General features: G+C 44.4%; 2 protein-coding genes and 1 non-coding gene across 5 annotated transcripts; 2 read left to right on the top strand and 1 right to left on the bottom strand.

Moving 5' to 3' along the window:
- Positions 1 to 4389: 4389 nt before the first annotated feature.
- Positions 4390 to 20100, bottom strand: LOC131563759 (P2R1A-PPP2R2A-interacting phosphatase regulator 1). 2 transcript variants are annotated; one of them, XM_058813877.1, is made up of 10 exons: positions 19798 to 20100; positions 16486 to 16564; positions 12499 to 12555; positions 10398 to 10441; positions 10264 to 10318; positions 9744 to 9836; positions 9200 to 9288; positions 8520 to 8584; positions 7432 to 7528; positions 4390 to 6309 (listed from the first exon to the last, which is right to left on the bottom strand). In XM_058813877.1, exons 1-10 carry the CDS (start codon positions 19944 to 19946, stop codon positions 6150 to 6152), a joined length of 888 nt encoding a protein of 295 aa, XP_058669860.1. In that variant the 5' UTR covers positions 19947 to 20100; the 3' UTR covers positions 4390 to 6149. The 2 variants fall into 2 exon arrangements, with proteins under 2 accessions (XP_058669860.1, XP_058669861.1); XM_058813878.1 differs by having other exon boundaries at positions 8520 to 8581.
- A 3416-nt stretch (positions 20101 to 23516) lies between these two features.
- LOC131563744 (PABIR family member 2-like) lies at positions 23517 to 34912 on the top strand. Of its 2 annotated transcripts, none has more exons than XM_058813857.1 (10): positions 23517 to 23744; positions 24033 to 24111; positions 25393 to 25449; positions 25827 to 25870; positions 25951 to 26005; positions 26233 to 26334; positions 27602 to 27690; positions 28210 to 28271; positions 30516 to 30612; positions 31609 to 34912. In XM_058813857.1, exons 1-10 carry the CDS (start codon positions 23629 to 23631, stop codon positions 31757 to 31759), a joined length of 852 nt encoding a protein of 283 aa, XP_058669840.1. In that variant the 5' UTR covers positions 23517 to 23628; the 3' UTR covers positions 31760 to 34912. The 2 variants fall into 2 exon arrangements, with proteins under 2 accessions (XP_058669840.1, XP_058669839.1); XM_058813856.1 differs by having other exon boundaries at positions 28207 to 28271; positions 31609 to 34910.
- LOC131564137 (small nucleolar RNA U109) lies at positions 31395 to 31537 on the top strand. Its single transcript, XR_009275364.1, has one exon. It is a non-coding gene; the product is annotated as a small nucleolar RNA U109 (small nucleolar RNA).
- Positions 34913 to 60948: the final 26036 nt, after the last annotated feature.

The raw sequence follows: 60948 nt of genomic DNA, 5'->3' as shown, positions 1-60948 counted from the left end.
TGCCTTCAACACAAATAAAAACAGGGAAATCCTGCAATCAGCTAATTAAGAACTGTCAAAGCCAATCACGTGTTATTTTATCTTATGCTAGTATGTACAAGTATCTGATGACCAACAAGCCTAAACTGGAAAGAGGCTGCCAAATACGTTTGGCAATAAATCATTGTATTTTAGTCCTTATTTGTCAATGTACACTTAATATACCTGGCTTTCCTTGTAAGAGCTTTCCTTATAAATGTCAAGTTCCAATGCCCCTTTCCTTTGTCAGGAATGTGAATCTCACATTTCAAACACACTCAGGGCAGCATCAAATTTAAGGATCAGATCTTAAAAACCTCTTGTACAGGAGGCCTTAAAAAAACCCCAAGCCTTCAATCATCTGTGCCAGGTGGGTTTTGAGTTGTTGAGCTGGAGCAGCTCAGCTGCTTTGCCCTCTGACCTTGCATGAGCCTGTCTGGGCAGAGAGAAAGGAACAGTGATGTCCTACAGAGCATGCAGGGCTGAGCAGGGCTGCCCCTGCCCCTCCTGCCACCTGTGTGCCCAGAGAGGGGACAAGTGCCATGGAAAACAGGTTCCCTCCTGTGTCCCTGGGAAATGGGGCGCACTCTGCTCGCTGCAGGGTAGGGAAGGCACCATCTCTCACAGGGCTGGAGGAGAAACAGCCAAAGGTAACAGTGCTGGAGTCTCTTTCCTGCAGGCATAATGAGGAAATTCAATTAAGACTGAAAGCACTGAAGGAAAGTGACGTTCACTGATGCCAGCAGCCGTCACTCACTCGTTGCTGCCCCGCAGGAGCTGGTGAGGATCGGGAACCCCAAGAGGCAGCAGGAGTCACTTCCAGATAAGGACCTCAGTGGAAGGAGCCTGGAGAACAAGTTCATCCTCCCCAGAGGAGAGCAGGAATGAACACAGGCAGGTGACACCCGCAGCACCTCAGTAAAGCCGAGTAAGGGGTTTATTCACCCACTTTTGGTGTATCTTTGTCTTCTTTAGAAGCTCTCCACTGAACGCTAACGAGCCCTTTGCTTTGGATAATGAGCTGCAGCTAATGCACATCAGCTCTAGGAAATCTGCAAAGCTGTGTGACCACGCTGACTATATAATATGGAATTACATGCAGGCAAAGCGACCACATTGGTCTTCAAAACAACAGAGACTGCAAAGAGGTAATTTAAGCAAGAGCACAACCGCGATTACAGCTATGGGTGTCTCCTCAGCGTGAGGAAAAAGGCTCCTAAGGTATAGCTGAGTAACAGGCGCCATGTAATGGAATAAATCCATGTTTCCAGTTAAAAAAAAAATTAACCATAAAATTTTCAATAGCAAAATATAATTTACAGTAACAAAATGAGAGTGTTCTCTAGAAAACGGCACACTCAGTGGCTTGAGGAATGAACATGAAGGCATTAGAGGAACATTTGCTTCAGCAAACAAAAAGCCACCATCAAGAGACAGAACTGCAGCAGGGAGAAAACCTGTGTTCCATCAGCATCACCAAACCCATTAGCGCCTTTCCCTCAGGAATGTGCCAGGAATCTCCACAATCCAAACCGACTGCTGAAGTGAATGCACTTTAAACGAAAGGATGTTGATGTATTTTTAGCAGGAAGCTTCTTGCAGCTCTTTCAGTGCGAGCTGTATTTAAACTGGCTTGAGAGACAACACGGTACCTGATTTCTGTGCCACAAACCCTGACGTGTGCTGTGCACATCATGGGTTTGATTTTTCTCCACACAAGAACAGAAAGTAACCAGGAGAGCCACATTTCCAAAGATTAGTCCCTGCAGCAAAACCTGCTTCCTCTTGAGCAGCTCTTCCTACCTGGGTTGACATCCAGCAAAATTCTAAACATTTTAAATACAATTATTTGTCATGGAAGGAAGTCTTAAAATAGCAAGCATTTTCTAAGGCTCTTAAGAAGCAAACCAAACTAACAGAAGAGTTTTAAATTTGATAAATGCCAGATTTGTCTGAGGAATCTTTGTGGCACTGGGGATGCCTCACCAGTTCCTTGAGAGACACAGGGGAGCCAGCGCTAAGGGGTGTGGAGGCTGTCTTGGGTTTTGGTTTGAATGCTCCTCCCCCCTTCTGAAATTTCTGCTCCCGAGCCAGCTCCTGGAAGTCAAACAAGGTTATTCTCCCTCAGCTTATTTTTTTCACCTTCTCTCTTGTGTCTCTACCACAAAGCCCCGGTGGTGGAAGCAGTCTCAGCGTGCGTGGGGTCTGCCTCGAGTGCTCCATGCCAGAGGAACAGAATCTCCTGAGCAAGGCCTGGGCTGGATGGCAGCTGCTCTCAAGTTTATAAACAAGGATGCTCCCACCAGATATGCCAGGGAAGGCTCCACTGGTACTGGTAAAACAATCACTCCCAAGGAAATGAACCCGAGGTGACAATTTTTACACCCAGTTATTGAAAAGGATTCTTGCCAAGCACTCCTCTCTGTGTCAGTAAGGTTTTAATTACTGTGCTGTAGCTGTAAACATTCAGCTTCATGTACAAATATTTTAACTTGTTGCTTCCAGGAGAAGAGGGATCAACTTAAACTCCATCTGCCTGTTGGTGATGAGAAAGGTTGCTTAAAAGAGGATAGGAAGAGCTCACACAGTTTAATTATGACTCCTGAAGCTCTCTATTTTAAGTAAATGAGTTACGACTCCAGCATATGCAAGAATACAACAGCATAGAGTGAACATTTCTGAAATGATGACTGCTAAGGCAGGCACAAGCTGTTCTCAAGCTCAGGGAGTGCTGGAGGTCCCTCCAGTCACTTCACCAGCAAATCATTGCACAATAGCAGGGCTGGACTCACAAACAGCACTGATACTGGAACCACAGCACACATCTATAAATGGAAATATCTCAGTCTCACCAGGCTTTGGAGACTTGTTTTGTTTCCATGGGTTGGTGATCATTTACATGCAAGTTTTCTGAAAAAAAAAGGTGAGAAGTAAGAATTTAGGATTGAGTTCTTACCCTGATCTCAGGAGGACCTTGGGCAGCTGCTCAGCTGAGCATTGAGGTCACCTGCCTCGCTGGCAGCACACAGATCCTGCAAGTCAATCTGAGGCAGAGGCTCATTTTTCCTGGCATTTGTATCTCTTCCAGAGGGAAGTATCTATCCCTCTGCTAAACGCAGCAACCACTGAAGGGTTCATTCCAAAAATACAGCCCCTGAGCGCTGGCACGGATAGCGGTGTTCCCTCAGCAGCTGTGTCACTCTGGAGAAGGTGAAGGAAGGAAAACACCCATCCTTTGTCAAGGAGGACACAGCAGCCCCAGAGCTGATTTAACTGCCAACAAATCCTGCAGGATAATTTTCAACCAGACCAAGCAAGTGCCAAACCCAAGTGTGATTTCTGGAAGGTGCCATCGTGGCAGAATCGCAGAGAGAAGCAGAGGCAATATTAAAAGTATGAGTTATGGACAAGTACAGGGTTGAATATGTGCATAGTATAACATCCCTGTATATTTCCCAGATACATATTCTGGAGTACAATTGATTCCAGAATTTTTCATTTCTGTGGAAAAAACCTCTGTATGTGTCTCTGGACTCCAGGGAGTGGAACTGCAGCTTCTTGGTGACATGGAGATAAAACACTGAGATGCTTTCCCACAATTTCAATGCAGTTTCTGGTTTTCAAAAGCAGGGAAAGGAGCAGATACAGATAAATAACTATTTCCCTCTCCTCAAACAGCATTAATTGACCCAGAGAGGCTGTGGATCCCCCATCCCTGGAACTGGTCAAGGCTGGGTTGGACAGGGCTTGGAGCAACCTGGTCTGGTTGTCCCTGCCCCTGGCAGGGGGTGGATGAGATGGTTTTTAAGATCTCCTCCAACCTTCCCACAATTCTATGATTAAATGCCCTATTAAAGCAAAAGATAAAAGCTCCCCACTTCTTCCCAAGAGTTAAGACCTTCAGTATTTCCCACCAGCAGGCAGAAGCTTCTTTATTTCACTACAACTTCCTCTAGGTATAAACTAGGGACACATGTAACTTGTGTTCAAAAGTGTTTAGGTTTATTCTTCTTTATTCCTAGAGTTGTCACAGACCTGCAAGACAGCATTGCACGAGGAAAACAAGGTAAGTCTGCTGCAGATATTCATACCTGCTTGCATGTTAACTAGACTGGGTGGAAGTAAATTACAACAGATATTCTGATTTTAAAAGAAAGCATTTAATCCCAGAAGAAAACAAGAATATGGTTATCTAAAAAAGTGCAGAAACAGCAAAACACATTTATTTTTCCATTTATTGGCACTTATTTGAAAAATAGCATAAATATTCAACAGAAAAGAGACAAGTTGACCCACACTCAGCTATTAAACCCCCCTATACTGATGTGTCTTCGAACAAAGACTGGAAGAGACACCAGGAGGTTCCTTCTTAAGAAATAAGCAAGATAAAAAAAAAAAAAAGAGTCTTGCTGTCACCACATTAGAGTGGTGGCACAGCAACTCTTTGGCACAAACCTGAAACTGCAAAGCCAAACTTTGCCTCAGCAGAGAGAGCAAACAGAGCCCAGCACTCCCGAGTGCCTCTGCCAGGGACAAAGAGCAGCTGGGCAGGGGCTGCAACCTGCAGGGTGATTATTACAATAATTTAAGAGGAATGATACCAGAAGTAAACCATGTTGTATGTTAACTAGAACAGAGTCAGACTATTAAATACATTCTATTTTCTCTCTACAATAAGGACACACAGAAATGGGTCACTGGCCCTCAGGTCACCAGGTCTTTGCACTCCGAGTCATCCCTTTCTCATTCTGTCAGTCAAAGCTTCATCCATGTGAATCTTTCACAGCAGAGTTCAGGGCAGGTTTTTCTCCTACTTGAGGAAGTTTCCATACTTTTCTCACTTTATGACACACTACAAAGATTTAGCGTTTAAAAATAAAACATTTTGCTTCATTCTTAACCTCTCTGCAGAGGTTGGAAACCACACAGCACAGATGCACAGACATGTACAAAAAGGGACCCAGCTGGGGGAGTTCAGCTGCACAACCCCAGTGAGGGTGTCACTGCCAAATCCCAGACAGCTGTCCATGGGGGGGTCTGCACATTCTTCCTCCTGGTTGGGGAATTTCAGAGTTGAGATCAGGATGTCTCAACACATCAACTTTTCGAGCATCTCAGATTACCAGATTCCAGGCTTCCAATCAGTATCTGAAGTTTTCAACAGCAGAAATGACTTGATGTCATTGTTTGAGGAAGCAACATTAGAAAATTAAATACAGATTAAATATGTTTGATGGCCTCAGGCTGTAAAAAGGTATTCAAGATTCCTCACCATATCTGTCATATATGAGGACAAATACTGACTTAAAGTAATGCATTTCTTAAGTACTAAATACTACAATCTCAAGATTTAATGCATTGTTCCAAATATTGTCACTATTTTTCCCTATTAAAAGACCTTTAACAGAGCATCTACCACTCCTATACACAATCTAAATGGGGAAGAAAAAGAAAGAAATGCCAGATACAAAACCCCAGAAGAATGTTCCACACCTAATTTAGATTTAGTCACAACAGCAGTCATGATCATGAATGAAATCCAACATATAAATCTGACAATTTACCAACTTGTTATTTTCTGACATCCACTGGAACACAAAATTTATTAAGAGCCAATCATAAGAGAACACAATAATATTAATAATAATCAATTTCCCCCCTTCAATATTCTCCCTTTCATATGAAGAAGGAAAAAAAAATATAAAGATCTAACACTCTGGGAATAGAAACAATTACTAAGCTGCTTCATTGCTTTTAGGCTGAGGACAAATGTGAGTTATCTGCTCCTCCACAGGCAGGGAGGACAGGGGCTGCTGGCAAGCCAAGTCTTCCACAAGCAGGACACAAGTCCAGTGTTTGTGACTCTTGCCAAGGAGATCACACCACTGCAAACCTGCCTGCTGACTGACCTGGGCACCCAACGTGTCTGCAGCCCAAATGCTTCTGTACTGTAGTAAATGTCATACAAATCACTAGAAAGGTGAATTCCTCCTCAAGGAACTATTCTGGAAGTTTTCTAGAAGTAATGACATTGCTGGAAGTTCCTATGAGGAACAGAATGGGTCACGCACAACAGAAAGTTGGGGCGATATCTGCCTGTTTCCTGGTGTCCAGCAGCAGATTCCTGCTCCTCAGTTCATTGGTAACTTGGCCATGAGATCCACGGGCAAAAACGGGGATCTGGAGTCAGAGAGTGACACTGGAGAGTCTGTGCTGGTGCCAGCTTCAGCTGGGGAGTCACAGGAGGAGCCTGCACTGCTCCTGTTGTCATCCAGGGCGTGCGAGGACAGACTGAAAACAGAGACACCAGGGCTGAGAAACGAGGCAGTGGCTCAGGAAAGTGCCCAAAACCAGCCCAAATCACCCCAAAGCCATCCTAAACACACATGTGCAGCTCTGAAGGAGCAGCAAGCCCTGTGATACCCCTGCAGCCACACACAGCCACTTCCAGACTCACACAGGACACTCTGCCCATGTTTTCCTTTGCTGACCCAAAATGGGGTCAGATCAGAAGTTCCAGACCAAAATCCACTCCAGCTTTACTCCATCCTCAAAGCCCTGGGCCAGCACAATAGCCTGAGGTCTTTGTGCCAAGAGAGCCAATGATAAATCGTCCCTCTTCTATGGTACTATGTATTTCACAGGACACAAATTCATAACTACAGCTGATCTGTCATCAGTGATAGCAGCAGAGTGATTTTTTTAAAATTACCATCTCCTACACCAAGAGGCAGCAATTGAACCCACACTGCTATCCCCACTGTAAACAGGATGTGCAAAAAAGATACGGTTTTAAACTACCTTTAAAACACCTATTTTGTTATTGCTACTCAAAGCTTCTACATGACTTGTACATCAGCTGAGAGGCAAAAAGACAGAAATACAGTGAACAACCCTTGACAGTTGTGTGGGCACACCCTATGTATGATTAACCTTTTGACTAAAACACTAGATCAAAATCCCTTGCTATTACCAAGCATTACAATTTTTAACAAAGTACTTTTTATCTCCTCCCAGCTCCTCTGACCCTCTGGGAAGGGTCAGACAGACTCATGTTCCTCTGTGACTAAGATCAAGGGAAAAGAAGAAAAACCCAGTTCATCCAAAAAGCATCAGCATTCACATTTGATTACAATTTGAATCAGACTCCAAAAGCTGTCATCCATGAGGTGTCTTTTCCTAAACACGCTCAACACCCCATGTTATCAGCCAGGCCTAGAAACTGCAGAATTGAAGGGAACATTGCTGCCTGCTCACTGTGATAGCTTCAGTGCTGTAACATTATGAGGCATCTCTATTAAAAAAAGACAAAAACAAACACAAAAAACTTCAAGCATTCTCCCTGCTGGAAGAAAAGAGATTTGTAATGCTTCTGCTGAAGGGACAATAAAGAGATAAAGAGCACAGATTTACCATGGCCCAAGGTCCGCCTGATGTGCAGCCTCAGGGGTTAGCATGGTGGTGGATCCTTGGAATAATCTTTTTGGGTGATCTTCCATCTCTGTCACACCTTTGGGAAGAGATACCACGTGGTAAAAATTACAACTCACCTAAACTAAAATCTGCTTTCAATGTGCTTCTACAGAGCAAACAGAACAGGGGTTCAAACTAACAATATTTCATATGTTGAACATAGAATTTAGATGCTGAAATTTTGAAGACTATTTTCTGGAGCCATTTTGTCCAAGCTTCAGTACAGTTTAGTGAATAATTAACTAAGGTTTAGATATCAGATATTTATTCTTCAGTAGTGAAGAATAATCCTTTTGTTTCAGTTTGCCCAGCTATCACTTCACTGACCAGCTTCACCAGAGTAGAAAAGCTGAAAATAAGGAAAAGGAACAAGCTCCAGAATGATCACAAAACTTTTCTATTGGCTTTGATTTCCAAACACTGTGGAAGAGGAGGGGATAGATATGTGCTGAAAAAGGCTATGACAGAACTCTGATGAAAGTATTTTAAAAGTTGTCTCAGAGCCAGAGATGTTCTGTAACAGAGGTGAAGCTTGAAGATATAAAAACAGGTGCAATAAAATTTCCAGAAGTTAAACTTCAAGAAAAATGCAGAAAGACAGAGAAACATTTCCTAATAAAGCTGTAAGGTGCCTGCCAGGCCTGTGCATCAGCTCTGGGCTTTCAAGAGTTATTTTTAATGTACAGTAGCTGTGTGCTTCAGTTAACCAGGACTTTCAAAGTTTTCTGTTTAAGTTAATTATACCAATCAGTAGTTGTATTTATTGTTTTGTTAAGCAGGTTACATCAGATTTTTTATCACATCTACATGACCACAGCAATGGGGAGGAATTAGAACAAAACAATTATTAGCTTTATGAAATAGAAAAATCTAATTTAATGATTTATCTGTTTCATTATGTGCAATATTCTATTTCTAGTTATTTTTTGAAGTATCAGCCAACTGGACAGAATTATGAAGAAAGCTATGGGAATTATTACATAACTAACAAGTTGGCCTGTTGTATTTGCCAAACCCAAATACTGCACCTTTTCTTTTCATTGATCCAAGAACACTTGGTCGAATGCAGTTAATGGGGCTCTGGCTTCTCCTGCTAAAAGAAGACAAATGCTGCACTGAGATCACCATTGAAACAGAAAGGTTGAAAAAAAGAATCAAAAAATATTTAGAAAACAAACTACTGGGTGGAAACCACTAAGAAAATAGGCATTAAAACAGCTTATCAAAAAAAGATCTTTTTTTTCCCCCTCTGAAGATAGGCCAGGAAGGACAGAACTGAGCAGGAAATGTTTAATTACATTATTTCACAACTGGAGCAGTCAAAAAGATCTCATCCAGGCACTGACTACATCTCAGTTTACAGGCTGAACTGTGAGGGCCTAGTAAAATTTAATTGTATGCCCACACGACTCAAACGAGTAACAAACCCTAAATCTGTTTGTGTTTCCTTTCCCTCAGAATTCAATTACTAAAGATGTGAATGAGAGCAATATAGAGACTGCATTGGCAAGACAGATGCCACAATGCTATGACATGAGGATTTTGACAAATGTTTTACAACACTGTAAAATCTAAACTCTGCATGAGTATATGAAACTGTGTTTGTGCTCAGAAATCAATTATGGATACAACAAATTCTGGTATTTCAAATGCCTGCTATGAACAAGCTTTATTAATTTTCTATCATTGCTATGATCTGGTGACCTACCTTGAAAATCTTCTTGTTGGACTTGGGCTGGGACTTGGAGGCAACCCAGTGCTGCTCACCAGACTTTGCAAAGATGGTGAGAAACATTGCTGAGAGGAAAAGAGTTTGTGTTATTATAAATACTGTATCACTCCCATGTGGTAACAATTGATGCTTAACTGCAGAGAAATAAATAACCCAGTATCAATTCAGCAGCCAGTCATTGGCTATACTGAAACATCCCTTTTTGCTACTGAGAAAAAAAAATTAAAATTGGACAGATTCCATTTTCATGCAGATGTATTTCACTGTACTCTGGTTAAACAAACTTATTTGGCTTTTATTAACCACAGCACAACAGCTGAACACTCCACAGAAATTCCCATCCACAACATGAGCAGCTGATATTTTCTGGTTTGGGGTTTTAGGGGGTTTTATTTACTCTCTAGTTTCTTGTTTGCAACTGAGGTAGAAAGGAGCAGGTGGCTTAATCTTTTGTTACTAATTTGGTTGAATTTATTTAGCTCTACTTAAGATAAAACCATTATTACCACATTTTGCTCACCTTCCCTATTCCTCGTGTAGGTGAAGGAGCTGGAGAAACTGGAACAAAGTCTACTTGCTTTGGTGATAGTGATTTTTCAAAATCATTGTCACTCTGTAAACAGTACACATAATTAATCTCACAGGCAGGTACCTTAACAAAAAAAAGGACTGATTGGTGTGAAATCCCAAAGTTATCCTCCATCATATCAACAATTATTAGGCAGCCATTTATGAGCTTATGCTTAACAAAAACAAAAAAGCCTTAAACATTACATGGAGACTATCAGAACATGGAAGAAAATTTGAACAGGCAGACATCTATGCAATTTCCTTTTGACACAGCAGCCCAAGGAACCCTCATGTACCTTGAACAGTTGATAATTCTATGCCTTGTTAGTGTGATAAATTGCTGATCAAAAGCAGTACTATGATAACAACTTAACTGGAGGTCAAACTATCAAAGGAAATGTTGACATGAGAGAGTCTCTAGTGTCCTGATACTGATGATAGAAACACAAATTAAAGCATGAATGCATTACCAGGCTCAAGCTCTCCTCCCATGAGTGGCTCATCTGCATTGCTACTTGCACTTCTCTATAAAGAAGAAAAGAAATGTATTGTGCTGGGCCCACAGATGGCTGCAGTGACTGTTCTGCTTTGTTTTAGTGCTCACCTTTCACGAACGGTTTCCCTGTTCAGCAGATTCATTCCTTCCTCCTAAAAGATCAGCACATGAAGAAGTAAGGTCAAAAAAACCCCTCTTTGTCTAGCAAATCAGAAAAGCTGTGGTTTCACTTCCCTTTGGCATGTGGAAAATTTAATTCAACTCGGTTAAGCAACAATAACCTCAAGTTCTCATCCATGGAGAGAAGTGAGGAGAGGATGAGAAAGAGATCTAGTGGAGACCCCATATGTAAGAAGTGCTTATGTGAGCTGGTTGTTTCCCAAGCTGCTTTATTTTCATTACTAACCAAGAAGTAGCTACCAAACTGAATAATGATAGTATGAACCAGAAATTCTGCACATGTCAGAGTGTCTTTATGCAGTCCTGAGTAATTTCATTTTACAAAGGGGATGCTAGTACAGATAAACCTCAAAAACGTGGCTGGATTCTTACCTGACCCTATGGATTAGTGACTAACTAGACACTTGTCAGCATCTCATTTGCAATACACTGCACTGCACACAATGAAATCAGGGGTCAGTGAGGGTATTTTTCTTAAAAAAATTCCATAAAATATTATTAAAATGGATCAAATATATAAAATTAAACGAAACATTATCAGCAAGTACAAACATTACTCAATCTCCTTTTAGGCAGACACCATTCCTTAAAATTAACTGAATGGTACCCAGTTTGTTCAGTGAATGAGTAGGTTCCCTAATTCAAAGTAAAAGTTCAAGTAAACATCTTCACAATCCTCATCATAAGTAGGAAGAGTCTAACTTCTCCACCTGTGTGATAATTTGCTCAGATTTGAAAGAGATCAGAAGTGAATCACACAGGTTCTCAGTGAGTATACAGGACATGGAATTAATTCCAACTAGTGAATCTAAAGCTCAAACACAAATTAGGAAATTACACTGTTTGCTTCAATAAATGAAAGACACAAACATGAATGCAGAAACATTTTCCAGAAGATTGAATTATCAAATTTTACTTCAGGTAATAGAGCAGAGCCACAAGAGTTCATTCCTTTGCTCTTAGCATATTTCTCATTATATCTCCCTCCTCACTGCAGGGGGGTTGGACCAGATGACCTTTAAAGGTCTCTTTCAACCCAAACTAATTTATGATTCTATGATATTTACATATTAATCCTAAGCGTTTTTATATTGATAAAAGAGCTGTACAACAGACCTGAGTGCTTCAGAGTCTACTCAAGCCAGTAAATTATTTACATAATGAAAGCAAGCAGTTATTTTCTTCAGGATTACTGTGCAACTACCTTAAATAACCGAGGTAGGAATAGGAATCAGAATTGCCTTCCACCACTCAGGCACCGTCCCCTAAAAATGCTGCCTGAAGCAGTAAATTGTTTTCTTAACTTTTGACCCTGTAAAAATCAAGCCTGTCCATTGAAAACTAGCCAGCTAAAAAAAAATTTAAAAAAATTAAGCACTATCAAGCCAATTTTATAACCATTTTACTGTGAAAAGTGGAGATATAAAATGAAGGAGACACAAGATTTGGAGCTTGTTGATTTTAAAGTGGAGTCCTCAGCCTGTGGTGTGCTGGCTGGGGCAGAGCTATTTGAGCCTGCTCAGATATTCCCCACACCACTCCCCTGCCCGAGTGTTTGCTCTGCTGCCCTTCCCCCTCCACTCCTGCTGTGACAGCACAAGTACAGGGATCTGGTTAAGAAAATTATACAGATGAAAAATAGCCCAGCCGTAAGAGTACAGACTATTTTTCAGCCAGAGTGCTTCCTTATCCTGCTCATTTTCTGGCTGCACAAGAGTCCTGTGCCAACACAAGTTAAGGAACACTTTGTTATTGGCCCCGAATATTTATGCTGGCACTGCTGCCAGAAACTTGGTGAAACTTTACCCTAAGGGTTTACATTAAAGGTTTCCTTTCTAAAATGCCCATTTTAAGAATCCTCTTTCTGCTTAAATCTTCTCCTTGCTGTAAGATGCATTTTGCTTCATGAAACGTGGAACTGGGCAGGCAGTTTGCAAATAAAATCTCCAGCCAGCTGAAGGACATAAAACATTGACTGCAAAAACCCCAGTCACCTATAAAAAATTCATTTAGAAGAATCTGTGCTTACTTGTTTGATTTGATGAAGACGGCTGCTAGGAATCCGGATAGGAGATGATGGCACAAACTGCAAAACAAAGTCACACACAACTGAAAGTACAGCAGAAGGGAGGGCAAGGTGCCACAGAAATGTCAGTAAACTAGTGTTTCCCCAAACTAAAATTTAAAAACTAACTTTAAAAAACCCCATATCACTTACAACATTCTCAGGATATATATAACCTACATTACTTGCAAGAATGTTACATTCTTGCATGTTAATATGTATTTCCACATTATACTGCTTTGTAAGCTCACAGATGCTAATTGGTATCAGCCTGGCTTCCACTCCATTTCCAGGCAACTAGAACTGACAGCTTTCCCCACAGAATGGAGCTGCTTTTCATTAGCACACTCTCACCCCTAGTATGTATGTTGCCATATGTATTTTCCTTTATGTGACTCAGAATATTTATTTTCATTTAAGTGGTCCAGAAAGCTCCCCAATAGATCCTTTAAAATACAAAGCCAAAACAACAAATTGTACATAAAGGTTCCTGGATTGTTGTCTGCTTATAAATGAGTACTTTGACAGGTGAAAAAAATCAGCCATTAGAAGGCTAACAAAGAGTTAAACACTTTCTTTATGGTTTCTCAAGAGCTTCACCAATTTGGGTGAAATCAGAGAAGACGTCACTAAAAATGGCCTTCTGTTAATGTTGACAGTTTTGCATCAAGATCCCACTGGAATGCTGTGATCTAAAACTGCACACCCCAAACCGAGTAATTTAAAGTGATTATTTTCTCAAAATATCATTTTCTTTCATAAATTTCCCACCCCTCACATTGTCTGCCCTCAGTTTATTTATGTCATAGCCATTCAGGGAACAAAAATTCTAAACTGAAGCCTTGAATAGAGGTTTAGCTTCTCTGTAAGATGACAATCCTTCCAAAAAATAAGGTTTCTTTTCAGAATGGATGTGTTCAGCAAGTAAGGCTTGCATTATTATAGGTGTTTTTATACTTCATTCATTATAAGGTTTCATCTGCTTCACAAAACATTACTGGAGCTCTTCATCATGCTGAAGCTGGAGACAAACACTCAGTTAACTCTTACTGCACCATTTTCCAAGCAGTGCCATGGAGAATACAAGGATTTTGCTGCCTGACAGGGTGAGTTAGCACAGACTATTAATGCTTCATACACCCAGAACCCTCCTTCTAAAAAAACAAACATGAGGACATCACACCCTGCTTCTCACAAAAGAATTCAGCCTATCAGGCTCACACAGAGGATGACTAAATTTCTGCCAGAATTTAGTCATCATAACACATAATACTAAAGTCTAACAACTATAATATCTAGGTTTGCTACTTTTAAGGTCCAGTTTAGGTCAGCTTTACTATTATATGGGTTCCCAAAAATCCTGTGCACCTAATAAAAATTCCTCCAAGCTGCACCAGCCAATGCAGACCTTGAGCTGACCTTGATTATCACACACAGAAAAGGATTTGGACAATAGTGCATTCCTGCCTATTCACTCTGTCATTCCACAGTAGAAATGCATTTGTTCCACTCATTATATTCTAATTTTATAACTGTGATCCACATACTTTAAGGTTTGACATTAACAGAATATGTAAAAAAACAGTGGCTTGCAGTATAAAACAAACAATATAAAAAGACAATGAAGTGTTCCTCTGCAGGGTCTGATGCACTAACACAGCTCTGAGGATCCCACATCTCGTTTCCAACAAGTCATCATCCTTGCTTGGTCAGTGTGTAAAACTCACTTCTGCTCTGTTTGCATCCTTTGATTTAATTCTTGTGGAAAGAAACCTCAGTCACTTTCAAAAGCTACCTGCTAAACTGAACCCATATATTACAATTATGCTACTCAAATCCCCATTGCCTTAAGAGAGCAAAAAGCTTATTAAAAACATTACAAACTTATATACTATGACCTTTTCCCCCAATACAATGTGCCAGGTGCTGTGCTCCAGAGCAGGTAAAGTTCCAGAGGTGCCAGGCTGGCAGCAGGCACTGCCCAGGTGAGCAGGGACTGCCCCAGTGCCCATGCCCTGCCCTGCAGTGCCCTCTGCCTCCTGCAGCACAGCCACTTGAACCCAGCAGGGAAAATACCCAGATTAAAAAAAAAAAAAAAAAAAAAAAAAAAAAAAAAAAAAAAAAAAAAAAAAAAAAATTAACATCAGCTTCTGCTGAAATAGCACCTAAACATCTAACCACAGACTCTGCTTAAGCAACAAAACAAAAAACCCAGCCTGCAAAACAAATAAAAAAAAACATCAAAACATTTACTCATTGGTATCTCCTGGAAGAAAATAAACTGCAGATACTGCAGAGCCTGGTTAACCCCTCCTTGGCAATTACATGTAGTGTCAGAAAACTCCAGATCAAGCCCCAGCCCAAATGGCAGCACTGTCCTTGCAGCCATCATTACAAACCAGCTGAAGTCTGAGACTTGGAGAAGCCACTCAAAACCAGATTGTGGAATTCAGCTGAGCAACTGGGACAGCACTGAAGCTGGAGCTGATGGTGTATGACCCCCAGTTACCACAGATTTTAGCAACTCCTGTTGTTCCCCTGACAGGGAACACCACACAAATTAGACAAACACTAATCAACTTTTTTTCTATGAAGTTTAACAGAATATAAAATTTAAGCTGTATTTGTAATACTTGTAATAAAGAAGTTTCAGCTGCTTACTGAATCTTTTAACCCTCTTACAGTTTACACTGCAGTAAAACTTGGATTAGTTCTCTTAAATACAAAGAAGAGGGGTTTGAAATACACTTCATCACCTTCTTATGTAAAATTTAACTTACAAAAGTAGATGTGATCTTACTCCTTAGAATATCTCTAACATCATAAAACTAAATGTACTACTTTGCTATAGGAAGAATACCAAGGAAGGTTGCTTAGGGTCCTTGATGCTGAAAGTTTAATTCTATCACAAAATCATTTATCTGTGGATGATTCTGGTTTAGAGAATCATCCACAGAAGGATGAGAATCTCTAAGATCCTTTCCAATTCCATCCTCCCTGACATACCCAACAGAACCATAACACAGATCAAAACTCAAAGGAGCATTTCAAAGCACATAAGGCACTGATCTAGCAGTCAGTGGGGAACTTGATTTTCATGTAAGTAAAATTTCATGTATTTTGCCATCACCTGGTTAGCTGGGAGGGAAGAAAAAGAACACTTTTTAATAACATTAGTGTGAGGGGAAGGTTTAGGAACATCATCCCATGAAGATGGAAACACTGCTTAACTCCAGGAGACTGCACCATTTATGAGGGCAGGCAGAAGAGCAGCCCATCAGTGAATTAGCTCCTGCTTCCTAGCAAGTTCTGGGCAAGGCATCCTGAATTAGCACCTTTTTAGCCCAACAACTGAGGATCTTCAGGAATAAACACAATAAACTGAGCTTTTGCCTTTGTTTGTTTCTCCTCTTGCCTGACCACAAGCCCAAACTGATTTATAGTAAGTTGCTGTCCTAAAAATATGAAGAAAGAGACTTGATAAAGAAATCTTGACCATAACACTTTCTTTCAGTTTTTTCATGCCAACAGGAGAAAGGCTTTTCCACCAATCTTTTCTTATACATAACTGTTCTGGTTCTGTTACAGATGCAACCTTGCTGAAATATTTGTCTGTACTTTTTTTGTTAAGCATCAGAAATCATTTAAGACACTGATTACTATTAACAGTACAGTTATATAATTAGTTTTCTTAGCAAGCTACCTTTCTTACTCTACCTTGGAACATCTGCTTTACAAGCAAAGTTATGATCACAATGAAATACAAGCATTCTCCAAGCCCAATGATCTATAGGTAACATTTCATTCCAGCTACAGCATATGAATGTCACAGTCTAGAGCCTTGTTTCTGAAAGCATTGTGGTATTGGTTTCACAGGCTGCAGTCTAATTTTGTTCATTGCTGTTTGCACAGCTCTGCCTGGCAGCTGTGGGTGCTGCAGGGGTTCCTCACCAGGCTGTGCCGATTCATGACCGTGGTGCTGTTCCTGCGGGTGCGCAGGACGCTGCCCTGGAACACCTGCGAGTTGTCACTGCAAAAAGAAAATCCCAAAATCAGTGTCAAAGCCATTTCCTCCCTAGCAAAGAGCCCCTCTTCACACCAGCCCACCTCCCAGGGCTGTGACAGCTCTCCTGTGGAGACAAAGCACCCCAGAGACAGGCAGGTGAGAACTCTTTCAGCTTGTTGGCAGAGAGTGCAAATCAACTCGTTCATCCTCCAATTCCCAGCTACTTCAATTAATGATTTCAATTAATCATTTTGTGTCTTCAGAATAATTGAAGAATTGTTTAGACTGTGAGGATTTATTGTGTTTGGAATGGCTGCTGCTTGTATATTGCTTCAAATGTCATTCAACAGAACAAATGTATCAATGGCTTGTAAGCAGTAACTGAAACAAGCTTCGATCCCACAGATAAAACAGAATTAAAAAATACAGCATCTTGATAAATCTTATCACTACAAACATTTAATATCTTCTGAACATTTTTCCAGCAGAAGTTAAATTAAACTTATAGTAAACCCAGTTTTTAAGGCCTCACAGCAGTGAAACCATTGAAATGGTATAGGATTATTTATTTGACACAAAATGAACTTCTTTCTCAAGGCAATTTCAGTTCTATTGATTCCTAAAGCAAGTTTTACTGGTCATGTCATCATCAATGTTATCAACAGCCAATGATCAGCACTTAATGAATGCAACTGCAGAAATAAACTTTTTTTCTAGCAACCATAAAAAAATGTTGAGCCGCAACCCTACAATCCCCAAAAATCAATGAGGAACTGCAAAGGTGAACAAATCCAAATGTAAGACTGTAATAAGATTCAAATTACAAGAATTCACATTCTATCTTTCTGTTTCAGCTGCTCACTTGGGATGAACAAAAGTCCCCCAAAATACAATTTCTTTAAAACTAACCTGACCAACAGCACTACTGTAAGGACTGATAATCCTACTGCACTTCCATGACACACCATTGTCAGAATCCTCTAGTTTAAAACACACCAGTTGACACATAAGTTTCAGACAGCTTTTATGTAGCTGTAAATAAAAAACAAATAAATCTTATGCTGTGAAATAAAAGCCAACAGCAACTGGCATAAGCACTGCACTTTCTGCCAAGAAAAATGCATAGGCTCTACTTCTCCAAAATGTCAAGTACATAGGATCAGACATCACTTCCAATGTTCCAAGAGGTTTCACTCAGCTCACACCCACGGGAGATCAAACAGCTGCCATGTGACAGAGGTGGAAGAGGAGAAGCTGAAGGGATCCATGACATGATGTTTAGAGATGAGTTTTGGCTGAGGCCACCAGCCACAATTCCTTTCACTGGAAGTGCACTGGCTGGCATGCAAACACAGGACAAACAGCTCATCCTGAAATCCAGGGGCTGAGTCAAGGAAACAGGTTGGAACAATCCTGTCCCACATTACCACAGCCTGAGTCCAATACTCAGTGCTAACTAGCAGAGAGGGAGAGAAAAAAGACCTACAAATAATCCTATCTTTAATCTCCCTTGCAAAAACACCACGACTGGTCAGATCTCAGACTTACTTTTCACAGAAAACTACAGTTCCCATTAAAAATCAATTTTATTTGGCACAAAAACAAGAGTTAAAAGTTCTGTGAAATGTAACTTTTGTGATCTAAAATATTCCACTTATAACTGTTCTCCGGATCTATGGCAACTCATTTTCCAAATTCCCTACTAAAAAAATGAGGAAGTCAAAACAAGAGGCAGAGGAGAAAAAGCAAGCTGTGTGAGAGCAAGAGCTTTTGTTTCAGTTTACCCAACAAAGCCATTCTGGGAAAAACTGAAGTTTCTTGCCAAGAGCTGCAATCTTGCAAAAACAGTATTCTGGTGGAAAATTCCAAACTAACAGGCAAACCACTGCAACCACCTCAGATTAGTTCAATGGCATTTCAGTTTTATTTGTATGAACACCTAACCCACAGTGTATGCACTGTGCCAAGGCAAGAGCTCAGGCTTACCCATCTATCTGCCCAAACCCTGAACTAAATAATTTGTTTGGGATTTTTTTAAGAGTCAAGGGTCTTTCAATTTCCAATTTACAAAAGGCTGAGATTATAAAAATGTCTTGTCTCAGTTACACAATTAGTTTACCTGCTCAGAAACCTCCCAGGGGAGAGTGGCCATACATAACCCTTCCATACTGCATCAAAATATAAAATGGGAGTTTCATTGTGATTATGTAAAAGAATCAAATTTACATTAACTTAACATTAATTCACGATAGAATAAAAAGCAGTATTTCATCTGAACTGTCAGGCACTGTTAACCATTTTGGTAAAAGAGGTATGTGAGATTTGTTCATCTCTTGATATCCAGTTCCTTACAGAAACAGAAAAGGGGAAAAAATCAATCCACCAGGAAGCACTTATCATTTAATATACTACAGTTTATGAAACTTATTGTCAATATGCTCTCCCCAAATGCAGACACGCCACCAACAGCAGCAGCACATGGACCACCTTACAGCTGGATGGAAGCCACACCATGTGGCAGATGGGGCATCTCCCAGCTTCTCAACAGCCCAGAGGGGATAAGCAACAGCCCTTTGGGTTATAAACTTACCCAAACAAAACTGTACTACAAGAAACCCTACCTGTCTGAAAGCTTTCACCTGCCCTTGCCTGCCCTGCCACTTTGTGTCCTGTCGGCTGAAGAGAGCCAGAGCTGGCAAACACCCAACCCTCCTGCAAACAGACCTGCCACAGGCTGGTGGCAACATCCACCACGACTGTCCTCACAGCACACGGTATTTGTCCCGGTAATGCATACTACAGAAATTAGTACCAGCCAGGAAAATGCCTGGCCACCTGACACACTGCTTCACACTAAATGCAAAACTTACGTCAAGGTCCCGTGAAATAATCTTCCTGACCAAATTTGCCCGATTGTTCCGAAAGCATTTACTGTTGTAATCATACACACAGCAGTGATTTATTTTGCTCAGACCCGATCATCGCGATTGTTATTCGATGCATAAGAACAGCCACAACTCTGACGTTGAGAACGGTGTTCTGTAACACCAGCAGCCCTTGGTAAAAACAAAGCGTTCCAGTAAACCCAAATCCCGTCTTCCCGGGCTCCCTCGCACCCCTCCATACGTTGGTGTGTTCCCTAAATCCCTCGCAGCCCGGGACAGCGCTCAGGATCCAGCTTTTCCCCGCGGCGCCGCGGAGCATCCCCGGAGCCCCCGCACGGCCGGGCCGGGCCGGGATCCCCCCGGGCCCCTCACCTGAGCCCGTGGATGAGCGGGGCGCTGTTCGACCGCCTCAGGCCGCCGCCGTCGCCCGGGGCCGCGGCGCTCCCCGGCGGCAGCTCCAGGTCCAGCTCCATCTTCTCCTGAGCCATCGCGGCGGCTCCGGCTCCTCCCGCTCCGCCCATCCGCGGCCTCAAGCCGCCGCTGTCCCGGCCCTGCCGAGCCCGCGGACGGGGGGGCTGCCGCAGCAGCGAGGCCGCATCCCGGGGCTCCGGGGCCGGCCCGTGCCCGCTGTTCCCGCTGATTCCCGCAGCCCCCGCAGCCCCCGCGGCCCCGCGGGCCCCGGGCCGCTCTCCCCGCCCGGCCCCAGCGCAGGCGGGCCCGGCCGCAGGGCGCAGGCGCAGCGCTCGGGCCGCGGCCGCTCGGGCACGGCTCCGTGAGGGGACAGACAGGAGGGGAGCTCGTCCCGCAGAGCTCTCCGGCCAGGGCACACCGCGCTGATCGGACCGGAGCGTGTTCGTCCCGCACAGCTCTGCGGCCAGGGGACACCGCTCTGATCGGACCGTAGCGTGCTCGTCCTGCGGAGCTCTCCGGCTAGGGCACATCTCGCTGGTCGCTACACAGCGAAAATATCATACCGAGCTGTTCTCGCTCACAGAAATACCAGCGGGTGGTTCTGTGCAGGCCTAGATAGCTCCACGAATAAAGAATTAAACCAAACGTTTTCAGAATACTTTAATAGCTATGTGTGGCCCTAGTTTATTCCTAGAAAAATCATGGTGAAATAGGTTGGAAGGGCAGTGCCACACTGGCTGGTGGACAGTGCTCAGGCTCCTAACTTGGGAAGTGGAAATCTGGTTTGCCTTAACAGGGCATTAACCGTAGAATCATGGAATGGTTTGGATCGGAAGGGACCTTAAAAACCAATTTGATCCATCCCCTGCCATGGGCAGGGACACCTTCCACCATCCCAGGTTGCTCCAAGCCCTGTCCAAACCAGCCTTGGACACTTCCAGGGACAACTTCCTCCTAATATCCTATCTAAACCCACTCGCTTTTGATTTGAAGCCATTCCCCCTTGTCCTGTCAACCCAAGCCCTTGTAAATAATCTCTTTCCATCTTTCTTGTAAATTTCCTTCAAGTACCAGAAGGCCACAATTAGGTCACCCCAAAGCTTCTCCAGTTTGAACAATCCCAATTGTCCCAGCCTTTCCTCATACAAGAAGTGCTCCATCCCTTCATCTGTTTATAGTGAGAGTTTCAGGCAGTCTTTAGGAGCAGAAATAACCAGAGAAAGAGGGTAGATTATGGAAAGCTAAAACATTTTTCATGGGCTCCTAATTTATCTAAGGCTGATGGCATTTTGTGACTATGGCTGTGTTTATTTCACCCACAGGGGTATTTTCCTGACACTATTAAATACCCCCCACATCATCACCCACTTCATGCCCACCAGTCCCTCTGCATCACTGTACTCATATCTCATTCTTTCAGTCTCTGTTGCCCCACTCTGAATATCCATCCTTCACCCTCCCAAGGCTCTTTTTTAATATGTTCTCTCCTTTCTTAACCCTCTTGCCATGGTGTTATCTAACTCAAAAACTTCAGATTTCCTCATTTCAATAGTTCTTGTCCACAGCACAACTTTCCCTCATTACCCTCCTCAGCCCTTTGAGGGTCAGCCTGACACTTTTCTTTCTACATATATTCCCATTAAAGTTCTCTTGGCTACAGTAAATCCTGGTCAGAGAGCAGGATGATCTGCCTGGCACTGGAAAATTTGAGAACATGGAGCAGATGTTTTTGAGCTCTCAGCCACATTTTGGATATTGTTGGCTTTTTCCTTAACAGTATCCTGCTACATGGCATTTGAAGCTGTTTGCTGCCCTTAGTGGCAAGGACATAATATAATAACTCCACAATAAAAATAAATAGCAAAATCCACATAGTTTAGTGCTGTAGTCAGATCCTGCAGGTGGCTTTTGTATTAAGAGAACCAGCATACTTGTGAGTAGATTTCAATTCAGAGCTAGAAGTTTTGCTAGGAACTTTCACCTGAATTGCCTTTTAGGCAATTCTAGCCATGGAAAATGAAGGTATGGAAGCTGTTCCAAGCTGTGAAATGCTTGTGCTGAAGCACCAGACAAGGATTTTGGTGCAGGTTCTGTAAAAGTGTCGTATTGCTTTTAGAGAATGGTGGCAGCAAAAGGGGATTAACAGTATATTAATTTCACAGCTGCAGATCCTAAGTTTCCAATGAATCAGACTGGTCATAATTATTAGAAATTAGGCAAAATTATTTGCATATTTATATTCTCAGTCTTTACAGGAGATGGCAATTCTGTACCACCTCACAGAAGGGTGTCATTATGGGCTGTGGTAGGCCATAGTGTAAGGGGCACAGGACTGTGAAAGGTATTTCTCCTCTGCAGTAATAGAAGATAAGGATTTTTTTCTCTGGGTTTTTCAATATAAATGCATATTTAAAAAATCCTGTAAATATTTTAAATATAATCTCGTGGGTCTTTTAACTCAACTCCATGCATCTTTGTGTGTGTCAGCACAAAGTTCTTCATTAATAGTATCATTTCAATGAAAGAATGTAAGCATCACCAACGGCTGATGAGACACAGAGTCCCTGAACACAGAAAAATGGAATATGCTAAAGTCAGTCTTGATTAATAAAAAATGCAAAGAAGTACCATAATAAATATTAAGGTACAGAAACAAGAGTTCTAATCAGTTATCTAGAAGCATCTACCCTCAATTGTTTAAGAGAATAATTCATCCAGGTGTATTCCCAACTAAAGTAGTTGAAATGTTGAAAAACCCTAACTTTTCTATCTTAACAGTTTCGACACCTAGCACTCTGGCAAAAGAACTGTTTCATCCCAGGAGAAAATGAAGACCTTTTAAAATTTGGTGCTGGGAAAGACCCTGAAGCCCCCTACATGTAAGAGACAAATATGTACAACAATTATTGCAGAAAAATACTGTAAAGAAAGCACAAACTTTGATGCTTTGATCACTTAGAGTGGGTTTGCCCAGGTCAGTCCAAACCCGAACACTGTCAAGATCTCGGATCACGCCTCACAACGAGTTTTACAGCAGATTTCTGAATGCTGAGCCCACTCTCATTGCAATCAAATCTCTGGTACGTGCTTCAGCAGCTAGGGAGGGCTGGGGAGAACACTGGGAAAGCCCGCGGGACTCAGGTCGGAGAGGAGCTAATCTCGAAGCAGGTTATAAAACCTTTTGCCCCCAGAGACGGGAAAACGCGCCGGGTTTGTGGCCGGGGCGGGACTCGAACCCGGATCCTCCTGCAGGTCACGGCCCGGCCACGCCCCCGCGGCGCGCGCGTCCTAGCGACCGTTGCGGCGTTTCAAACACACACGCGCTCCTCCTACAGCCAATCAGCGCGCGCGCCGGCCCCGGGGGCTGTCGGGAGCTCTCCCTTCGCCGAAGCAGTGCCGGGGTGCGGAGCCACCGCGCATGCGCCTTTCCAGGCGGGCGGCGCTGCCTGCGCCCCGATCCCCGCGCATGCGCAGTGCGCGGCGGCGGCGGGCGGGGAGCGCGGTCGGCGCCGAGGGAAGCACCGGGAGCAGCGGGAGCGCTCCCACCGCCACCGCGGGCAGCGGCACCGGCTGCAGCCGCTGGAGGAATCGGCCGCCCCCGGGCCGCCCCCGGGATGCGGCGCTGCTGCGGCCGCCCCCCCCGCCGGGCTCGGCGCGCCCCCGGGCTGAGCCCGCGGCGCCGCCCGCGGGGCCTGTAGGGCCGGGGCAGCGGCGGCCCGAGGAGCCGCGGCGGCCGCCGGCAGTGAATGGGCGCCGCCGCGGGGCGGAGGAGCCGGAGCCGCCGCCGCCGCGATGGCTCAGGAGAAGATGGAGCTGGACCTGGAGCTGCCGCCGGGGAGCGCCGCGGCCCCGGGCGACGGCGGCGGCCTGAGGCGGTCGAACAGCGCCCCGCTCATCCACGGGCTCAGGTGAGGGGCCCGGGGGGCTCAGCCAGCCCCGGGGTCGCCGCTGCCCGCCGGGGCCTGGGCCAGGCCCGGCGCTCTCTCAGCGGCCTGCGGATCGTGTCCCTTGTCCCGCGGGGCCGGGACCGCCGGTGCCCCCTTGTCCCCTTCTTCCACTGCTCGCCGCGCTCCCGTTCAAATCAAATGGTGTTTGCAGCGCTGTGCAGGCTGCAGCGCGTGTCACAGCGCTGTGGAGCTTTAAGTAAAGCGCACCCAAAAAAGCTGCTCACAAAACTTTGTTTTCTCCCCCTGCAGTGACAACTCCCAGGTGTTTCAGCCTTACGTGTTGCGGACTCGCAGGAACAGCACAACAGTTATGAGCCGCCATGGAATGGTGAGGAATCTGAAGCATGTCATGTTTACACACATCAGGGCATAATTGGAGTAGAGAAATGAAGTTAAACTTGATTTGTATTTGCACTAAGTATCCTAGCACGCTTCCAAGCTGCAGAATGAGCAGTTTTTCATCTCTAACTACAATGTATAGTGAAATAATACTGGTATGTTGACTGTCCACAAGAAGACAAGAGTAGTTGGCATTTTATGTGACTCCCCATATTAAGTCCAGTTTTAAAGTTAATTTAGGCCTGTGTTAGAAGAGTAAAATGCTGTCAGAATTAAGTGTCCTGAAAGGATGTTTTACTGTGTTCTGAAAATGGACAGTGTCACGGTTCTTTGTTGACCTGTTTGACATAGTGCTCTTTTTTTGCAAAGGCAGAACACTAGACCTCAGAAAATCACTGAAAGAAGACTGATTTATTTGTTGCTCTCTAGTAGTGTACACTACTGCAGTTGTTAAACTTTTCAGAAATGTTCCATTTCTTTTTTCTACCCTATCCTTGTTAGGTGAGGCATTTGTGTGCTCCTTCTGCTGAAATTTTTCTGTCTTGTCTGAGGATAGTGAAGATTAAACATTGCTTTTCTCAAGGCCTTAAATTCCTGACATAAGTTTCCTCTACGACTTCTGTTCAGGAAAGGTGACAGGGATTTTTAATTCAAAGTCTTCTGTTGTGAGACTTGTTAAGAATCCAGAATTTTGGAGCATGTCAGTAGATGTGACACTGGACACATGGCCATCCTGAGTGGGAACTGTTGGCCCATTTTTATGTGGTGTTAGAGTTCCAGAGAAATTAAATGCATAAAATTGCACACAATTGAAAACTTGCAGAAGTTAAGCTTTAGGGAGTGTTGTTCAAGACTGGGTTGAAGCGCTGAGATTTCTCCTTTCCAATAGGCAGCAGGTTGAGTTGGGTGTCCTACAGGAGTTTGTCATATCCCGGGCAGTGGGGAGTTGTGTAACAATCACAGTTTCATCTGTAGTATCTCCCTTGTCTAAATGACATCTGTAGCTATGTGTGCACTGGAGATGCTGAGCAGTCTCTGCCTGCAAGTCAGATCCATGCCCCTTGCTGGGTGATACCAGGAATTTGTGAGTGCTAAAACAAGTCTTTTCTCTTGAAGGTCAGTGTTTGCTTTTTTGCAACATTGTTTGAGTCACCCACATGCAGTTGTGCAGCTCATTTTGAGCTCCCTAAGAATGAAGTTGATGGTAAATAGTGTGCATGCAAGCAGTGGTGTGTGATTTAATCATTGTGGCTGTCACTTTTTTCCCCAGTTTTTGTCATCATCTCCCATTCGTATTCCTAGCAGCCGACTTCATCAGATCAGGAGGGTGAGTGGAGTTTTTATCTGTGTGTTCAGTAACAGAATGAAGAGTACTGTATGATATTGAAGTACTTGCACAGTGAGGGTTTCTTTCCTATTGAGTATTTCAAGTACTAAAGAAAACTGAATATTTCTTAAAACTTAATTTCATCAAGGAAGAAGCCCTGCAAGGCTTATTGTTGTGTTTAAGCTACCTTGCATTTTAGGAGTATTTCATTTAAGAGAAGCAGTGAGCTGGACTGGTGGCTGTCCTGTCTCTCTGTGTAGTGGTTCTGCTGTTCATTTTTCAATCCTGATGGCAAATAATGGAATCACAAGTGTTATTTCAATTACCTGTGATGAGTCAAATGTTATGGGAAAACTTAGGACATTTATCTCTTGCAGGAGGAAGGAGTGGATTTAATGAACAGAGAAGCAGCACATGAAAGGTGAGTGTTACTGAAAGAAGGTGATAAAATAGCCAGAGTTATCCTCTTTGTAGCTACTGATGGGGTTTTTTGTATTCTAGGGAAGTGCAGACAGCAATGCAGATAAGCCAGTCATGGGAGGAAAGCTTGAGCCTGGTAATCTTTTTATAGATGTTTCCTATTTAATTCCATTTTTACACTCAAATGATGAATTTAAGGGAAAGAGAGGAATTAACTGTGAAAATAATTTAAGAAGAATTTAAGCCCGTCTGCTTTTAGCTACTTTGTGCATTTGACCCAATGACTTTCCATTAGAAGGTTGTGCCTTGGATTTCAGGGTAATGTCCTGTGCCAGTGTTAAGTCTGAAACTTTGTATTCACAGAGCGACAATGACTTGGACAAGTCTGAGAAATCTTTTTCCCCAAAGAGAATAGACTTTGTTCCAGTTTCACCTGCACCTTCACCTACAAGAGGAATAGGAAAGGTAGGATAAGTGAAATACCAGGCTGAGACAGTATTTCTGAATTCTGGACCAAGCTAAACTGTCAAGATCTGTAACTTCACAAATTGTTCCATAGTTTAAAAAACCCCTCAACAGCACAACTGAGCAAGCACCAAAAAAGCCAAATCCATATTTTGTTGGTTTCTTAGAATCAAATGGTTGCCCTCTGGGAGCCTGCAGAGTTTAAGCAGTGAAACACTGGATGATTTCAGTTACTGTTTGTGCAATGTTGGGTGGGTTGGGTTCTGCTTCTAGGGAACCTGGAGATCCTGTCCATGAAGTAGTCATGGACAACATCTCCAGGTGGAGAAGTGAGGGGATTTTGGGGAAGAAGCACCAAAATTGGATTGCAAATTTGTTTGGTGAGAGATGAAAATGTGTCCATCAGTGATGGAAAGGAAGGCACAAATCTCTGAAGGAGGACTTGGGTGTGTTGAACTTATACTGAAAACTGGTGGCAGATGCCAGGGAAAGAGCTGCATGTTAGATAAACTGCTTCTCCAGTGAGGATTGGAAAACTGAAATGTGGCACAGAGAAGCTGGCACTGGATGTGAAGATGGGCTGCTTGACCTTGCTGGCACCCTCTTGTGTGATTCTGCTTTTGTACAGAACAGGAGCAATCTCTGCTCCCACCAGATTGGTGCATGTAACAGCCCCACGTGAGTGCTGGGTAAATGTGTTCCTGGGAAAACACTGATGCTGCCAGCTGGTCCTGCACCTTTGGAATTCTGACTGTAAAGCACTAGCAGATAACTTGACACAAAGATTTTTGTGTTTAGCTAGAAGCATTCATAGGCTAAACTCAAATTAGTTGCAGAATCACAGAGCCAAATATCCTGTTTTACTCTGGAATATTGTTTCCAGGTCAGATGTATTTTGAGTAAACTCAACTTGTTTGTTTAAAAAGCCCCTTGAAAGAGTCCTGAGTACTGTACTGCTGTTTCTAAATGTAACAAAGAACAGAAACAATTCTCTTATTTAGAGAATAGTGTATATTTCAATTTTACTTCTCTTGTGGGTTTCAAGTTTAGTTAATCTGAGCAGAATTGCATGGGCCACTATGTTTTTTAAGTTAAATTCTAATACTTGTAAGATTATATTTGATAATCTGTATAATCTGTTGCTAGCTTTTCTTTAAGAATAAAAAGGGAATAGAAGAGGGCATATTTGTTTTGGAGGGTGGAGTGTAACATCTGAGTATTTTAAAGGAAATTCTAAACTATCTTTATTTGAATTTTCTTCCTGCAGCAATGTTTTTCACCATCATTGCAGATGTTTGTGAGCAGTAATGGATTACCTCCAAGCCCCATTCCCAGTCCAACAAGGCGATTCTGCAAGTAAGAAATGAGTGTCTGTTGTGCTAACATTGGAATTTAAGCCAAAGATTAATTCAAGTTGATGTTAAGGCATTAAAAGAGACTTCAGTTTTACAAGTGCTGAAGCTTTGCCACGTAAAAATGCTCTAAAAGATCATCCTTTATGTCTGTGCTCTTATAGAGCAAGTGTCAACTTTAAACTGGACTTGGTAACTTGGGGAGAAGTCCTCAGGTATTTCAAATTAACTTTGTCAGCAGATTGGTTTTACATAACTACACTGCAAAATTTGGAAAAGGATTGAAATGAGGATGTGATTCACGAAGGGAAGGAGAAAACCTTAGAAAATCTTCTATAACTTTGTGTGGCAGATAATCTGCTCTAATAGGCAGCCCTTTTTTGTTATTTATGTATTTAGATTCCACAAGAATCCCAGTTGTGCAGGAATAACTTTGAAGAATGCTCCATATGCTGTGATTGTGTTGATTTGATGCAAACTGGAACCTTTACAGGCCTGACTCTCAGTGTTCTCTCTTCAGCAGGAGGAGTCAAAGTCCAATCAACTGTATCAGGCCCAGTGTTCTTGGCCCCATTAAAAGAAAAGGTATGTGTATTCACCTTACCTTAATATGGATGTAGTTTTCTAGCTGGATACATTTTTTTGTAATTCTGTAGATATAATGCACTTGTATCCACAATGAACTGGAATTTGCCAGGCATAACTCAAAAATACAATGTAAAGTAGCTAATTTAAAACACAGGAATGAAAAACTGAAAAAACAGCTACTGCTTGACAGAGGCAAACTTTGTTATACATCAGATTAAATGTCAGAGCTTACAAATGTTCAAAACATTCCTCCAAGTACCACTGAACAGTGCACACCCTTCAGATCATCTTAGGAATGTTGCTTATCATGCAGTATCTGCTAAACTTAGTACTGAATGTTTGTTTTCACTCTGAAAGTTCAGAAGGTGAGTGTTTAGAGAAATGGAATAGATCAGTGCCCTCTCCTCCTGAAGGAGGAAAATACATTCTTTCCTGGAACTGTTCCTTGTTAGATATTTACAAGTAACATCCTCAAACAAATCTCCATGGTAGAACTGTAAAAATGAGATATTCCTAAAGTGTGCCTTTAGCTGTGCTTATCATTTCTGCTTTTTTTTTTTTTTTTTAACTTAGGCATTCTTAACTGCACCAAAAACATCCTTTTATTGTACAAGACTTACATTTAGGCTTTGAGAAAAGTTACTGGTTTTGTTAGCTTTTTTTAGTATTGCTTGTCCTGTCAGATAAAGAGCATTGTCTAACTGATACTGATTTGACAGAGGAGAGAGAAAAGTTTTCTCATAGATGTCAGTTCTATCTTGAGTTTTATTTTCTGTGAATTTTAGAGGCACTAAAATTGATCAAAAGTTTATTAAACTAAATGATCAATAAGGAATAAATATCCACACTTACACAAATTGTAAGAGCAGTGCAGGTAGAGGGACACGCCTTTCCTCACCAAATCCATGTGCTCCCATGGAACATCTTTTACAAAGTGGAGGTATGAGTTTTCCTTTTCTTACTTGAAATATCAAGGAATTTTCAAAATGCTGCCTAATTTTGAAACATCTAATCCATGCAAATGAACTTGCTTTCTTTTCCTAAATATGTGGTCCTGTTTTTTTCTGAATTTCAGTCATAGGTTTACAGTAGGAGAAGGAAAGCCATGAACTGAAGAACTTTTCACTGCCATAGGGGATTTATATTGGTGGATTCTGCAATGTATTGTAGCAGTGCAGATTTGTCTCTGTGAAATTTAAGGGGCAAAAGTGTTGGTGTTTTGTTCATTTTTCTGCAAGACCAAATATTTTATAAATGTTTTTTGCCCATTCTGCTTGCTAGAAGTAATTATTCCTTGCCTTAACATAGGAATGTATCGCTGTGGGCTGAAGGAAGTGGGACTTTTGAAAGTTACCAGTTTTCTATAAAGTGTAGCAGTGTGATTCTGTTGCAGAATGTATAGACTGTTTTGGTATAATGTTCAGCTTCTGTCAGGTTTTTGAGCTGACTCTGCAACTACTGCCAAGTGTAGGTAAAAGCCAGAAAAATTGTTCCCATTTCATGCTTTCTTCCCCAAAGTAAGAATGAAAATATACTGTAGATGAGAGGGTGTGGCTTTTTAAAATTTATTTTCAAGTTCATGATATTTTCAAATGTGTGTTGTAGAGCAGCTATTAGTGAGCCAGCTCATTCTCACTGCAGATTATACTAAAGAGATTACATTAATTCTCCCCATCATTTTTAATCTCTTAATGTCTGTAGATGATTACAGGTACAAAGATAGTCTGATCCATGATGAGTAAGTGGAAATGCTCCTACATGACAGATTTATTCTATTCAGTTTCCCTGTAAAAGTGTACCCATGCATCAGAATTCATTGTACAGGGGAGGGTGAAACTGAACCCAGCTGTCATTCTTATTTTCATAATCACTAACAATTTTAAACTTCATATTTTGACTTATATCAGTTACCTCATCTCAGCTGTTTACTTAAAATATGTCATGGTAATTAGTTTGCTTTAGATTGTTTTGTCTGATTGCAGTACAAGCAGCAAGTTTTGTGTTTTTGAGATCATTGCAGGCCCTCAGATACTGCTGAAATTTTAGCTAAGGATGAACTGGATGGTCTAACAAAAGCTATCATCAAACTGATGTCTTAGTCTTGGTTGGCTGAATTGGAGAACTGGTGTTACAAATGCAACCTTGGGGTGTTGTAGGTCAAACCTGTCTTTTACAGCAGGCAAATATTAAATGTATGTTGCAGGCTCAAGTGAATTTGATTATTTGCACTGTTTTCCTTAGGTGAAATGGAAACTGAAAGTCAGCCAAAGAGACTTTTCCAAGGAACCACCAACATGCTTTCTCCAGATGTTACACATCTGACAGATCTCAGTTCATGGTAAAATATTTCACATGGAAAGGAATGTGCATTTATCACAAGCTTTCTAGTTGGTTTTTTTCCCAGGAAAAAAATACTTTGTGTGTCTCTTGTGGATGTGTATTAATGGAAGCTGCCCTGTGACAGTGGTCCTTCTCTTTTAGTCAATTCTTCCTGAACAGACCCTAGCCTAGATTTTGGGTATCAAAGCATTTACACTGAATATAATTGTTACAAATCCCTGTTGATTCATAAGCAAATTTACTTCAGTTCATCATTGCAGTATGTTATAGGCAGTGGTCATAGAGTGTCTGTGGCACTTCACTGAATACTTAGAAAATGTGTGTGAGTACTTAATTGTTCTTGTCCCTAAGTTCATGGTTTTTAGACTTATCTTTTTTTATTATAACCATAAAATACCAAGGGGTTTTTGGTGTTGAGTCAGAGACTAAGTATTCAAAAATATCAGCTGTTACTGCTGTAATTTCAGACTTTCACTGTAGACTTGTAACTGCCTGGATGGTTTTTTCCATGTTGCTTCTCCCTAAATTGAAAAAGCATCAATTAATGTGCCTTCTGGGATCTTGTATCTAGACTTCAAATTCCAATCACAGGAATTCTGTGAGAAAAATAGGTCTCAGTCTTGCTTTGAGTAGTGCCATGTTAAAGAGCATACCAGCTAATTAATGACACCTTTGCTGCATTGCTGATTAATTTATTAATTTTCCTTTACTTTTAGGTTTTATACTTACTTGTTGTCACCTCCTTTCTATGTCTGATTAAAATCAGCTTCATGATTTATTCTGCATGTTAAAAAACCCAATAATTCTGCTTCTCGTTCCCATGAGGAGCATGAATATCTCTAACATGCTAGAGAAAACAAGGAGTTTTCAGGGCTGCCAGTCTTGCAGGAAAGACTGAGTGGTAGTATAGGTCTCCTACAAGTCCTGTGCAAGGGGGAAGCTTTGCTCAGAGCCTCGTGGCCCTGCACTAAAGGAGCTTTTTCCCTTTCCCCAGCCTGTCCTCGGATATTCTGGACGGGAGCAGCAGCAGCGTTGGCTCCTCCTCTGACTCCCTGACTAAAGGCAGCATCACCACGGAGTCCCCAGTGCCCTGCTCCAACTCCTGCTCCTCCTTCATTCTCATGGATGACTTCTCACCCAAGTGACTTTACCAAGTCCTGAGTCAGTGTCTGGCTGTGCTGTCCCCTTGCTGTACGCTCGTACAGAGAAATGAACTCTGATCCTTGAACCATTCATATGAGGTTTATTAAAAGGAAAAATTGTTGTTACTGTAATCCTTGGCTACTTTCCAGTGATTTTTTTTTTTAATTTATCCATTTAATGGACATTGTAGACCATATTAATGTCTGGTTTTGCAAATTTATTTTTTAAACAAGATGTCTGCTGATATTATACTAACTTTTGCTTTCAGGAACTTGCATACACTTTTTGATTCCAGGAATAGGTATCTACCTATTAGTGTTACAATTTTTAGGAATGTACTTCTATCATTATCATGGTCGCTATGTCTAGGGAAATAACTTGGTTTGGAAGGATTTGAAAATACTAATTTATTCTCTGGCACTTCTACTATTGAGTAAAATTACTCTTGCTTTTTTTTTTTTGTTTTTTTTTCAGTTACTAGCCTCAAATTCCTTTATGGAAGGGAGAAAAAAATATTTTATTTCCTTAGTGCTGCTAGTCATTTTTATGAATTCATTTACAGAAGGCCACATTGAGTGTGGAAATCTCACTCTATTACATTAAACTAAAAACCCCACAGCAAAATAACTAATGACTGTCACTTTTGCCATCAGTGAAGAAATAGTAATACTCTGCAAACAATTAAATTAGCTGCATAGTTCTCTTCCCAGAACATTTGTCCTGCAGATTGTATGAAATAAGGTCATTATTCAGCAAGATTTGGCCAGGAAAAATTAATCCACACCTCGATTGAAGACATACAGTACAGATAACTAAGTTAATTAAACTACTGTGTAGGAGAACCATGTGTGGCACCATCGATGTCTCCTGTGGCATTGAGGTCATAAGTATTTTTGTGCCTTAGGGGACATTGTTACAAAATTATGGAATGTAAACCAGAGGGGTGGGTGGGGAAAGTCCTTTGTGTACAGCTTGTTTATAGAGTGCTTACCCAAGCCTGTCGGGGGTGCTGCTTCCCTTTGTGTTCCCTTTGAGGTGTGGAGGTGCTGGGGCAGCCCCAGCTCTGAGGGGCAGCCAGGGTGAGACCCTTTGCAGCTGCTCGGGGCAGGGTTTGTCCTTTTCTTGGTCATGAGCAGAGCAAACAGCTCAGCAAAGGTTGGATCCCTAAGGAAGGGCTTTGGATTGGATGCAAGCTCTGCAAATTGCTTGGTGAAGGAATTCCCTTTGAGCTATGAGTAGTCTTGATACAGTACCTTGGTCAGTCTGAGGTAGGAACAGATATTTTACTTTTTAAAGACTATAACGGGGCAAAATAAATCCGTTTGTAATCTACTGTGTTATGCTATTTATTATTTATAACTCTGTAAAAAGTCTGTGGTGATGAATTATAGTATTTTTTTATGATTGAATAAGTTTTTTATGTTCAGTAATTGCTGGCTGGTTTGTATTTAATACGCAACGTTGTCTGCCAGAATCATAAGCTTCCATTTTTGAATGTTTGTAACATAAATGCTTTTGTTACCTAAAAAGTACAACTTGTGATCTTTCTGAAAGAAAATAGCACTGAATTTAAAGTAAGATTATGTGCTTTAGATGTGAGCACAATCTCTGGCAATACTGTCTGGCTAAAAGGGAGGGGGAGAACTGTAGTTTTTTCTGTTCTGAAGAAGCCGTTGGGTATCCAGAAGACATGTACATACCAGATTATTTTTAAAAGTGTTTCCATTAAATTGTAAGAAGTACCAGAATGGCCCAACAGTGGCACTATTATTTGTATGATCATTTCCACCTGTGGAACATTAGTTCCCCACTTCAAATAAATGTGCATATTGTAAAATATTGTCCATTGGTGCCATTTTTAAATGAGCTCTACAGTATTGAATGTTAATTTTGTTTGTATATGCACAGTGCTATTTCTTGAATTTTTGATGTCTTAAGTCGCTTACTTATTTTTTTATTCATGCCTGTATCTTCTCTGCCTTCTTGGTGCTTAAGGAAGGCTGCTTTTCCATTTATGCAAAATATTGATAAACAATCTGTGATGAAATCCACCCCCTTACCTGTGCCCTGCTTCCCTTCCACTGTGCTGTTACTGGTGCTGTGGTGTGGAAATCTGAGGGGTGCCAGGAGGGGGAAACCTATTGCATGCTTTCTTAAACCTGAGAAGAGCATAGCTATTGCTTCATTTTGGCTGATTTACCTGTACAATTGATGTATTCCAGATTTGTTTGTTAGTGGAGAGTCCTGTCTGAGTGCTGGCCTCTGTAAACATTCGAATGTAAGCTGCATAAAGCGAGCGCACAAACAGCCACTCTTGTTACAGCAGTTTTTGTAGTGTTCTGCCTATTCCCCACTCTTGGAAGGTCTTGTACAAGACATTGCTCTTTTATAAAATATAAAATATATCCATAATGCCCTCTCTGGCTGTGTCTGTTGTTTCAGAACAAATGGATGTTGCTGTTAACAGGCCCAGGGTAGGCCTAGGTTCTCTTTCACACTCCTAGCACAATTTTTTCATTTTGAAACAAAGTTTTCTAACATGCTGATTATTGATTCTTGCACTTCACTGTGTTTGAGTTGTCACTGCTCAGAGGGATCATTGATTCTGCAGCATACTCTAAAACTGACTTTTAAAAGTTGCATTTCTGGATTTGTTACCTGCCTTGGCCGAGGGAATTAGACACCAGTTGGGAAAGAAGGCCAGCTGGTGCTGGTAGGCAGCTTTAATGTATAACTATTGACATTTAACAACTGTTTTTTATGACTTCACCAGACTTATTGCTGCTGAATTGCCATGATGAGTGTCTGAGAATTCCTGTCTTTCCCCCACTTCCTTCTTTTTAAAAGGGATCATCAGTGCATATCTTTTTCTGAGAATCACAGTGATGAATTACCTTTAATGTTGTAATAGTGGAGAACTAAGTTAAAATACCTGTGTAATTCAAGCAGCATCTTAGATGGACTATTTTTAGTATGTTAATTAGCACAGCATTACAGCAATGGTCTTTGCACAGCTCATTGACCAGCACTGCCTTTAGGTCATATCCAGAGCACACTGAATCCTCATTTCATGGCCTTGAAATGCTGGAAGGATTTTACCAATGGTTTAGAAAAATGTGTGTGTCAGCTGTGGAACTCTGTATGTTTTGATAATATCAAGTGTTCTGCATCAGGAAATGGATCACAGTGTGCATGTTTCATTCTCCTTCATTGAATTTCAAATGGGGGGATGATGGGCCCAAAAGCCTGTATTTAAGGGGCTGTTTTTCTGACTGTATGTGATTAAATACTTTCTCCTACAATGGAAGTAATTAAACTGTCAGTGGGTGAGGATGTAAATCTGAGTCCTGCAGACTTTATTGGAAAACTCATTTTTGAAAGGCTTGAGGAACTCTATACTGCATAAAAACTAAAGTGGGATTTGAAAAAAATTATTTTGTAAGTCATGGTAAAAATAGAGAATCATTTTAATAATTCAAAATGCTAAAAACACTTTAAATGAAAGGCTTTATCTTGGCATGTTTCTCCAGGCAGGTCTGTGTTGGGGGCTGTTTGCAGAGGTGGAACTTGAGCAGGCTCAGGCAGATTTGGAACTGAGGTTCTGGTGCACAAACACAATAGACTGGCCCAGGGAAATGATTTTTTGCAAATATTCACATTCTTATCTGTAGACCCTGCTAATACATTGTGTGACAACAAAGATGAGAACTTGTTTTTCCTGGAAGGAATTTAATCAGCATATAATTTTCCTGGTAATTTAATAATAAAAAAGCTTTGCATTAACACGAGTTCAAGAATTTCATGAAGTCATAGGCCTGTTGCATTTGCTTTTTTTTTGGAGTAAAGGCCAAGGAATATTTTTGGAGCTATACAAACTGCCCCTTGTATTCCAAGGCTATTACATGAATGGCAGCTGTCCACAGGAGATGGGAAGGATCTTTGCCTCTCATTGAGTATTTTACTCTCACTTGACGCATGTGAAGTAATCCTTAGCAAATTCAGTGTAAGATGCGTCACTGGAGGTACCAGAAGACCCAGTGAGAAGGAAGTAGTGATGTGCTCCCCTAATGATAAATTAAGAGTTTTAGCCTTGAGTTAATCTTGCCCAGCTAATTTTCAAAGGAAAAATGCATTTTTCAGACAACTGAGACTTTTAATGGGAGTAAGAGACTTAGAGGAAAAGGTTCCTTGTGGGCAAGTCTAGGGCTGTTTTCCTTAATCCACTCCAAAAATGAGAGCTGTGCTTGCCAATCAGAATTGGAGTGGCATTCTCTCAGTTCCAGCTGGTTTTGGGGAGGGCAGGGGTTTGGTGTCTGGGTTTCCTTAAGGGCTGGTTATCAAATTCCCAAGGGTCCCAACAAGGACCTTTGTCATCAGGCTAAATCAGAAGTAGATCTTTTTTAGGGCAAGTCTGTTTTCTGAGGGAGTAGTTTTGCTGCAGAGCTGGTTTAAGGGTGACAGCTGGGTTTGCTTCCTGCTGCAGGGACAGGGCTGCTGCTCCTACAAATGCACAGGCACAGAAACCCCTGCAAAGGGTCCCTGCACCTCCAGGCTATCCTTCATCCCTTCACATTGGACTGGGCATTGGCAGAAGTCTCTTGTTTCAATCCAAACCCTTTTTGCATTCAAGCTGCTTTTTATTACTTGCTCTTAGATCTTAAAGCCTTTTGGTTTGAGTCTTGCCTCTGATTATCATGCCAGGGCCAGCATTTTCTTTTTAAACCTGGAGCAATTTGGTTTGTTGTTCTTGCATGATGAAGTTTGGAGATGGAGAGGAGGTGGGTTCTTGCTATTAGCAAAGAATGCAAGTTAGCTTGGATGATCACAAAAGATTGTGGGGGTTTAAAAGAAATGAGACCTGAAAACACAGAACAAAGAAATGCCTATTTTTAGTGAACCAATTTGGCTGGTTTGATACCAGGCTCCTTTTCTAAACACAGGCAATAGTCTTCTGAGCATATTTTTAGTAGCAGCAACAAAACCCAATGTGCTTCCACCTTCAAAGTCTACTTACTGTAAAGTAAGAAATTATTACTGAAAGATCACAGGTTTTGCTCATCTCTAACCAGCCAGGCCAGGTCTCTCTTGGTCTCTGCCTAAGTTTGCAGTGACAGTCCCTGTGATTCAACAGGACAGTGAGTGACACCAGGCTGTCAAGCAGTTCCTGTGTGTCCAAAAAGCATCATCTTACACTGTACAACAGTTCAAACACTCTTGTTCTTCCTTAGCTTATTTCTGAGGGCCATAAAATTTTATTACCTGCTATACAAACACAATTATGGTTTAATTACTATAGGTTGCCCATCTTACTGAATAGCTGTGGTAAAATTCCTGGTGGTCTCTTGACTGTCTCTTATCTTGGGTTTTAACAGAATTTGGTATTTTTGATTATTTTTCAGATATTTTCTGAAAGAAAATTTTCCATTGTATTTTGATTCGGCAAGGTTTGGATTTATGCAGAAGTAAGTAGTATTTGACAACATGAGTTAAATGAATCTTGGAGACAATGACATGAGATTTTTTTTAGAAGATCTTAAGTTAAGTTAAGAGTAGCTTTAACCCCTCCATGACCTAATGAAACGTCCTGCATTCTGGCATCACTTTTGAACTACCACCAAAGTTGAGTAAGTTGGCAGAAGCTCCCAGCTATTACTTGTGTTTGGATAGTTTATAACACAGATTACGAAAACCCTATTGTGCTAGAACAAAAATATTTTCTTTCCCTCAAATAATTTGCAAATTAAATTTATCATGAGAACTGTAATCATTTATCAATGCAATGTGTGCTCAATAATTTTTTCAGCATGCAAAAGTTAAGGCTTGTGATAGGCAGGTAGGAAGCAGGTGGTATTAAAAACTGTGGGCCCGAGTAAAATAAAGAATGTAATGGAAGTTAACTAATCAAGCATCTAAATAATCTAAATACAAATGTTGGATCTAGCCTCTGACAAAGCTCTACAAGCCCCTAACATTTTGGAAAAATTCATCTACTGCCATGAACTTAACAGCTCTCTCTCAACCCTAGTTAATGTCAACACTTCCCTATTTATGACCAGAACCTCCAAGAACTTGGAAGAAAATTAAATATGAAAAGGGGGAACTAGAATAAAAATGCCTCTGTGCCTATGATGCATGAGTTCTGGTTTGAAAAATGTTACAAAGTACAGTGAGTTGGGACAAATATGCTTTGAATAAGAGCTGAGGATGTGCTGTGTAGAGTACGTGTAACATCTTGTTCATGTGCAAGAACAGACTGTGAAAGAAACAGCTCTGTGTGGGAGAAGCAACATCAAAGGCCCTGAAAGAACCAGTGCTGTAATAGAAAACATTTGCCTTTGAGGACTCTTTTTGCTTCTGGTCACTTCTTATTTTTTTCCTCTTTTTTTCCCCCTCCTGTATTAAAACACAGAAAGGAGCATGGGTAGGGTGAGCTGGAGGGGCAACAAGGGGGATACGGAGGGCCAGCTGAATTTCTGTGAGATTGCACAGCTTCCCTCCCACCCCCTTCACATGGAGTTTGCATCAGCCTTAAAGGCTATGTTGTGTTTTTTGGGCAACCAAAGCAAGGCTGGAAGTTCAGCTTTGTGTCTTCAGCTGGAAAGGGAGCACATGGGATTGTCAGCTTCTGTCAGATGTGTCCTGCATGGGGGCAAAGCCCTTCCTGGGGGAATGAGAGGGGAATTAAGGGAGCAGGAGTGGGACAGAGGTGCTCCAGAAGCTCTGGGCACTGCGGCAGAGCAGGAGGGAGCTGGTGGAACAAGGGACTGTGGATAAAGTGTGCAAACACAGGGCACATTGGGAATATTTCTCTATCTGCTCTGGGGTGCCCTGACCCAGGGCAGCACTGACTTTGACCCTCACTTATGGAGAAAGTTTCCCAGACTTCAAGATAGACTGGAATCCACAAAAGTGTGAAATAGATATAGAGAGTAGTGTAGGTGTATTACTTGGTGAGAAATTTAGGGTTTGGGGATTTTTAGCATGTTGTGGATGGAAGCAAGATGGAGGGCACAGGGCGTCATCCTGGGTTTCTTCATGCTTCTTCTTCCTTCTTCTCCATGGGTTTGGGTGCCATTTTGTAATTGGGCAGAAAAGGCTGCATTGTGGGCTCTGTGGGATCAGTTATTGGGTTAAAATGGAAAAGAATCTAAGTGTCAGCTCTTAATTGGGTAATTTAGTCTTAAAAGCCCTTGTACAAGAGATTGTTGGCCATTTTGTGCCTTTGAATGAAAAACTGCCCAACTCATAGTAGTGAGACTGTTTTACTGATAGGAAATAATAAACACATGAGTGTGAACATGAAATATCATCTCAAGTGCCTTCAATGCAGACCCAGGGACCCCCACAGCTGGAGCCCCCACAAAGAAGCACCGTGACTGAGCAGGGCAGCAATGTCACCCCATGGGATGGCCGTGGCTGGCACAGGCTGGGGCACACACTCGGTGTGGAGCACTCCCTGGTTTTCCTGAAGGGCTGGGGGTGTCCTTGTAGCCAGCAGAAGAGAGAAAGGTGATGGCACAGCTGGATGCATCCTGAAATCTGCCCCGGCACATCCCGCAGCCTGCGCCTCTCTGGAGGCATTTTGGGGAAGTAGCAGAATTTTTGGGAAGTAGCAGAATTTTTCAGCCTTGCTTTACATCAGCAGCACAGAGCATGGAGCATAAAGGACTCGGAGCCAGCAAACAGCGCATCCCTGAGCGGGCCGGGAGCTTTGGAGCGCTGGGGAGGTTGGTGGGGATGGGGATGGCCACGGGATGGCGTCTGGCGGCTTGCAAAGCGCAGGGAGGCGTTTGAGCAGCGGTGATGCTGCCTGGAGCGCTCTGATCTGCACTGACCCTGCAGCTTCTGGTGCTAGAAACTTCTAATGTTTTCTTCCTTTTCACTTACAAGGTAACCTCTTCTTTCAGAGTCAACGCTGAACTCCCCAGAGTGAGGGTTTGGACTTCTTCATGCCAATAACCTTAAAACTGATTTAAAAAAAAACAAAACTTCTCTGTGGCTGCAAGAATAACTCAATTCTGTGCTAGAGGAGACTGGGATCAAATTTATTTGACAGTCTGAGATGAGTGAATGGCCCTGCTCGCAGTAAGAGACCTTTCCTAGCAGTGCAGTGCACATTGTCTCTTTTCCTTGCTGTGGCACAATTTGGTTGGCTTTGGGGGATTGCAGTGTACAAGCTGGGGTTTCCCCAAGTGCTGATGCTGCAGTGTTCCCATCAGACTGCACATCTTCCTGTTGTTTCTCTGAGTGGGCACAGACAGACCTGGATGCTGGAGAAGGTGCAGCAGCTCCAGCTCTGTGCCTGCAGCTCCCAGGGAATGCCTGCCTGCATGGGAGCATCCATGGAGCCCTGCTCTGCTGCCCTGGCCAGGTGAGAGCTCAGGTAAGGCTGACCAGAACAGGACTCAGTGTCTGCTGCTGCTTGGGACAGAGCTTTGGTTATTTACTGAAAACCAAGGTGTGAAAGGGGCAGCACCAGCTCTGGGCTGTGTGTCAGAGCTGCCTGCAGGGTCACAGTGTGGGCTGGCATGGTCCAAGTGCTGCCCTCCAGCTCTGTGGCCTTACCCAGTGTGGAAAAGAGCTGGGGGAAGGTGGGGGAGCCTCATGACCTCCCCAAAGGGCTTTGGGCTCCTCCACAGCACTGAGCTGAGCTCTGTCAGCTCTGCTGCTGCTGCTGGGAGCTCTGGTTTGGCCCCTGGACCAAACTGGCCCTGCTGAGCCCGTGCTGCACGTAGGTCTGGCTGGAGCTGGGAGGGTTGCTCTGCTCTTTCATAGTTTGCCTTCTCCTCTGCACGTCTCCAGCAGGAAGTGCAGATTCAGCAGGCATTGTGTGCCTCAGCAGCCTGCCAGCTGCCTTGCTGAAGCTAATTCACAATTCTAGTCACTCCTGATAAGTTTGCAAACAATGTGCAGTGATTTCTGAGCTAGATAGCAGCTGAGCTGAACTCCTCCACTTCCAGCCTGTCAGTTGGACAGAGCTCTGCACTCACCTAGTGAGGCTCATGGGGCAAACATGGCCTCAGTATTTTCTGCTTCTGTGATGTTTAATAAACTTCTCATTTGTTTGGGAGTAGCTTTGAGTGTCATCATTATTATTGAAACCCTCGAGTGTGTGGAGACACAGAGAGGTCATGTGGTTAGTGTTGGTTGAATCTGAGTTAGAAATCGAACCCAGGATTTCTGACTTGCAGTTTAGTTCTTTGATCATGGATAATTGTGTTACCCCCTTTATAACACACTGGAATAGCCTGGGAATTTCACTGGGAATAACTCCAGTCAAAACAAGAGCAACGTTTTTTTCTTCTGCTCATTTCATGTGGCAGCCACTGGAAGTGGCTCTGAGGAACTGGCCCAGAGGAAGGGACTCTGCACTCGTGGCTCATCAGCCCTGGCAGGAAACAGCAGGTCAGAGTTAGAAGGAACTCAAAAGCTGATGAGTGAGAGGAGCAGCAGGCACTGCAAGGCTCCACAGTCAGCAGGGAGCTCGGGGCTCTCTGTCTCTGTCCTTACTCCACTTCCTCTCTTCTTGTTCACTTCTGATTAACCAAAGAGGTGCCAAGGTGATGATCTGTCAGATGAGGGTTTGCAGGTGAGACTGTGCCCTCTCCTGATCTGAGCACAGCTCCCCCTGGAAAATGGGGCTGGTGCAGAAAACACACTGTCTAATCTTCCTCAATATGTTTTTATGAAATGAAATTAAATCCTCATGACTCTATATCTCAGCTTGGCAGATACTGGTTTTTTTCAGACATGTGTAAGGTCAGTAGTCACAAATGTAGCAGCCTAGAACTGCAGGGTTTGACCATTCTGTGAAAAAATTGGTACAATACAGTGGCAGAAACAGAAATATCTGTTGCTCCTGCCAGATGATAGCAGATTTTTTCCCTAGGCAGGCTTTGGGAAGCCCTCCTTGGTGCACTTTCCAAAGGGCACGAGGTCACATCACAAAGCAGACTTACATTTTGGAGTGTATTTGTCTCTGTGCCATGAGCTGGGTCGGGTTTTTTTTACTCCTCCTTTAGTATTGGAATTGAAAATTCAAGTTGGAGAAATGTGAAAGCAATTGGGCCTAATCCATTCCTGTTGTTACTCCTTTTGTTTTCACTGGAGTTACTCCAAGGTTGAATTCAGCATATGATGAACAACTTGTTCTCCAAAGCTGGAACTTAGGGGAGAAGGTTTTCGGGATGATCACGCAACTCTGGGGCTCCTTCTCAAGCAGCTGAAGCTCCCACAAGAGGGATGATATTGGTGAGTTCAGATTATTGAATTTAGTGCAGCATTCTAGTAATAAACCCTCTAGTCATAATAAGACATTATTATCCCTTAGAAGAATTACTTGAATAAAACCCAACTGCTTGCTTAGATTAGATGGAAAAATCCTGTTGATCTCATTTACCAGTCAGCTGCACAGATACCAACCTTGAGCAAACACAAATGGTTCTGAGCCTGGCAATCCTCATCCTGCTCCCTGTCCTCTCATCTCTGGGACCAGCCCCTCCAGGGCTGCTGCCTGTGAATGCTCACTGCTCTCTGTGCGCTGACTACCTCAGCTGCAGCCCAGGGAATTCTCCAAGGAGGTTACAAGCCCTAATTCTGTCTTGGCTAGATGGGAAAGGAGGGTGCTGTAAGCTATGGAGAAGCTGAGTGCATCTAGCTGGGGACTAGGTGCTGTTTATTTGAGTTTGGGGTGGGCAGGTTGTTTGTTTGCTGGGGTTTTTTTCAGGATCAAGGATACTGCTGTTAGGAACTAAGATGAAACTCTTTACAAATTTGCAAGATGGACCAGTCCTCAGTGCTGGTTAATTCCCCCTGTGTTCCTGTGAGCTGTTGGAGGGGTCATGGCAGAGGCAAGATCCCCATGGTAAAATTAAGCTTTTCCTTCTTGGAGAATAACCATTACTGCCTCTCTGGCTCACTCTGTTTCATTTACTTTCTAAACAACTCAGATCACAAAGGGCTCCAGGAGGGGTGCAGCACTTCCAAGGAAAAGGCCTGGATGACTTTCTCCAGTTTAAGAGAGTCTTGTGAAAGTTGTGCTTCCTGACCTTGCCCAGAGAAGAGGATTTATAACAGATGCTTCAGCAGCCTGCATTGTGTGATTTGGAAGGTGGAGGACGCACCAATCTTGCTGTGCCTGGGAGCCCAGGGCAGCTTTGTGCTGAGCAACACAAACAGAAAATCCCAGAGCCCAGCTGACACTGAGATCCCCTCTTGCAGGAGCTCTGGTGTGCTGGGGCACCTCAGCAGCTCTGCTCAGGCAGTGTCCAGTGCCACAGCCAGGGTTTGTCCTTGCTCTTGCTGAGGCTGAGCACTCCTCTGTTACCCTTTGGTTTTCACCTTCCTTTTCCTTTTCCTTTTCCTTTTCCTTTTCCTTTTCCTTTTCCTTTTCCTTTTCCTTTTCCCCTTTCCTTTCCTTTCCTTTCCTTTCCTTTCCTTTCCTTTCCTTTCCTTTCCTTTCCTTTCCTTTCCTTTCCTTTCCTTTCCTTTCCTTTCCTTTCCTTTCCTTTCCTTTCCTTTCCTTTCCTTTCCTTTCCTTTCCTTTCCTTTCCTTTCCTTTCCTTTCCTTTCCTTTCCTTTCCTTTCCTTTCCTTTCCTTTCCTTTCCTTTCCTTTCCTTTCCTTTCCTTTCCTTTCCTTTTCCTTCCTTTCCTATTTTTTTATATCTTGTAGCTTCCAAACTCTTAGGATCTGCAATTCCAGGTGACTCAGAACAGAGAGTTTCAAAGTGAAAGACAAGGTGCTGTTTATTGGAGTTTGGGGTGGGCAGGTTGTTTGTTTGTGTCCAGTGCCACAGCCAGGGTTTGTCCTTGCTCTTGCTGAGGCTGAGCACTCCTCTGTTACCCTTTGGTTTTCACCTTCCTCCTCTTTTCCTTCACTTCTGACCTGCCAGCTGCTCTCCCTGCTGCTGCTCCTTCCAGACTTTCTCTGTTTTCAGGGATCCAAGCCTCAGTTTGTGTCCCCACAGCCCTGACTCCCAGGGATGGTGCAGAATGTGCTAAGAACAGAAACAGCAATACAGGAACGGGCATTTACAGTGCTTATTACACTTAATTATGACTAGAGGAAGTGCTTCCTTAGTGCCTCAGCTGATGCACTGGGTGATACTTTCTTCAGCAATTAGGTACTTAGGAAGTGGCAAGGAAGAACCCCTCACTTTTAAAACCAAAATAAAACAATTTCCAGTCTTACTTGTGTTGACTTGTTTCTCTCCACAGCAGAATCACTAATAAACTTGTCAGGGTAATGGTCAATGAGATGCTGTTTCAGTTAGCTCTGAGGAGATTTTAGGGAGAAGGCAGAAAATTTGATGTATTCTAGACAGTCACTGGCCCCAAGGTCAGGGCAACAAACAGCAGGAAGCCAAGAACAGAAAGAATAGTTAAAATCTTATAAACCACAACATGGATGGATTATCACACCAAACCTTGGTTTAAGTTCACATGGCAAAGAGGATCTTTGTCTTCTGGGAACTGCAGCTCCTGCTGTTTGTCCCCCATGCTGCTCCAAGACAAAATCACTTGCCCAGCTTTCCCTGGTCATCAGGAGGGCTGTAATTTGGACCAAGACTAAACCAAGGATGGTTTTGCTCAGCTGAAGCACAGGGCAGGAGGGGGTGGATTTTCCCTCCCATGGCTGTAGTTCTGCAGGCACCCAAACACAATGAGAATGCCTGGATTCACACAGCAGGGATTGACACAGTTCAGAGGTGGGATGTGCTTGTGAGCAAACCTCACCTTCCCTGAGAATCCAGCACCAGGTGAGACTGGAGCCTTTTGCCTCCAGCCCTGCTGAGCTCTTATTTTGTCTGCTGTTTGGGCCTTTGCTTCATTTCCCTTCAAACACTTGGCTCTAGGAATTGTTGCATCTCGTCTTTCACTTTGAAACTCTCTGTTCTACCAGCTACTGAGTCACCTGGGAATTGCAGATCCTAAGAATTTGGAAGCTACAAGATATAAAAAAAGATAAAGCCTTTAAAAACTGTATTGTCTTAATTCCCGTAGGAGGTGGATTGTAACTCGTGTCCTTGAATGCCCTGCTTAGGTGCTCAGCCCATTTCTCTTGTAAATGAAAATTTTGTTTATTTTGCCATATGAAATATTTACCCAAGAACTTTATTCTATCCCCAGGTTAGAGGTAATGCCTGTGGAGAAAGACTGACTGCTTCTTAAAAATCTGTCAGGTCTGGGTGGAGGACACGGCCAGGCAGCCTGGTGTGGGGAGCTGGCAGGGCTGGTTTGGATGAATTATTACACGGCCTCATACTGTACTCATTTGATTCAGGCATGAACTTCCCTGAAGCTGGGAATTTTGGGTTCTGCATTCAGCTGTGAGGGCTGAACATCACTTTCCAGATGGGCATCCACACTTCTTGAAGAAAACCCCGGTTCAATCTTGGCCATCAAGGCACTGGGTATTTTCCTTGGTGCTGTTCCAGAGCTCCATAAATGCTCAGTGTCCCAGAGAGGTTGTGGCTTGTCTGGGGCTGCTGCTCAGCCCTGTCTGCAGAGGCCACTGGAGCTGAGAGCACTGAGGGGCACATCAGGGCCAGGCCCTGGCGAGTGCTGCAGATTTTACCTTTTTCTGTTCCCTTTAATTTTGCTGTAGTGCACAGCCATACTTCAGGACTTCCAAGGGCTGCTTCTCTAATCTCCCCAGCAGGATTGCTGCCTCTGGAAATCAGGAGGGCTTGGACCAGCTATCAGCTTTATCAGGAAAGCTTCTTTCCGGCCGAGCCAGCGAGAGCTTTGCTGAGCAGGAACCTTGGGTTGAGGCTGCTCTTCTCATATTTCACAGATGGCCTCAATGAATGATTTACTAGCAGAGTAGAAGATTAGCCAGATTCCTCCAACTGCATCTCAAGGCGCATAAAGCACTTGGTTTTGCTGGAGCATGGGCCACTGCAGTTTCTGTAGCCTCGTTAGAGGGTTTTACAGTGATTAACTGCCCTGGCCTCCCTTCCCTGGGGATCAGGTGTCTCCTGGGAGGATCCACGCTCCTCACAGAGCCCTGGAACACTGCAGGCTGCCCCGCATGAGCAGAAACCCAACAGCCCTGGATGTGCTGTCTCCAGCTGTGCTTTACTGGAGAGGTTCGTGTCCCTCTGGAAGAGAGAGAGATGGTAAAGGAAATACTTAAAATATGCAATGAGGTGTTCCCATAAAATTATCAAAAGCTTTGCTGAGTCTTCCTGTGGAGAAAAGCATCACTGCAGAGTTCAAGTGAACAGTGGTTTGGGAAGGGCAAAACCTCTAGCTTTAATGTTTTAACTGGTCTCCAAGGCTTGGATGAGCTCTCCTGGGGAAGGGAGATTACCCCGTGTTTGCCTGTTACAGAGTTTCTCACATTTTTCTCCTTTACACTTGGCAACCAGAACTCTGTGTCTGCCCCTCTATGGCAATTTCTACAGAATCTGGCTGTTTTAAAATACTGCTTGATTGATTTAAACATCCAAATTGGAAAAATAAGGTTTAAAGTGGACCAACTTTTCCCTTTAGAGTGAGGCTTGTTAAAGGTCTTTGTTAAATTATTTTCACTGGGTCTCACAAGATGAACAGATATTTGCATGTACTCATTTGTTTGACTTCCATTGTGCTTTTCTCCCCTGCCCAGTAAATCAAAACACAATCCTGGGGTCACTGAAGGGCTTGCAGGGAGGGATTGCCCATTGCTATCCATGTATGAAGCGTGCATGCCATAAAGCCTAAAGCAGAATTGGCATGTGCTGATCTCCTGTGAACAGGCTTTGATTTACAGCCCTCAGAGATGAGAGCTCTGGGGCTCGCTGGGGGAATCAACCCCCACCAGAAATGCTTAAAATGCTTGGAGTTTGGCCAAGAGGCAGGAAAAGAGGGGTTTGTGTCTTCCTTTCTCTCTGCTGTGATCTCCTCTCATACAACACTTAGAGCTGTGCGAGACACAGGGATGAGAGGAAACAAAGCCTGGACACCTCATCCCCGGGACATCAAAAGTCATTGAAGATCCACAGTCTGCTCCAGAAGTACAAGCATAATAAAATTTGCTACTTTTCTGATTTTTTTCATCACCATTTAGACAGAAAAATTTGGCCTGAACGTACACCCTGGCAGCTCCTTTTGGCTGAACCTGTGGCATAAAGGAGTGTCCTTGATGAAAGCTCCCCCACTGCAGTTCTTCAGGGCTAAAATCTTCCCACAATAGCAAAATTTTAACCTTGAAGCAGGGTGAGGGAAGAGCTATAAAAAGTATAGGAACACAACATTTATTTCTACCTTCTCAGTGAACATAGAAATAAAACGTTTGTGCACATTTCCAGGACAGAACATTATCTGCCACCAGTTGTGTCCATATAAATGAGTTGTGCATTGGCATTTGCTGCACAATTTTTCAAGCCTATCAGTCAGCAGAGCAGGCCTTTATTTTGAGATGACTGCATCCTCCCCACGATCCAACTGGCTTGTAGGAGCAGAATATTAACACCAAACATCACTTTAAAAGCAAATGGCATCCTTTGATGTTTAAATATAAAAAAGAACAGCCTGTGTTTATGAGGGCAACACCAAATCTCAGGGGATTACTCACCATGGCAATTTTTTGAGGCTTTTAAGTCACTCACACAGATTTTATCCATAGGCTGCCAGGCCAGGAGGATCCCTGGGGTTGCCTGAATGTGATCTCCCACCAGTGACCATGGAAGGTCTTGGAGCCCTGCAAGTCCTCATCAAAGACTGAGGCTCCACTTCTCATTGCCAAGCAGATGGGGCTGTTGAGGGTGGTTTGAAAAGGCACTGTCAAAAGATGGAGAAATTAACAGGAAGAATTCAAAGTTGTGAGAAAAGACCGTGAAATCGTGAATTTCCTTAATTTTCAAATATCTCTCTCATTTTTTTCAGATGTAAGATCACTGCGCCAGATGCAGGAAATGGACCCCGATGTCATACACAGAAAAGGTGCTGGGCTGAGATTGCAGCATTCCAGCCTTTTGCTGTGCATCCCACCCCATGTGCCTGTGTCAGCAGTGGTGGGACAGCTCTGCAATATACTGCTAGAAAACTTTCCTCTTGCAGTGCTGTCTTGCTTTTTATTCTGTTACTCCTGGTTTTCTATTGCTCCTGTCACTGCCAATACAGCAGTGGATCTGCTCCTACAGAAGGGATTGCTCTCTGTGTGCCTGTGTGATGTCTCAGGTTTTAGCTTTTATATTTTTCAGGTTCTGTGCTGCTTTAGTGTGTAGTTCTGAGCTTCATATTAAGGAATGGTGAGCTCTCTGCACAGAGCAGGGAGACAAAACAATTCCTGCTCTAGCTGGGGACCAAGGACAAATTATCCAAATCTCAGCCCCAGAGCACAAACACTGTGGGCTGGAGAGAGAAAAACAAGCAGGGTGGGACTGCCTGGGCTAAAGCTGGAATGGGACAATGAACTGCAAGGTGCAAATGGAGCAGAACTTATAAAAGTGAGAGACCCTGTGAGTGGTCGTGCATTTTGTGACCATTTTGGTTTCACCTTGGGTGTAGCCCTGGCTGGGCTCTTGTGCTGCCCAAGGTATATCCATGGAAGCCTTTGAATAAATCCCTGCTTTGTTCTTTAACTCTGTCCAGCCTCTGTTCCAGGTCAGCCTTCCCAAGGCATCACCTGCCCTTGTCCATGCACAGATTTAAGATACCCCTTTCCAAAGGCAAACAGGAATTGGAAAGAGCAATAAGCAAAAAAACTGAAATAAAAAATTATTTATGAGATTAGTTAAAATGCATATTTCTTACTATTTTGTGAGGATTCTGCCTGACACCAGCATGAGGGCGATTGCTTGGGAGCAGAGACAGGCAGGGATAGGAAAGGAAACATCTGTGATCCCTTTTTGGAGTGTTTGCTCTTATTCATCCCCTTAGATGTATCCCAATGTAAATAACCTTTCAGATCACTTTACAAAGTGATTGCTAAGTGGGGCTGGGGAGAAGGTATTCTGTAATGTAATAATTTCTGTCTTTTCTCTTCATTTTCCTGCTTGGTCATGGAGAGGAAATGTGGCTGGTTGTTAATTTGGAAGCATTTGTAGTGGTGAAGGCATAATAGATATGAAAGTTCACAGGACTCTGACAACTGCCAGTGTTCTGAGGCTTGCAGAGGAAAAAATGAAAGATGCCTGTAAAGCATTCCCATTTGTCATGGAAACCCCAGAGTACCCCAGGACAGCTGCTTGCCTGGGATCTGTACCTCATATGTATGGAACCAGAACAGACATGTGCTCTGCTGTACAAAAAGTACAACCCCACAGAGACAGGTAAATCATTCTTTATAAGGGAAAAGCATCATCTAGAATTAATGTTTTCTGTAAAAGATGATTTTCAGGGTTTGCTTGCTATCCACCATAATCAAAAATATGGCTTAAAGCACATAAATTACAGTCTTTTATATTCTAATGGCCTAGTGCCTCCTCTGGAGATGAATTTGGTGGTGCTGCGAGTGGCTGCAGAGCTGGTGGGGTCTGGTTTGGCAAGGAGCTCTCCTGTTGTTGAGCACAAAAGTGAAACAGGTGGCAAAAGTTTCCTGGGAGATGCTGGGTCTGGAGTCTTTCCTCCCCTCAAGCACTCTGTGCTTTACCTTGCCCCCCAAATCAAATAATTCGGTGAGGTTTCACTTGAAAATTAGAATAAAAAACCCAGTCCTGGCTGAAGCTTTACCAAGCAGCTGGGAATTAGGAAAGGCTAAGCTGTGATGCAAAGGGAACACAAATTTCATGCAAAGGGTGACCTTCTGGAAAACCTCCCTCTGGTTGTTTTGGGGTGCATTTCTTTTTCATGGGGTATCTTTACAAGGGTTTCAAACACATCCCTGAACTTCAGTGTGACTGGGTTGCTTGGGAGACTGCCCACAAAAGGTCCCTCAGAAAAACCAGGGGTATTGCTGTGAAATTCAGGGAGGAGAAATAATCACCATCAAGCTCCCTGTGAGCCTCCTTTTTGGTATATTTTTAGCAATGGATCCTTTTAGTTCAGTCTGTGTCAGGAAATTCTGCACTGAGCTTCCCCCTGTGCCACGCTGTGCCAGACACATCACACGGGCAGAGCACCTCAGTGTGGAAGAGTTTATCTCATATTAATTCCCTTAACTTTGGCAGATCCAAAGATTTCCTCCCATCCTTTCTTCTTCTCTCCACTTTTTGGTTATGGCTTCAAATAACCAAACCAAATAACACAGTAAACCTTGTAGAACAGGGCTAAAATTATGAAAATAAAACTGCAAGATTAACCCAATTGCAGGCTTAGTGTGCACAGACATAGGAAAGTGAAAGAATACTGAAGGAAGCTTTCAAAACTTTGTTTCTTTGCCAGAGCTCAATCTCCAGACATTAATTTAGCTGTGCTAGTAATGCATTTAATGTGTTCCTCTGTTAAGCAATATATTCCCTGTGGAGCAGCTCTGGAGCAGCTGTGAGCTCTGCAGGCTGAGGTCCCTGGGTCAGGAACGCTCCTCTTCCACCAGCAGAGCCCCTGACTGCTCCACACACCCTCATCTGTCTGCAGGAAAGGTGAGTTCCAGCTCTCAAAGTGTTGTGATTCAGCTGCTGACAGAGGCTGAGGGCAGCTCAAGGGTTTGCTGCTCTGCCAGAGGGAGTCGGTGTGGGTGGAGACTCAGCACTGCCTGGACACTCAGCACTGTCCCTGTCACAGCTGGAGATTCACCACTATCCCCTGTCACACCTGAGACTCAGCACTGTCCCTGTCACACCTGAGACTCAGCACTGCCTGGACACTCAGCACTGTCCCTGTCACAGCTGGAGATTCACCACTATCCCCTGTCACACCTGAGACTCAGCACTGTCCCTGTCACACCTGAGACTCAGCACTGCCTGGACACTCAGCACTGTCCCTGTCACAGCTGGAGATTCACCACTATCCCCTGTCACACCTGAGACTCAGCACTGTCCCTGTCACACCTGAGACTCAGCACTGTTCTCTATCACATCTGGAGACTCAGCACTGTCGCACCTGAGGCTCAGCACTGTCACACCTGGACTCTCAGCACTGTCCCTGTCACAGCTGGAGATTCACCACTATCCCCTGTCACACCTGAGACTCAGCACTGTCCTCTATCACATCTGGAGACTCAGCACTGTCACACCTGGACTCTCAGCACTGTCACACCTGGACTCTCAGCACTGTCCCTGTCACACCTGAGACTCAGCACTGTCCCTGTCACACCTGTGCTGAGAGCAGCACTGCCTTTACTGTGAGGAGCAGTGCCTGGCTGCTGCATGCTCACATAACCTGCTGCTCCCATGCATTCAAACACAAACACTTCATTTTCTCTAACCTGGTCTTCCTTTCTCAGTGCCCCTAGGCTCCCAGAGAGCCCATGGCCAGCTGAGACACCAGGGCTGAAGGAGAACAGCCTTGACTTTGTTGCTGCTGAAAGAGAGATTACATTTAATGTAAAAGTTATTGTCTTGGGCAGCCTTCATCTCACCAGTGCACAATTCCAGAATGCTTTAAATTAAGTCTGGAGGCTAAAAGTGTGTTAGTCATTGCCCATACATCTTGGGGGAAGCAGGGCTCTCTAAAGTTATTGTTAGCATTAGGCATCTGGTTTATGTTTATAATGATTTATTCAGCAATGGGAGACAGGTAAGGAACTATCGTGAAAGACAAACTAGAAAAGATTGGGTTTTTCAAAGCTCTGAAGCCATTGTTAAATCAAAGTTGTCTGACTTCAAAAGGAATATATAACTTGATTAGATTCTTTAAACAATGTAAAATGCTCACAAAGTTGGCAGCTATTATTAGAGGCAGAGTTGGTAGCACAGCCTGCTCTGGAGGTTCATGTCCCTTCTAAGTACAAGATCCTGTTCTTATGTCATGACTCTGGCTTTTGGGGGTTTTTTTAAAGAAAAAAAAAAATCAGCCAAATACTTCAACAGTCTGCAAGAGCCAGGGAAGAATACTTTTTTTTTTTTCAGTGTTAGAATAATTCAGGAAATCCTTTCTTTGCAAAGATCTAATGCTTCCATACTTTGAAAGGGGGACTTGCAATCCAAAGTGGGAAGATGGGCTTTGTGCTAAAGAGGGCGTGTTGCCATTGCCATAAGTACAATACAACAAGGGTCTGGCCACAGTTTTTTTCATTTTTATGAGGCTCTGAAGAAGTCTAGTTTGTGTCTGTGCAGCAGGGCTTTGCAAGGGCTTAGCTAAGATTAGAAAAGAGTCTCTGCTCGTGTCTCCTCGTGCCTGGCCCTCACTGGCCTGTGCCCCTGCTGGAATTGATCTTCCTCATCTCCTGTGCACAGGACCTGGGGAGGGACCAGGGGCAGCCCAGCAGTGCTGAGAGATGGAGCAGGGATGGAGCAGGGATGGGGCAGGGATGGAGCAGGGATGGGGCAGGGATGGAACAGGGATGGGGCAGGGATGGAGCAGGGATGGGGCAGGGATGGGGCTGTGCCTGGAAGAAGGAGCCAGAGGGACAGGGCAGGTTGGGAAGGACAGGCTGAGAGGTTCTCTGGTTCTCTGCCTGTTTGATCCCCTCTCCCAGCCTGATGGGCATTCCACTCCTCTCCTGCCAGAAAGGACACTCACAAGCAATAATCCTCATTCCCTCCAGGTGTGGATCAGGCAGGGAACACCTCTGGCTGCAGCTGCCCCAGGCTGTGGAGCTCCCACCTCAAGGGCAGGGGGGCAGCCCAGGCCCTCCTGGGATGGAGGTGAAAGCTGAGTCTGGAGATCCTCAGCTCTTTGCTGAACACACAGTTGTTCACCTCACTCACTTTTTGGATAAAAGAAGCTGTTCTGGCTTGCAGCTGATGCACTCAGCAGGTTCAGCCTCCACAGTGGCAATCCCAAGATGCTGGACGGGGGCTTCTCAATTTTCTGTGACACAGAATGGGTAAATCCTTGTCATCACTGTTCTCTGCCTTGTTCCAGACTAACCTTCCTGCTGAGGAGGGGGTGAAGGGACACAGGGGCTGGGCAGCCAGAGGTGCCAGCTGCCAGAGCAGGCTGCACATTTCCAGTGCCTGCTGTTTGCCTGCAGGATACAAACCAGGTCTGTGCAACTATAACTGCAGGCAGGCACTGGATTTACTTACCTTGGCTTTTTATTCTCCAAAACAACCCTTGACCCAAGGGATGACCCACCCTGGGTTTGCCAGCCTGCCAAGGAAAAATTCAGTAAAAAGTTGTGGATTTGGAGGGTGTACACTGCTCATAGAGAACTTATCAGGGCTCTGCTATAAACTCAGCACACCTGTGCCACCAGGTTCTGCCAGTTCTGGGCAGAGTCACCTGTCAGATCTGCAGCCATCCCACAATGGAAATAAACAACCCAGGTTTTGCATGGCTGCCCTTCACCTGAGGCGAACCCTACACACACCACCCATCCCATCACTCTTGTCCTGGCCAAGGCACCTCCTCAAAGGTGTCCCTGGGCTGGGGAAGGGCACAGCACGCCCTGAGTGCCTCTGGGTGACAGCCCACTGTGGGACACACATGGTGTGAGCACCAAACCAGCATTCAGCATGGGGAGTTCGTGGGGCTGCTGGAAGAAAGCCAACACCCCACTCCTGCTAGAGACAGAAAAATGTCCCAGCCCTGCATCCACCCAGCTCAGCCAGAGCAAGGCTGCTTGGCCAGACAATAGGCCTGGCTCTCTCTCCAAAGTGGATGAGTGCCAAAGGGGATTTTTAATTTCCAGATGCTTTTAAAATAAAAATAAAGCCTCTGCTGTAAACTGGCTTTGAATGGACGCCTCCCCTTCAGCCAAATAGCTGACTGATACCAGTGAGCTGACTGGGCAATAAAACCTTGCACTGCAATCTGCTGCATGGTGAGCACTGGCCAGCCCTGTGCTGAGCTCTGCAGCTGGACAGGCTCTCTGCAGAGCTGGGGGTCCCACAGACCCAGCCTTCCCCATGGAGCCAGCCCTCCCCACAGAGCCTGCTCTCCCTGCCACCAGGCAGGCAGACACCCTTCCAGAGCCCTCTGGCTCCAGATCAAAATCTTTATGCACTCTTCATTTCCATTTTGCTCTTTTGAGGGGAGGAGAAAATGCTTTGCAAGAAGAAAGTTGGCAATAGTGGAATGGGAATGAAAAGATTTTGGGGGAGTGTTTGTCCTGAGCATTCATAAGGCGTGGATGTGGCACTTGGGGACGTGGTTTAGCAGTGAACATGGTGGTGCTGGGTTAATGGTCGGACTGGATGACCCTGCTGGAGGTGATCCAGGTGTGCAGGGGCTCTGCCTGGCAGCACCTTCGGGGGCTCTCTGCCAGGCATTGTGTGACCCACAGGGGAGGGAGGACGTGTCTAATCCTTGCTCCTGTTTCAAATGTCACTCGATTCCCCGTGGCACCTCACAGAAGACTGAATGGGCAGCAAGCATGAGGGCAGGATAATGGTTATGCCGGGAATGCCTTTGAAGAGCCCTGGCCTGCCCCCGCAGGCACCGGCTGGCACCGGGGATGCCACCACGTGGTTCTTGTGTGTCAAGTTTTGAAGTTGGGAGACAGGATCCTGACTACAACATTTGCATCTGGATTAGAATTTCAAATGCCAGAACGTACATCTGTGTTGCTCCATGTTAGTCATTTCTTCCTGACTTGATGTGCCTGGTCATTGAGTAAGAACCACAACAAATTTGCTTTCTCACCCTGCTCTTGTTTGGCTTATTAATTACATCTCCTGTGACAGTGCAGCCTGGCCTCAACAGATTCGTTTGGGATTCTCCTGCGCTATGCATGCTGTAGCAGCAGATAGTTGCACACAATCATTTAACATATGAATGCTGTCAGAGAGTTTAATCAAACCCAAAATTGCCGCCTTTGTGCCTCGCACTAACTCGTTGTGACTGCACAAAGTGAGCCCAGCTCCCCAACACAAAGAGCAATCGCAGCCTGGCTCTTTGTCTACTCTCTTTGTATAATTTCCTGAACCCTGCCCTGTTCCACCTGCTCACTAATGTTAAGCTTATTTATGGATAATTTATATGCAGCCCATTCCAAATGCAAAAAATGCACGGGGTTTATTTTTTTAGAGGAGCTGTGGGAACGAGCCTCTCACCACGCGTGTTCCCTCCACTCTGCAAGTCCCGAAATCCAAATGCTCCATCAGCACCTTCTGAACCTTCCCTGAAACACCGATGCGTTCCTGTCCTCGCACCGGGAATCCAAACGCTCTTTTGGGGGATGGAGGATAAGTCACAATTCGGTTTTAATTTTTTTTTTTTACCAAACCCACAGTCAGGCTGGCCGGGCGGGCTGCTCCCCTCGCAGCCTGACCCGGCGCTGCCGCAGGAAGTGCGGGGTTCCTGCTCAGCATTGTTCCCCTGCTTGTTTGTTCCGCGCCGGGAAGGAGCAGAATAAAGGGCAGAGTACGGGAGCAGCTCCCGGAGAGGGACCCGGCAAACCCGACCGAGTGCCCCGGATGATCCCCCAGGAGCAGCCCTGCCCGCACACAGCCCCTGCTCCCTGCCTCTCAGGTACCGTCCCAGTGCAGCATTCAAGGGAGGGATGATTCCCTCCCAAACTGTCTCCATCGCCCCTTGAAATGTGACTGAGATCTCAGGGCCAGCCAGGCTGCTGCTGGTTGTGTTTCAGGAAAGCTCTGCCCCTGCTCTTCCCTTGAACTTACTCTTTAAGTCATCCATCGCCCTTCTCCTGGTCCCCTGTGACCATCCTGGGACTTCAACACAGTCCTGCACCAGCTCTGCACCTCCTAGGATGCTCACTCCAGGAAGGCAAAGCCAAAAAACACCACCCCAAAACCAGCCTGTCTGCTGAGCAAAAGGTTCAGGAGGAGGAAAAATAAACACAGGAAAAGCCACAACATTCAAGAACTGGACATATCACTGGATACTTAAAGGGTGACAAGGTCCCTACAAGCTGTGTTTGCAGAAATGGTTCAGAAATGGCATAAATTTTACATGAAATAAAATAATAGCAAGACAACAGTGTCACAGATAGTGTCTGTCTGACACTCCAAACAGCTGATGTGGTGACTTCCAGTCTGACAGAGCTGCCAGGCTCTGAAGGAGCACACTGATACCCACTGAGAGATGGGGAAACTGAGGCAGGATTGTATGCCTCAGCTTTCCCCACCAAACCACAGCAGCTTTTGTGTGCTGGGGAGTCCTGCAGGCAAAGCTTGGATTTGACCCTCTGCCACCCGGCTCCTGTTGAGTGTGCATAAAAATCTTCTGCTTTCCAATGAAAAAAGTTTGTTCATGGTCTTCTTTTTTTTTTTTTTTTTTTTTTTTTTTTTTTTTTTTTTATGTAGGGAATGAATGGGAATATGGGACAACTGGGATTGACTCTCATACCCAGGAGTTGCTGGCCTGACATGGACAAATGACTCATTAAATATTGCAAGGACTATTAAAACTATTGCTGATAAAAGGCAGGAATCTGGGAAAACAGACTAGACTGGACTATTTTTAGAAGCAGTGGCATCTGGACAGCATGAGAAATGCTTTGTACAAATTTAGTACAGCTGATGTTTGAACAAGAAGTTTGCTGGCAAGACTCCAGCACAGGCACTGTGACCAGCACAAAGCAGCAACTCCAATGCCAGCCAGGAACCCATGGCCAGGTGTCACTCAGGGCCACCAACAATAGGGACACGAGAGCAGACAGCACTTGGGGGGGCTCTGGACAAGGATTTGCTGTGATGCTGTGTCCCTGGGCAGATGTGTCACGTCATGGTGCCACCACAGCAGCACTGTGCCAGTGGCCAGCTGCTCTGCTTCAGGTGGAGTTGGAGTGGGAGGCTGGGCAAAGTTTGTGGTCAAAAAAACCAACACTGTCAGCATTTAAAATAGCCAAACTATTTAAAAATTAAGTCCTGGTGACTCCTGATCCCAGACAATTTTGCCTGCCTGTATTTATGCAGCAGCTGGGCTTGAGAGAGGGAAAAGCCCTGCAAGTGCAGTGTGGTGCTCCCCAGAAAGGGAACATACTCGTCTTACATCCAGAGAGCCATTTGAATTGCTGATAGAAAACAGACATTGCCTGGCATGTATTTTCTCTCCACCCGTGCAAGGAATTAATCTCTCTCATGCTGTTACTGATACATCCCTCTTGGTTTTATTTAACAATGATTTGGATTTGGAATCAGGGTCCAACTGACTCCAGGTGTGGCTGAGGGGACACTGGCCTGGGCCAGTGAGGTTTGAAGAACAAGTGGCACAGCTCCCCCCTGCAGACTTGTTCTGCACAGACTGAGGTTGAGGGGGATCCAGCCAGGCACGGCCAAGGGCAGCTCCAGGAACTGCAGCTCCCAGTTTGCAGGACAATGGGATGGCCAGTGCAATTATCCCCTGCAGCATGTGGGACTGGACACTGAGGGTGCTGCACAAGGCCCAGGAACCTTTGCTGCCCACCCTAAACCCAGACACCAGCCTAGAGTGGGGTTTTTGTGGGGTTTTGGTGCAATCTGGCAGCCAAGTCCTTCAGTACACCTGTGCAGTCAGTGCTGATGCCAGGGGTTTGGGGAATGGCAGATTTGCTACCATGATGTGGCCACAGATGGTGGCCCTGCACTGATGTGTCCTCATCCCCAGCAGCTCCAGCACCTCCCTGCATCCCTCCCTGCCTGTCCTACCTCCTTCCTCATCCCTGTAGGACACTGCTCTCACCCTGCAGATTGGACCCCCTGCCCTCCCCTCCCTTTTGAACACAGCAGCCCCTGCACCACTGCTCCCAGCCTGGCTGTGTATACAGAGGCTGGTTCCAGTCCTGGCAGGGAGAATCTGCCCCCAGATCCCAGCAAGGGCACAGGGTGCCACCGAGCTGGGGGTGAGAGGGAGCCCAGGCCTTCAGTCACAGCAAAGGCAGAGAGACACACCTGATGGCTGTGTCGTGATAGAAGTAATGAAAAAGTGCCCAAGTTAAACCCTGGCCATCTGTCTCTGTTTTGTAACCTGCTTCTCTGGTTGGAGCTGGCAGCTCAATGGCTCAGCTGGCTATGGACCTTTTCCAAAGGTTACTGGAGGGAGTGTGAATCATCTTGCCATGGCCTTGGGCTCCCAGACCAATTTCTTCATGGAAAAAGCTCTGGGTGAGCTCTAGACACAGCACTTGGGCACAGATGGGGCAGCTGTGTGTGGCTGGGAGCCCCTCAGAGCCAGCTCACCCAGGTTTGCAGCCCACCAGCAGCAGAACAGGCAGGCACAGGGAGAGGGAACCGGGAGCTGGGGAGGGGGTCTGGGCACAAAACCTCCTTTGTGCAGCCCGGACACACAGAGGCCACAGCACCCCTGAGACTGGCAAGTCCCTGTCCCCTTGCCCAGTGACAGAACAAACTGTCACTCCCCTTCCCCACACTGCATTTGCTGTGGTTGCTCATTGTTTGTGTTTGGACATCCACTGGGTACTGGTGAAAGCACTGAGAGCCCAGACAAAGCACTGAGAGCCCAGACTCACAGAGTTTCGTGTATTTCAACACCACTGATTATTCATCCAGTAATCTCAGATTCAGTGTGGTTTTTATTATTTGCTACTCTTCAGTGTCCTGTTTAAAATGTTTCCAGCCCAGGCACAGGAAGAGCTGCCCTGTGCCCCAGCAGACACGCACACACAGCAGAGCTCACTGGCACAAAGCACTTCCCAAGCATCTTGGTGAGCACACAGCATGTGGGAACAACCCAGCTCAGCTCTGCAAACCCTCATCTTTCCCCAGAGGAGACTCTGTTTGCTGTGGTGATGACCTCTGTCTCCATAACCAACCATTAAAACAGAGTATTTATTTCCTATCTTCTTCTGTTTCTCCTGAAGGATAGAGTCATGTCCCGGAGTCAGCAGTCCAATAATTCCTGTCCCTGCACTGTGACCCCACGTGCAGGAGAGACATTGTCCCAAGGAGATGTCTACAGCTGATGGGGAAGCTCCTGAGGAGAGTAAGGTATACTGGGCTGGCTAGGAGGCAAAAGCAGAACTGTTTTGGAGTTGGGATGCTCTTCTGAGCAGGAGGTCAAAGTATTTCCCAGAACTTCCCTGCCTGCAGGTGAAGGAAGAGCCTGAAAAGAGTTGATGCAGATCAGTGGTGCATTGGGTTTAGATCTTGTTTTCTCTATATACCCTTTGCAATGCCTCAGCTGCCACAAGGCAGGTGTGACACAAGCTGACAGCATGGAGAGATGCATCTGAGAGCAGCCAAGCCTCTGTGTCACCTGCAGCCCTCCAGCATCTCTGAGCACGTCCTGCTCTGCACACCCGGCTGGTTCCGCAGGTCCGTGCAAAGGACTCGCAGCTCAGGGGTTTAACAGAGCTGAGCAGAGGAAGAAGGGCAGCAGATTCCTGTCCTGTGCTGTGAGTTATCAGCCCAGACCTCAGCAGAGGAGGGTTTTGCAGGTAAGGCTGTTGAATCTGCCACCTGCCCTGATTTTGTGTCCTAACTGCTGCCCAGCTTGCAGGGAGGAGCTGTGCCACCCTCCTGCCTCAGGCTGCTCACAATAGTCAGTGTCTGAGAGAGAATTTGGGCTCTGAGCAGAGGGAACAGGAACCCAGTTGAAATGGTGCACTAAAAATAGCCCCATGTGTGAGTGGAAGCACACTGTGGTTGGCTGGGGTTTCACATCCCTGAGGAAGCCTGAGCTGAGCAGGGACCCTTCACTCCTGTTCATGTCCACCTTCCCCCTCTCCCTCCAGAGACACCCTGGGGACTAACCAGCAAATAAATGGCTTTCCACAGGACAACAATGATTTCTGTGATCAGTCTCCATGAGATGTGGTTTGGTAGCTTTGCAAGAATCAAGCCAGCTGCCAGTATGGCCCAGAATAAATGAGAAAACTGAAACAGGGCCGTGGGGATGGAGAGGCAGAATGCTGGGGCCAAGGAACACAGCCCAGGCCACCTCAGGAACACTGCAGAGATGGGACTGCCTGGGAGGGAGCTGGGCATGGGTGACCCTGGGGAGCTGCAGAGCTGCCCTGCTTTGTGGATGCTGCAGAGGGAAGGACATGAAGACAAGTTGAGGAAAGAGCTGATGAGAGAAGCGCATCTCAGGGCATTTAGTTTTAGCAGAGTCAGGCTACCAAGGATGTGGGTGTTTTTTCATTTGACTTGGCTGGTTTGGGTTTTCATGAAGTGCCTCCTAGAGCCACAAAAGCCAAACTCCAGATTAACCCAAATTTGCTGCCACAGTCACATTACAGCACTCAGGATTACAAATACAATCTGCACCAGACCTCATCCATGTGGCTCCTCCACACAGAACTCCCTGGCTTTTCACTGTCCAAAAAGAAAACACAGATTACGGTGGATGCTGGGTACCACAGCCCAGCAGCCTCTGCCTCTGTACCCACTAGCCCACACCTGAGACCCTCCTGCCCCTTCGGTGCCTGGTGTTGGACCAGCCCCATCCATCTGTCCCTCCTGAGACCCCAACCAGCATTCCTGCAAAGCCCTCATTACTGAGGCCTATGCAATGAAACATGAAGGGGGTGGATTAGCATTTCAGTGGCAATTCAGGTATTTTTCACCTTTCCAGTGTCTGCCTTGGACACCTCACCCAGTGCAAAGGGGAGGTTTCTGTGAGCCAGCAAATGCTGGGCACTCACTCAACAGTGTGCCTGCAGTTTCAGTGTCTGTTGGGTCAGAGACTACTGGGATCCTAGGGATGGTGCCTCACTGTCACAAAATATTACTGCTGATGGAAAAAGAAGTTTGTTGCTCACTCAAGAAAAATAAATCCTTGACCCTTTACGAGACCTGTGCAGTAGTGGCGCCGTTGACTCCTTGTGAAAGTGTGTGGGTGGGAAAATAATCTGTGCTGACTTTTCTGCTGGCTCTGTGAGCTGTGTCAGACATACACCCTCTCAATAGATGCCTGATAATGCTCAGCTACTCCTCTGCTCACAGCCTGCAAGCCCCTACAGAAATACTGACTGCGAGCCTGGAATTAGAGTCTCCCACTCATTATTTGAGAAGGACGTGCCTTTCACAGCCAAGTGGCCTCTATTTGCTTGGGGGGAAACATGTGCTTATCTCTTTTTTATGTGATTTATTTCTTGAGATTAATGCATCAAATTGGCTTGCTCCCAACCTCTCAGTAAAGTCTTGGTTTTTGTGGGGTTGTCCTGAACCACACTAAGTTTCACTGCCTGTTTGCTGAAACTGAGAGGAGGATTTTTATCTCGATCATAAAGCAGATATTGGGGGTTTTTCAAATGTAAGGTAGTCAGCATTGTTTTGATCTGCAGGCAAATGATAGCCTTTTCTGAGTTCAAGG

The sequence above is a fragment of the Ammospiza caudacuta genome, chromosome 14 (assembly GCF_027887145.1).
Source record: "Ammospiza caudacuta isolate bAmmCau1 chromosome 14, bAmmCau1.pri, whole genome shotgun sequence".
Classification (NCBI taxonomy): Eukaryota; Metazoa; Chordata; class Aves; order Passeriformes; family Passerellidae; genus Ammospiza; species Ammospiza caudacuta.
Note: the sequence above shows the minus strand (reverse complement) of the source record. Positions and strands in the feature narration are given on the sequence as shown.

Excerpts from the sequence above, each read along its gene's own strand:
- LOC131563759 (XM_058813877.1), bottom strand. The coding sequence starts at position 19,946 with ATGGGCGGAGCGGGAGGAGCCGGAGCCGCCGCGATGGCTCAGGAGAAG. Across the intron at positions 10,442-12,498 it reads GTCTTCATCAAATCAAACAA|GAGGAAGGAATGAATCTGCT; the intron begins GTAAGCACAGAT and ends CTGATCTTTTAG. Across the intron at positions 9,837-10,263 it reads GGGAGGAGAGCTTGAGCCTG|AGTGACAATGATTTTGAAAA; the intron begins GTAATGCATTCA and ends TACTGTTTACAG.
- LOC131563744 (XM_058813856.1), top strand. The coding sequence starts at position 23,629 with ATGGCTCAGGAGAAGATGGAGCTGGACCTGGAGCTGCCGCCGGGGAGC. Across the intron at positions 26,006-26,232 it reads GGGAGGAAAGCTTGAGCCTG|AGCGACAATGACTTGGACAA; the intron begins GTAATCTTTTTA and ends TTGTATTCACAG. Across the intron at positions 30,613-31,608 it reads CTGACAGATCTCAGTTCATG|CCTGTCCTCGGATATTCTGG; the intron begins GTAAAATATTTC and ends CCCTTTCCCCAG.